The 72,089-nt window shown below is 42.7% G+C and overlaps 2 protein-coding genes across 4 annotated transcripts in view; both read right to left on the reverse strand.

The window, feature by feature from the left end:
- Positions 1 to 2,622: 2,622 nt before the first annotated feature.
- CLPX (caseinolytic mitochondrial matrix peptidase chaperone subunit X) lies at positions 2,623 to 42,574 on the reverse strand. 3 transcript variants are annotated; one of them, XM_008016250.3, is made up of 14 exons: positions 42,309 to 42,574; positions 37,098 to 37,258; positions 35,982 to 36,099; positions 22,472 to 22,626; positions 20,152 to 20,311; positions 18,165 to 18,206; positions 13,830 to 14,006; positions 12,992 to 13,156; positions 12,096 to 12,184; positions 10,919 to 11,083; positions 6,922 to 7,221; positions 5,699 to 5,791; positions 4,574 to 4,680; positions 2,623 to 3,084 (listed from the first exon to the last, which is right to left on the reverse strand). In XM_008016250.3, the coding sequence occupies exons 1-14, from the start codon at positions 42,385 to 42,387 to the stop codon at positions 2,994 to 2,996; spliced, it is 1,902 nt and encodes a 633-aa protein (XP_008014441.1). In that variant the 5' UTR covers positions 42,388 to 42,574; the 3' UTR covers positions 2,623 to 2,993. The 3 variants fall into 3 exon arrangements, with proteins under 3 accessions (XP_008014441.1, XP_008014443.1, XP_072868335.1); XM_008016252.3 differs by lacking the exon at positions 18,165 to 18,206 and having other exon boundaries at positions 42,309 to 42,571; XM_073012234.1 differs by lacking the exon at positions 4,574 to 4,680 and having other exon boundaries at positions 42,309 to 42,571.
- A 17,886-nt stretch (positions 42,575 to 60,460) lies between these two features.
- CILP (cartilage intermediate layer protein) overlaps positions 60,461 to 72,089 on the reverse strand; it is a 21,167-nt gene continuing 9,538 nt past the window's right edge. Inside the window, exons 3-9 of the mRNA XM_008016249.3 lie at positions 71,984 to 72,076; positions 71,095 to 71,364; positions 69,642 to 69,821; positions 68,628 to 68,942; positions 67,726 to 67,834; positions 66,632 to 66,789; positions 60,461 to 63,547 (exon numbers count right to left, since the gene is read on the reverse strand). Of these exons, the coding sequence (XP_008014440.3) occupies positions 61,179 to 63,547; positions 66,632 to 66,789; positions 67,726 to 67,834; positions 68,628 to 68,942; positions 69,642 to 69,821; positions 71,095 to 71,364; positions 71,984 to 72,076 (3,494 nt within the window). The 3' untranslated portion in view covers positions 60,461 to 61,178. The remainder of the gene's footprint in view (positions 63,548 to 66,631; positions 66,790 to 67,725; positions 67,835 to 68,627; positions 68,943 to 69,641; positions 69,822 to 71,094; positions 71,365 to 71,983; positions 72,077 to 72,089) is intronic.

Raw genomic sequence — 72,089 nt, forward strand, 5'->3', positions numbered from 1 at the left:
CCAGACCTATCTGGGCCATCACTTTCTATGTCACCACACCTGGTACCTATCTCACTTCCACTATTAAAATACACTTTAGTTTGTATTTGTTTCCCCTACAAGACTAGTAAGATTCCTGAAAAGCTTAGTCTGTGTCCCTAGTGTGAAGTTCCGTGCAGGACATTTAAGTAAGGGTTTTCGATAAATGTTTAACAAACATTGTCTGTGGAATCTACAGCTAGAATTTATCTGATATGGAAGTGCCAAGGATTAACCAATCCCTAAAATGAAGCAGCTCATATGACATCTGTGCCCCTTTAAATTTGGCACTGTTTGGCTGTGCTTGTTGTTGTCAATGCAGTGTTCCTGCACCATTGCAGGATGGACACAACACCACGTTGGCTTTTCATTTAGTCTTTTTGTTTTATTCAAATGTCAAAATGTAAGTTCCAAGATACAAATTGTGTTTGATTTAAAAACATCGATTATGCTTTGTTAACAACTTCCAAAGTCAAATGTAAGTTGTTGTGACTAAAATGCCTCCCAGTCCATTTCTGGAGGATTACCCTTAATATGTTTAGCAGCTAGTCTGATTTCCACTCTACAAAAAGGAAAATGATGCTATAAGGGAAAGATAATGAACAAAGTTATAATACGTAAGACTTCCTGGGGAGAACTTGAACCATTACTAGGGAGACCAAGGAGAGGTGTTTCTGTTCCATACTATAGCAACCAGCCTTAACACTGTAATACAAAGTGCATTTCTGGTCTTACCCAGCCATAAATACCACACATTCCTTTTATTAATTAAATCATAGAAAGCCCAAATCTTCATCAACAAGATTTAGAATTTCCTAATAGCTTCAGTTTTTCCAAAAAAAAAAAAAAAACTGTGTAAAAGCTCAACAGTCTGTAAACCAAAAAATAAGGACAAATATTTACATGTACTCTGATTTAAACAATTTCGAATGATATTAAACTGAATGAATATAGAACTTGTACCACCATTATAGAAGGAAAGGAAAAAAAAAGCTTAAAAGATACCCAAATATTTTAATATTTATGGAGTTAAATGATACAATTTTCATTAAGACCCCAAATATCCCACCACTTTTTACCTTTCCTGTATAATGAAGGTTAGTAACTTATATGTTAGTGTGAACACATTTACTTTGGCTGATAGCAAAACATAGATTTTTTTTTTAATGTTCTAAGAAGCCAAAGAATTAGACCAAAATGTTCAGCACCAAAAACAAAACAAAAAAACTAGCCCAGTACTTCAGGTTAAGCACACAATATCAGGAAATTTTATTTAGGTCAGCACATGGCTGTTACTATGACTGACACTGCATGCTATTTATAGAATTAGATATGTATCTTTCTGGCTGGATGCGGTGGCTCATGCCTGTAATCCTAGCACTGTTAGAGGCCAAGGTGGCCAGATTGCCTGAGCTCAAGAGAGACCAGCCTGGGCAACATAGTGAAACCCTGTCTCTACTAAAAATACAAAAAATTAGCCAGGTGTGGTGGTGCACACCTGTAGTCCCGGCTACTCAAGAGGCTGAGGCATGAGAATCACTTGAACCCGGGAGGCAGAGGTTGCAGTGAGCCAAGATCGTGCCACTTGCACTCCAGCCTGGGTGACACAGCGAGACTCTGTCTCAATAAAATAAAATAAAATAATATAGATATATAACTTTCTGAAGATTTAAGCCAGACTTCAATTTCATTTACTCACCCCATAGTACTAAAATGGATTAAAGATGGTAATTAAGGCTGGGTGCGGTGGCTCATGCCTGTAATCCCAGCACTTTGGGAGGCCGAGGCCAGCAGATCACAAAGTCAGGAGTTAGAGACTAGCCTGGCCAACATGGTGAAACCCTGTCTCTACTAAAAATACAAAAATTTGCCGGGTATGGAGGTGTGCACCTGTAATCCCAGCTACTCGGAAGGCTGAGGCAGGAAAATTGCTTGCCACCTGGGAGGCGGAGGTTGCAAGTAAGCCAAGCTCGCACCACTGCACTCCAGCTTGGGACAGAGCGAGAGTCTGTTTTTTTTTTAAAAAAAAAAAAAAAAAAAAAGATGGTAAATCAGACAACTTGGTAAGAAAATCGCCTTTTTTTACAGAACCAATTGGGGAGTTAGTGTCATGCTGTCATGCGTTAGCAGATAAGACTAGGAATACAGCTAAACCAATTATCAAAATATAGTTCTTCAGGGTATTTTTCAATGAAATTTTTAACTACCTGGTCCAATTTTTTTTTTTTCCCTGAGACGGAGCCTCACTCTGTCGCCCAGGCTGGAGAGAAGTGGCACGATCTCAGCTCACTGTAACCTCTGCCCTCCGAGTTCAAGCGATTCCCCTGCCTCAGCCTCCCGAGTAGCTGGGATTACAGGTGCCTGCCACCGTGTCCGGCTAATTTTTTGTATTTTTAGTAGAGATGGGGTTTCACCATCTTGGCCAGCTGGTCTTGAACTCCTGACCTCGTGATCCACGTGCCTTGGCCTCCCAAAGTGCTGGGATTACAGGCGTGAGCCACTGTGCCCGGCCTACCTGGTCCAATTTTCAAGATGAATATAATTCCAATATTTTCAGAAACACATGTGGGTAAAAAAGTAGCACTAAAGAATTGTATCTCAATATTCAATTTTAAAGAATTTATTTTCCCATTTGTAGAGTAACATTATTGTAACATCTACAGTTATTGCAATACCTGCATTGCTTAAAAGAATTCCTAAGAATTTTGTTAAAGCATAGTTTTTTTTAAAAACTGAACCAAAATAATGTACATTTTCTCTCTAAACACTGTGTCATTAAAGTCCACATAACGTCCTCTGTAAAATCAATGTGATGTTACAATAATATACATGATCTGATTCTTATCCTAAAGGCTTCTCTGACCATGTATGATATCCAAGATAGATCCAATGCCTTTAATATCAGACTGTAGAGACAATTATGATCCTAAACAAAAGAAGGAAAAGCTGTATATACAGGACAGCAATATGACAGTTTAGCTGTTTGCAGCATCTGCTTGGCGGGGCCATCCTTCTTCTTCAACTCCAGAATCATACTCCTCTTCAGAGGATTCTTTTGTTGGAGCCCTACAATGAAAAGCCATGTTTGTTTTTTTTAAAATAAAAAATGGAGGTAAACTTGATCTTTAAAATCAAAACAGCAAAGTAACCTCCCCTAGCTAAGAAAGCCACAATAATAGAAAATATTAGGAGCACTTTTAATATTAAGATTGCTTAGACCAGACACAGTGGCTCACACCTGTAATCCCAGCACTTCGGGAGGCCAGATAACTTGAGATCAGGAGTTCAAGACCTGCCTAGCCAACATGGTGAAACCCCATCTCTACTAAAAATACAAAAATTAGCCGGGTGTGGTGGCGCATGCCTGTAGTCCCAGCTACTCAGGAGGCTGAGGCAGGGGAATCACTTGAACCCAGGAGGTGGAGGTTGCAGTGAGCCGAAATCACACCACTGCACTCCAGCCTGGGTGACAAAGCAAGTCTCAAAAAAAAAAAAAAAAAAAAAAAAAGATTGCTTAGTAATATGGGAAACAGACTATACAACCAAGTAAATAAACTTCCCAACATTTTCCCTGACAAATTTATTACTGAAAAAAAAAAAAAGACAACATGGCTTCAATTGTGAAGACTTAAAAAATCCTTTTCTCCAAGAAAGCATCATCTGTTATTTCAACTCAAATGCTTGAATTTAGCATATGTATATGGTAAAGAAGCTACTTCTGACCAAATCCATCTTGTCTCAAACTAGTAAAAATGATAATTCAGATCACCACAATTCCTTTAAAAGCCACATGTCAACATCATTAAACAATAAAAATAAGAGATTATATCTCTCTGGATAACTAAAGTTGTTCAAAACAAATCAACTGCCTCTAAAGTTATCTTGGAACATAAGCAAACATAAAACATAACATACCTTATGACTGAGTTAAACAGAAACCTAGTTTTTGTCTAGGTAACATTAATGTCAAACATTGTATAGTAAACATTTATTGAATAAATCAGGGGTTAGGAAACTGTAGCTTGCTAGCCAAATCCAGCCCATTGCCTTTTTTTATATATTTTCTGAGACCAAGTCTCACTCTGTCGCCCAGGCTGGAGTGCAGTGGTGTGATTTTGGCTCATTGCAACCTCTGCCTCCCAGGTTCAAGTGATTCTCCTGCCTCAGCCTCCCAAGTAGCTGGGACTACAGACACGCACCACCACACCCAGCTAATTTTTGTATTTTCAGTAGAGACAGAGTTTCACCATGTTGGCCAGGATGGTCTCTATTTCTTGACTTCATGATCCTCCCGCCTCCACCTCCCGAACTGCTGGGATTACAGGCGTGAGCCACCACACCTGGCCTGAAGATCAACTTTCAAAGACTCACAAAATACTATTATTTTATAATACCCAAATTAGATTTTTCTACAGAAAACCTGAGATTACTGCTTCCCTTACAAATACACAATATAACAATTTTTATGTAATTTTAAAATGACAAACCAATAAACATAGCAATGAGGAGCTGATCTTAAATTTTATATCTGTTCTGGCTTGAAAATGCACTTTACCGGATGTATCCTGGTTCCTTTTTTCCTTCTACTACTTCTTTGTCAACCTCCACACATACAATATCAGAATTAGGGACTTCAAACATTGGTTCTAGTAACAGCTTTTCCTAAAGAAATAAAAAGTAATGAATCACATTGAAAACTGATTACACACAAGTGCTTTTATTCTATATATCACAAATTGGAATCCATTCACTCAAGGAAAAAGAAACAAAACAAATATATATAAACATATATATATATGTTTATATATATTTGGGATTATAGCTGGGATTACAGGCATAAGCCACCACATCTGGCTTTTTTGTATTTTTAGTAGAGATGGGCCATGTTGCCCAGGCTGGTTTTGAACTCCTGAGCTCAGGCAATCTGCCCGCCTCAGCCTCCCAAAGTGCTAGGATTATGGGCATAAGCCACCATGCCCGGCCTCTTTGTTTTTAAAAAAAAAATTTTTTTTTTTTTGAGAGATGAAGGTCTATGTTGCCAGGCTGGTCTCAAACTCCTGGGCTCAAGCAATCCTCCTGCCTCAGCCTCCCAAAGTGTTGGGATTTATAGATGTGAGTTACCAGGCCCAATCGCGATTTTCTGTTTCATTAATCATATTATGTCCATGTCCTTTGTTGCAAACACCTTGAAGTTCCTTTTTGAGAAAAAGCAAAATATAATCTACTGTGATTTAAAAAAAAAAAAAACAACTTTCAGGCCAGGCGTGGTGGCTCATGCCTGTAATCCCAGCACTTTGGGAGGCTGAGGCAGGCAGATCACCTGAGATCAGGAGTTCGAGACCAGAATGGCCAACATGGTGAAACCCCATCTCCACTAAAAATACAAAAATTAGCCAGGTGTGGTGGTTCTTGCCTATAGTCCCAGCTACTTGGGAGGCTAAGGTGGGAAGACCGCTTGAGCCTCAGCCTGGGAGGTAGAGATTGCAGCGAGCCAAGATCGTACCACTGCACTCCTTTGAGACTGTCTGTCTGTCTGTGTCTGTCTCTCTCTCTATGTATATAGATAGACAGATTTTCCAAAAGAAAATGTATCTGTTTTCCAAAAGAAAAACAAGGAAGCTTAATATACTCAAAACTCAGACCAAGAAATAATTGTTTTTAGAAAATAATGCCAACTCACCATTATGGACCGAAGGCCTCGTGCACCTGTTTTTCGTTCTAGTGCCAATCTGGCTATAGCTTTCAAAGCATCCTCAGTAACGTTCAGTTCACACTACAAATACATTAAAAATAAATTATAACTTTTATTGTTAATTTCTACCTCCAGAAAATGTACCATTAAGAGAGGGCACAATTCATGGTGTTTTGGAACCCTGCCTTCAAGAAGCACTTGCTTCTATCAATTAACCCATGACAGTATCAGTACTATGAATTGCAAGTTTGTTCTGAAGATGTTTTCTAGATTAACACAGACTCCCTAGGATTTTTTTCAACATTTACCAAACCTCTGTGTGTTACATACTAGGGATTTAATGATGAATAAACATCATCTTTGCCAAGCAACTTATAGTCTGTTGTGTGATGACAGATGACAGATTAGCAAACTAGTATTTATAGTCCAGTGTATGCACATGGAGCTAAGGGAGCAGCAAAGGGGGAGGCATCTAAATAAGACTAGTGAACCACTGGTGGATTTTAAGCAAGGGAGTAAAAACATTAGCCTTGTCTTTAATTATTCAATAAATAAGAACTTAATATCTATTTGTTGGGCACTGTGCTCAATGATCCATTCTAGAAGTAAAGAGGAAGATAATGATATTTTGGTGGTGGTAGTCACAGACAGACATGAGACAGGCAGACCAATTAGGAATTAAATGCATGAGTCAAGGTGAATAATAACAAAGGGGCTTGACTTGAGGCAGTGGCAATAGAGAAGAGGAGACTGATATTTAGAGACACAAAGTTCACAAAACCCAAACCATTTGTTACCTAATTGGGTATGTGGGCTAGGTGTTTGCTACAGAGACGTATATGTGGGATTAATAAAACTCTATTTTGGCAAAAGAATATAAAAATACACACAGTGTATGTCACAACAAAAGCATTTAGAATATCAAGACTGAAAGGACAATCCTGTATGTCTGGCTTGGAGGTGTTGAGGTAGGCTAATGGCATTATTTTTCTTGGGTTTTAGGCTATAATGATGGTTTTAATTCAGAAGAAATAAAAACAACTCCTAAATTCTAACATAATACAATATGCCTTCCTTGATTCCTAGATCCATATTTAGTAAGGAATAGGCTGGTATTCTAGATGAGCAGAATTTGTTTTTGTTGTTAGGTTAATTTATGTAGAATTTCAATAGCAAGAAAAAAAATAAGTACAAAAAAATAAAAATCTAACCTTATCCATGCTGAATAAGGCCTGGTACTGAGGAATAACAGCATTTCGTGGCTCAGTTAGTATTTGTACAAGTGTTTTCTCATCTAGGCTATGCAATGGAACCACCACAGGCAACCGTCCCACAAACTCAGGAATCATGCCAAACTCAATCAGATCTCTGGCTTCCACATGACGCAATAACCGATCTTTTTCTTCAATGTCTTGGTGAGTATTTGATTCCCCACTTCGATTAGCAAGGTCTGCAGCAGCTGCAGCCCTTCTGCCTTTTCCCAGATTAGATGGTGTTCCAAATCCAAGATACTGCCAAAGAAATGATGCATATTATAAATAGTAGAATCAAATGATAGTATATTAAGTACTTTTCATACATATTTCATATGATCTTTGTAACAACTCTATGAAGAAGGTTTTATTATCATTTATATTTTACAAAGGAAAAAAACAGGCTGAGAGGTTAAATATCTTGACCGAAATCTTATTGCTGTAAGTGGCAAAGCCAGAATTTGAACTCAGGTCTGCCCTGTCTGCCTTCAGAATTGAGAACCTAACCGCTATGTAATAACCAACCCTCAAAGAATGAATTCTAATAAAAGCATATAACAACTACAAAGGGAGTCCCTTAGAACTCAGATAATAAGGTTGCAGGGTTTATTCAAGACTTCTAGATGAGTATGGTTTTTCCAAAAGGTATAAAAACTATAAATATGGAGGTACAAGCAGCCTAATGAGAAAATTATCTGTAAGTGTCTTAAGTCACTGCTAAATCATGATTCTTCTAAAATCATGATTTGGTCTGCATATATAGTTAGAATAATTTAGATTTTACAAAAAAATGTAAGAATGACATCAAACAAGAATGCTAACTTTTGCAAAGCTAGAGTCCTCAAAAACATAAAAAATAAAATGAACGCTAACTTTGCTGAACAAGGTTGGGTATATAAAGGCATATGGATCTTGTTTCAGTCAACATAAATGAACTGTACTCCAGGCAATTCTCAGAAAGCTTAATTTTGTCATGTCATATAGCTTTTGTCAAAAGAACAAGAGAAGTATATGATATGGGCAAACATAGCCTAAGCTAAAAATCTGTTTGCAGGCTGGACACGGTGGCTCATGCCTGTAATCTCAGCACTTTGGGAGGCTGAGGCAGGCTAATCAGTTGAGGTCAGGAGCTTGAGACCAGCCTGGCCAACACAGTGAAACTGTGTCTCTACTAAAAATACAAAAAGTAGCTGGGCATGGTAGTGTTCACCTATAATCCCGGCTGCTCGGGAGGCCGAGGTAGAAAGATTGCTTGAACCTCAGAGTCGTGGAGGTTGCAATGAGCTGAGATCATGCCACTGCACTCCAGCCTGGGCAACAGAGCAAGACTCTGTCTCAAAAACTCTGTCTGCAATGGGCTGAATATTTAAGTGTCCCCAAATTTGTATGTTGAAATCCTGTGTATTATTAGGAGGTGGGGCCAGGTAATAAGAACTAGAGCATATGGAAGGCATATAGAGCTTGCTTCAGTCAAAGTAATAAGAATTAGAGCCTATGACTGCTCCCCTAATTTTCATTAATAAAGTTCACAGCTAAATGGAGTGACCTAATTCTCAACAAATCAGAATTACAACTTAAACCTTCCTTCTGTGTACTTCTGATTCTTTTTCTGACATTACTTTCAAACCTTCTGTCCTACATGTTTCTAGCTTCAAATCCTTTTTGGAAGTATGAAATATTAATTATAAATAAATATCAGAACATGGTCTTTGCTTTTAGTTACAGAGTTTCAAATACAAGGTTATCTCTCTCACACACACACCCCCAAAGAAGTAATTTCTTCTTTCTAATTTGTTAGGCTAATTTATGCAGTATTTCAATGACACAAAAAAACAAATTTTCATATTATGTTTTGGCTGCTATTGAAATTTTGCATAAATTAGCAGAAAAATAAAAATCTAACCATATCCATGCTGAAAAAGGCCTGGTACTGAGGAATAACAGTAATTACGTGGCATGGTTAGTATTTTTAAGTGTTTCCTCACCTAGGCTAGGCAAAGGAACTACCATTGACAACCGCACCATTAGCAGCATTATGATTATTATTTTTTACTACTACTAACCTATTACTTAAACTAGTACATTCAAGGCCAAGAAGACTTACATCAAGCAATATAGCACACAGCTGATCTATAACATGAAGATTTCAAATAGAATGTTATGTAATATAAAAGTGATCACTTGTGCTATTATGCAAACTACAAAACCATGGAAAATACAGGTGTTTTCTGGGCATCCTGCCACTATGCTGACATTACATTTTGTTGTACTCAATCAAAAAATAAGTACTGGGCATGTACTATAAGGATATGAAGAAACAAGTCCTAGTCCCAATTAAAAGCAGGGGTTATAAGAAGAAACACCTACAACACTAGGTGGGATCATAATCCTTCCTGTATCTGCCAAAATGCTCCCCTCCATTGGTGAACGTCAGCAGTGATCTATGGTAAACTCTATAAGCAAGGGCAATGGAGATAAACTTTACTAGGCACCAGTGAACTGGGCAGGGGGAATGAATAGAAATTGTACTGATACAGTAACTACCTTCAATAATGAACTCCCCAGATAAAATATTAAGTTGAACTCATTAAGTTACACTTTTAAAATGCCCTTACAGGCTGGGTGTGGTGGCTCATGCCTGTAATCCTAGAATTTTGGGAGGCTGAGGTGGGTGGATCATGAGGTCAGGAGACCAACACCATCCTTGCCAACATGGTGAAACCTCGTCTCTACTAAAAATACAAAAATTGGCTGGGTGCGGTGGCGTGTGCCTGTAATCCCAGCTACTCACGAACAGAGACACAAGAATCGCTTGAACCCAGGAGATGGAGGTTGCAGGGAGCCGAGATCGCACCACTGCTCTCCAACCTGGTGACAAGTGAGATTCCGTCTCCAAAAAAAAAAAAAAAAAAGCAAAGTCCATATATAGATGATATTTAGTTAGAAATCTTTCCATTTACTACTCTGAAGTTATTTATTTATTTATTTTTTAATTTTTGAAACAGTGTCTTGCTCTGTCACCCAGGCTGGAGTGCAGTGACTCAGTGGCACAATCGCGGCTCACTGCAACCTCCGCCTCCTGGGTTCAAGTGACTCCCCTGCCTCAGCCTCCCGAGTAACTGGGATTACAGGTGCCTGCCACCATGCCCAGCTAATATTTGTATTTTTAGTGGGGGTTTCACCATATTAGCCAGGATGGTCTCAATCTCCTGACCTCATGATCCACCCACCTCGGCCTCCCAAAGTGCTAGGATGATAGGCGTGAGCCACTGCGCCCAGCCTACTCTGAAGTTTTAAAAAACTAGAAATACACTAAGTCCTCACTTAACATCGTTGATAGGTTCTTGGAAACTGCAACTTTAAACGAAACATACAACATGTCCTCCAATAATGTCATTTTGTTCAACATAATTTCCTTATTAAATTGATGAGGAAAAATTAGTCTGTTACATGTCATTTCGCTTAAAGTTGCAGTTTCCAAGAACCTATGGGATGACGTTAAGTGAGGACTTACTGTTTACTTCTGTTTTTTTTTTTTGAGATGGAGTCTCCCTCTATCACCCAGGCTGGAGTGCAGTGGCGTGATCTCGGCTCACTGCAACCTCCACCTCCCAGGTTCAAGTGATTCTCCTGCCTCAGCCTCCTGAGTAGCTGGGATTACAGGTGCCCACTACAGGCTAATTTTTTGTATCTTTAGTAGAAACAGGGTTTCATGTTGGTTGGGCCGGTCTTGAACTCCTAAGCTCAGGCAATCTGCCCACCTTGGCCTCCCAAAGAACTGGGATTACAGGTGTGAGTCACTGCACCCTTCCCTGTATATTTCTGATATGCTCTAAGAAAACTCAACTCTTATAATTAAAACTATGACTGGTAGCCCGCAGATATGAGAATGGAAACTGAGTGTACATCCTTTAAATGCTCTCTATCCTTCTAGTAACCCCTCAGAAAAACTTACCTTTTCATTTTTCCTCCTGCTGATGATTCTGTCTAAACCATTGAAAGCACCAGATGCAACAAACAGGATGTTTGTTGTATCAACTTGTACTGTTTCTCCACGGAGCTTTCGGGAATTCTTTTCTGGAACATTGACTATTGTGCCTTCTAGTAGTTTTAATAAGCCCTAAATAAAAAACAAATGATTTATAGCATCACCATATCAAGTGCATTATTTATTATACTTTAGACAATGGGATTCAATGGAGAAAACAATATGTGATTATGGTCAATGAACATAACTAATGAACCTCCCACATTTCTATAACTAACAAGAAAATCTAATGCATTTATCACATTAATAATTAATACATTTATTTGAAATGGTTACAGAACTTGATGCAATTCAGGAAAACAGTCAACCTAACAGGTTGTTTTTGATAGTAAAGATGTAATTCTGACATAAACACAGAATTATGACTGTATAAAATGGTGTTCCTGTATAAAATGGTGTTCAAACATGGTGGGAACATTCAAAATTAGAAAACAGTTGAAGATGTCTTTCACATAAATTATAATTCTATTCTACTTATAGTATTAAACTTTGAGACTACCTATATTTGGAGATGCTTTTATAAAAAAAAATTTCCAGCACATAAGTGTGATTATACCTTTCTATGTCTCTGTCAAAAAGTGAAACAATTTTCCTCACTCTTTAATAGTTTATGTCATAATTAGTTACCATTAAAAGGTCAAGTTGGCCAACAGATCATTGTGACTTCAATTATGGCTCTGCAAGGAATTAAACATTATTTTATACCTATCTTTTAACTAAGTGGAAGGAATAAGAAGCATGTACATAGTTCATTCATGTCTAGTTAGAATCATAACTTTCTTCAAGAGTCTTCTAGAAATGTTTAACTGGGCCTTTGAGGAATTAAAAAAAAAACCAAGATTATATTTCATTTTTTCTGTTCTTCAAAATATTTTAAATTTCCTAACAAGGTAATCTGCTATTTCAAATTGTCAACAACTTTCTTTTAGGATCTAAACTACTTCAAAATGATATGTGGAGTTTGGGGGTGGAAGAAATAAACAAAACAGAATCTAATTGAATGTGAAACCAAACGTACAATATTTGGGAGGTTGATGTATTCCCTTCCTTTTAGTGGGCTTGAACAAAATATTCAACTGCTTACTTGCTGAACGCCTTCTCCACCTACATCCCGTAACTGATGAATGCCTGGCACACTGCCAATCTTATCTACTTCATCCAGAAAGACAATTCCTATAATTTAAGGAGGATTCTATTTATAATAAGGAAAAGATATACACAAGATAGCCTCAGCTTTAAAAGACTTAGGTAGCTAGAGAGCAAAGTTACTTGAGCTTCATACTTAACATATGCAATAGCTTGACATTATAAAAATGCACTTTTATTTCTCCCATCCATCATTTTGTACAACTGCTTTGTAATCTGCTCTACAGAATAACATTTATGTATGGTAACAAAATCTCCTTGACAACAGTGATTTGCCCCACTAATGTATACGAATTCTTTATAGTATGGAAGCGGGAGGTATCTGCAGTGCTAGTATTAGTAAAACTTAAGCTTACTCTTTCCCACCTATATTCTTGTCTTAAAGAAATTTGAACAGGAAGCTGTCATGCTCTTCATGTAAACAAGAACAGATGATAGATGAAGGAGCAACACAGCATCCATGACATCCTGTAGGTCAACAGGCTAAACTGTTTGTAGAGTCATCTGGTACCATCCTCCCTTGCCCCTGCCCTGTCCTATCTTAATCTAAGTATTAGAAGTCTTGAGGGGAGTTAAGAAAAGCAATGATAGTATTAAGGATCTAATGGGATAGTAATTTGGCTTGTTTTTAACCCTACCAGCCAGCTTAGTGACAATAAGGCAAAGCAAACTATGTGGCCCTTAATCAGTATGCTAGAAATTACGTAACAAAGGTACTTTTATATAATTACAGAATTTTAGTCCTTGACTCAAAACAAGAATTGTATTGTCTCCTAATATTAGACTGATTCCCCAATATACTAAATCTGGGGACAGACCATGCTGAAAACATACCTTGTTGTGCTTTTTCCACATTATAATTGGCATCTTGGAGTAGTTTGGCAATCACAGATTCAATGTCCTCGCCTACATATCCAGCCTGAGTCAAAGTTGTACAGTCACAGATAGCAAAAGGGACATCAAGGCATTTGGCTAGGGTTTGTGCCAGCAGAGTTTTACCTACAAATAGAAACATTAACTAAAAGTTTACTAAACATATATTGGCATACAATTTTTCAATAAAAATGCAAAATAAATTTTAGTAGTATATAATAGAAAGTTGTCAATTGCTACATTTTCTTCTGCTATTATTTTTTTTAGAGACAGGGTCTTGCTCTCTCACCCAGGCTGGAGTGCAGCCTGTGATCATGGCTCACCCCCGCCTCAATCTCCTGGGCTTAGATGATCCTCCTGCCTCAGCCTCCCAAGTCCTGGGAGTACAGGCACGTGCTACAACACCCAGTTAATACTTTATTTTTTTATAGAGATAGAGTCTTGCTATGTTGCCTAGGCTGGTCTCAAACTCCTGGTCTCAAGTGATCCTCCTACCTTTGTCTCCCAAAACGCTGGGATTACAGGTGTGAGCCACCACATCTGGTCTATTATTTTTTAGATATAGCTGTTTTTTATTTTATTATTCCTGTTAAGATGTTAGGGACTGGTCTGAAGGGCAACACCAATGCCTCAAATTCAGTTTGTATTCTATGCAGGAATACTGATGGTGTATCTAGGCAACTGGCCTTAGATTTTCCTCTCAAGAGTCATAATACTTCAATCACAAGATATAGGTTATAGAATCATTTATATTCTGATTTTTAAAAAGAGTAGTAAATTTTCTCAGCAAGTTATTTACCTGACCCAGTTGGTCCAAGGAGCAAAATATTACTTTTTTCAAGTTTTATGTCATCATGAGAAGAATCCAATACTTCACCTCCTCGTTTTTCCTGAGGTATTTGTTGATTTACCTGTTGCTGCATTGATGCTCCTAAAGCATTACCATGTGGGCTAATTCCAGCAATCTGAAGCAATTCTGAAAAAAATGCCAAAGGAATTACTTGAGATTCATTTGATTTTACTTGAAGAAAATGTCCCATAAAAACTTTTATCTAAAATTGAACATCTACATAGAAAAATTTAAGTATTTTGACATTCTGTGTCTTACCTACAAAGGAGAAAAACCTCAAATTATCTAATGACAAACATATAGCACACAATGATTATATAAAGAACCTCAAGCAAAGGAAATTGACTTTTTTCCCTGTCTTTATTTACATAAATATGTAAGAATACTCCTTTACCCAAGGGAAGGCAATGCAATGGAAGAGCAGAGCCAGGAGTTAGAAAGCTTTAGCTCTGGACCTTCGTTTGTCTCTAAATAGAAGCCATATGATCAAGGGCGAGTCATATAAATTTTATGTTCCTGTTTCTTAATCAATAAAATCTACTAGAGAAACCAAATATGGTAGACCTCACTATCTCTGGCCCTATCTCTAATTTTATTGGACCTGTACTGGATCTTTCTAGTTTCCTTTATTAGAGACATAACTCTTAACTAGATGTGACTGACATTGCTAATGACTACAAGGGACTGACACTGCTAGTGAAGTATCAGTTGATCAGCCAGGTTCCTACAAAAATAAATCTTTAGGGTGGGCATGGTGGCTCAGCCTGTAATCCCAGCACTTTGGGAGGCAAGGCTGGTGGATCACCTGAGGTCAAGAGTTCAAGAACAGCCTGGCCAACACAGTGAAACCCCATCCCTACTAAAAATACAAAAATTAACCAGATGTACTGGTACACACCTATAGTCCCAGCTACTTGGGAAGTCGAGGCAGGAGAATAGCTTGAACTCGGGAGGCAGGGGTTGCAGTAAGCCAAGATCACACCACTGCACTCCAGCCTGGGCAACAGAGTAAGATGCTATCTCAAAAAAATAAAATAAAAACAAAACAAAACAAAATAAATAAATCTTTATTCTCACTTTCTCTTGGCTAAAGGAAAGATTATCCAGATTTGTAAATATTCAGATTGTTCTTGGTTCTTAGCAGTTGAGTACCTGTCATCATAACATACTTGTTTATATTTTCTGAATTTATTTTTACATTATTATTATTATTATTTTTTGAGACAGAGTCTCTCTCTGTTGTCCAGGCTGGAGTGCAGTGGTGCAATCTCAGCTCACTGCAACCTTCCTCCTCCTGGGTTCAAGTGACTCTCCTGCCTCAGCCTCCTGAGTAGTTGAGATTACAGGCACACGCCACCACACCTGGCTAATTTTTGTATTATTAGTAGAGATGGGGTTTTGCCATGTTGCCCAGGCTGATCTCGAACTGCTGACTTCAGGTGATCCACCTGCCTCGGCCTCTCCAAGTGCTGAGATTACAGGCATGAGTCACCGCACCTGGCCTAAATTTTATTTTCTAAGAAACTGATTAAGAAAATCAAGACTTTCCAATGCATTATTATTTTAATTAAACTGACAAGAGTAATAGTTCAGCAGACACATCTATTATCATGGTCCTATTCCATCTGGCTGTCACTTTCAAACTATCTTCACACTTAAGGTAAAGCATTATTCTAGTCATCAAAAACAATAAGCATTCCATAAACATCTGGATTAAACTGTGCTACCTTTGAGGGTTAATAATTAGGGAATAATTCACAATGTTGTGCCTCATTATAATCCACATCAGCCAAGAAAACCCAGTCTGCTGTATGGGGTTAGTTAAATTGTCACTAGCAAAGTACTTTTAAAAATTTCAGCAAAATCTGGTTAGCGATTATGATAACATAGGAAGGAGCTTGGGTTAAGTTTAGCTCTGCCCAAACGGGAAAAATGATTTAGATGTAGCTTCGGATAAGCGAGGCCAGCAGGAGCTTGTCATTCACTCATTCTCTCTCTACCTCCCTCTCTCTCTCTCTCTCTCACACACATACACACACACACACACGATTTAGACGAATAACTGAACAAAATTGCAAGAGGCATATTAATTACAGTGGAACCACGTAATCTTTTTTTTTTTTTTTGAGACGGAGTCTCGCTCTGTCGCCCAGGCTGGAGTGCAGTGGCGCAATCTCGGCTCACTGCAAGCTCCGCCTCCCGGGTTCACGCCATTCTCCTACCTCAGCCTCCCGAGTAGCTGGGACTACAGGCGCCCGCCACTGCGCCCGGCTAATTTTTTTCTATTTTTTAGTAGAGACGGGGTTTCACCATGGTCTCGATCTCCTGACCTTGTGATCCGCCCGCCTCGGCCTCCCAAAGTGCTGGGATTACAGGCGTGAGCCACCGCGCCCGGCCGGAACTACGTAATCTATGTATTTAATTTACTTAATGATTTAAGTTAAAAAAATAATTTAAATGATACAGATGATGTCTATCATCCCATTTTATGAGTATATGCCTTACAGTAAACTTGAGATAACTCTCTGATTCTTTCAGTTAGTCCCTGTTTGTGCATCTCTCACTTTGTAAGCATAGCTCTCTAAAATGAGGACCACGAGCAAGCAGGCTAGTGTAGTAGTTAGCTGCACAGAGCTCACCAGCTGTGTGGCCATGGATAAATTACTTAAAATTTATGTGTTTCAGTTTTCTTATTTCAAAAATGGAGATAAAAATAATAGTTTCTGTCTCATGGGTTTAGGGGAGATTAAATGAATATATGCAAAACACTTAAGAACAATACCTGGCAGATAGTTTTATAAGTGTTACAGAAGAATCTGCTATTATTATTACCATTTCCCTAGTGTTTAATTATTCACACAACATAGCCCTTAAACGCAAACGAAGTATTTCATCTGGTGCTCAACTTAAACAACATTATATTCCAAAGATGGAGGAAAAAAGCCAATTGTGTCAGTCCTCCTAAAAGCTGTATGTTGGTCTCTAAAATTTTACTTCCAAAGGGACTTACAAGAATTAATCTTATTGTACATGATTTTGGTTTAAAACCCTAGATCAGTGTTAAGGTCTAACAGCCCCAGCTGGTGTTAGTTAACAACCTAACTTTAGAACTTAAAATCCCACATAAAACACAACAAAACTGCACATGACAATAAATTTAAGCTTTTGAACTATTTGTTTCTAAGTCAGTCAATCTTTTACATAAGTTCTTAAATACTGTTACTTGTTAACATTTAAATAACATTAAATCACTACATATATTACATGACATGTCTTTCAAAATATGGACTACAGACTTTCTTTACTAATTTAGTATAGTTTCACTAGACATCAACACAATTTATGAGTATGGTATTGACTGCATATCAGAATATATTTTTTCATTACGAAATATAAATTACATATATACCTAAAGGTTATTATTTAGATCTTACATTCTTATATATAATCTAATTCTACTGCACTTACTGTATTTCTTAATTTTACCATGCATGGTATAATCAGTATTTCCACAAATTTAAAATTAACTGGGGATAATGTAATGTTATTACATGTGATAAATGTCATGCCCAAGTTGGTACACAAGTTATATTCTCATGGCTCATCCTATATACAGTACACTTCAAATAGTGGATATATAATACTACTTGGTTCAAAGGCAAATGTAAAAGTATCAAACTTAGCTAATTTTCTCTATTTCAATTACTAAAACAAAAGGCCATGTGAATCTTTCTATGACACCCCTGGAACCTCTACCCTCAATGCAGCAACTAACTACATCCACCTCCAAAGGAATAGGTGGAAGACATCAGAAGGGCTAGTCTCCTTGGTCTATCAAGTCCTTCCACACCCTCCATCGGACCATCTGATGCTTTTAGGGGCAATCCAGGGCTAGAAACAGTGAATTAAGGCCTACTCATAATTTGTAAGACTGTAAGTTTCATAAATACCAAAAAAGAAACAGTGTGGTTTCTGGCAAAGAGTAGCTAGAAAATAATCTGCCTCCCCCAAATTCCTGTGACCCACAAGAAGCAGGCCAACTCTAATTGTAGTTTGATAGAAAAAATAAAAAATAACCAAACATATAGAAATTAAAATTAGCTATGAAAAACTATTCCAAAGTTGTTTATACCATGTATAATAAACACATTTAGATAATATGTATCTTTCTTGGTAATACACAAGCAAATACATACATGTCTATCACTGTTACTGCTAAAACACTTCACTGAAATAAATGTCAAAAGGAAGAATGATTACAGAGGAGGACCTGAAGTCACTTACTTGTAAATCTGTACTCATCCTCCCGTCTTCTTATTTCTAACTCTAAGAAAGAGGATGAAAATATTACATATTTGTTTACCTTGGGGGAACAAACAATGAGTATCCCACCTCCTGTCCTCTTTCAAATATATTTAAAGGATGTGTTCACTAACATTTTTCAGCTTTTCATAGTAAGAATCTATATGCTATATCTTTTCTATATTAAGACAAAACCATGCATAAAGATGGCTGTCCAGTTGCTAATATTCATATTTGTCAAATATATAATTGATATCTACTGTAAGGGTATAAGTCTTTAATAAGAGTTTAAGCCCCTCATGCTATAAATATTATAACCATTTGCTCCTCCAGCACTTAGAATAACTTAAATATTTATTTACTGACTGAAGAAAACAAAAAAGTTTTGCCACATAACTATCAATGCTATTTGGACCTTATAAAAATGAAGATTTCAGGCCAGGCGCAGGAGTTCAAGCCTATTAATCCTAGCACTTTGGGAGGCTGAGGCAGGTGGATTGCTTGGGAGGTTGAGGTGAGAGGGTCACTGGAGCCTGGGAAGTTGAGGCTGCAGTGAGTTGCAATCTAGCCTGGGTGACAGAGCGAGACTTTGTCTCGAAAAAAAAAGAAAAAAGGCTCTAAGTCTTCCATTAGTTATGACTTATACTTTCTAAAAATAACTGATACCATCACATAACTATTTTGCAGTTACGTGATGTAAATTCAACAAGTGAACAAGTGTCTTCATTTAAATAAATTATACATTTAGTTCCTACTAAAGGCTATCAAAGATAATGTAGATTTATAAATTTAAGTACTTAGCAGAACTCCTTCACACTGTACAGTGATAATTAAAAGAATCTAAAATGATGGAATGTAGGCCTAAATCAGAAATCAGGGCTGTCTGGCCAACAAAACAAAAAATTAAATATTTATATTTACTCTATTCATAATTGTTTTAAATAAAATCATTCTATTAATATACATTATTGTCCATAGTAAATTGAGATTATACAATATATTCTCAGTCAACTGTCCATAGTATATCTCATTATTGTCCATAGTAAATTGAGATTATACAGTACTGGTATATTAGAATCTACCCTTAATAGAAATTGTACTTTGAATCACTCACAAATTTGCCCTTAACCTTATACACTCTGTAGCTAGGGCCCAAAGAAAAATGAGTGCTGGATATATTAACAGTTATCATCTCCACATATCTCTGACACAGGCAAATGAAATTCTGTATCCTGAACCCAAGAGAACTGAGTTGTACAGAGCATTGCTAAGATCCATTCGTCGGGAACTAGTTGTGGTGAAAATGATGTCTCAATCTCTACCCCAGTGGCTTTCAAACAGTTTTTACTAAGACCCTCAATAAGTAATATAATTTTCTTTGTGACTCAGAACCTATGCACATATAACTGAAAACGTAAGTTGTTTTTTTTTTCCTTTATTTTTTTGAGATGGAGTCTTGTTGCCCAGGCTGGAGTGCAGTGGCGTGATCTCGGCTCACCGCAACCTCTGCCTCCCAGGTTCAAGCAATTCTCCTGCCTCAGCCTCTCAAGTAGCTGGGACTACAGGCATATGCCACCCCACCCAGCTAATTTTTATATTTTTAGTAGAGACGGGGTTTCACCATGCTGGCCAGGCAGGTCTCGAACTCCTGACCTCAAGTGATCCCCCTCAGCCTCCAAACGTGTGGGATTACCAGCATAAGTCACCATGCCAGGCCTAAGAAATAATATTTACCTTAACTGTAAGTTAATGTATTCTGATATTTTCTATTCACATCAATCAAATTTTTTAAAAATGCTGTTGGCAACCTACCAAAATGATTTCACGACCCACTAATGGGGAGTAACTTGCACTTTGAAAAATGCTCCACTATATAAAAAACATTTTAAGAAGAAAGTGAGGAGTTACAAATAAAGATTACTTTTAAGCACAGCAATCTCTATTTAGGTCAATTATCAAAAAACGCTACCTCTTGGTGTTAATGATGTCTGCTTCTCAACCTCTGCTTGCTGTCTCAGATTAGCTGGGATATTATTATATATTCTCTTATAATGATTGTACACAGCAACTGAAAGCACCTTCTTAGCAAATGACTGGCCAACAACATACTTGTCGAGGTAGTTATAAATCTGAAAAATGATTAGGTATGAATAATTTAATATGAGCTATTGTAAGAGCACACACATTAAAAAGTTATATACTAAGCATACTTGCTTACAGTTTTAAATCTGACAAAGACTCTCATTAAAAACAAAATGACAATACATTATATAGCAATGATTCAGAGGCCCTAAACACTAAATGAACAAAAACACAATTCATTTGTTCTCTAGCTTAACAAAGTATCACTGTGTTATGCTAATTTCTATTTTATAAACAATGCTATCAATCTTTATTTTTTAATAAACAATTAAATTTAAAGTAACTTAGAATACATACACATGCCACCATGGGTCTAAAAGTATCAACATTAATGTAAATCATTAAAATAAATCTATACCTCTCAATCAAATGAATAATATTCTTCACAAAGATAACATATTATAAAACTACCCTTTTCAGAAACAGGCATTATATAATCAAAAGCCATTATACTATCAGTATCCATGTGTTTTAATACATTTAGTTTTTTCTCAGATATTAACTTTAAAGCTACTCATTTATCTAAATGAGACCCTAAAAACTGTATTCTTATTATTTTTTAAAATTTTCTAAAACTACATTTTTTTCTTTTTTTTGAGACAGGGTCTCACTGTGTTGCCCAGGTTGGTCTTGAACTCCTGGGGTTCAAGCGATCCTCCTACCTTGGCTTCCCAAAGTGCTGGGATTACAGGCATGAGCCACCAGGCTCAACCCTAAAAACTTTACTCTTAATAGTAGCTAAAGCTCTGTTCTACAGTTGGTTATTGCCAACAGCTTGGAACCTGGGGTAAATTTTTTATTCACTAAAAAGTGAATAGAAATGAAATGGTTGGTGAATTAATATTCAACAACTCCTGCCGGGCATGGTGGCTCACGCCTGGAATCCCTGTACGTTGGGAGGCTGAGGTGGGTGGATCACTTGAGCCCAGGAGGTGCAGACCAGCCTGGACAAGGCGAAACCCTGTCTCTACAGAAATTAGCTGGGCATGGTGGCACACACCTGCACCCAGCTACTGTGGAGGCTGAAGTGGGAGGATCACTTGAGCCCAGGGAGGTTAAGGCTGCAGAGAACCATGAGTGTGCCACTGCACTCCAGCCTGGGCAACAGAGTGAAACCCTGATTAAAAAATAAATAATTCAATATTTATATATTATTTATACTATTTTCAGCAGTATAACTCCTGAAAATAGTTAAACTGCCTGGAATTTTAACTCAGATGTCTGAAGTCTACAAAATTCGTATAGAATATAAAGCCCAATATATTTTCCATTTTTTTAATGACAAATTATTTAGTTGACCATATACTTTTTTTTTATAGTTTTAAACATCTTTATTCCTTACAAATTATACCAATGACATTAAACCTGTCACAGCACATTTGGAAGTAGAGACAAATGCACTGCTATCTAAACACAGTAGAAGAAAGATACACTGAGGCAATGAGAAATAATCTAAGTGTGCAAACATCTGAGACACAGCCAGAACAGAAGGCACACAGCCAGGGTACAAGGGTTCCCAGTTCTCAAAAAGCACACACCAAGTACCCAATGGAGCTGGTGGTACATTCTGTTACATTTCACAGGACCAAATCATACTCGGCCTGAGGCTGCTAAAAAGAGTCCACACTACCAAAGCCACAGTGCTATACAGAGCAGCCCTGGCACACTGGCTATGAAAAAACTACTTGCTTATATTATTAGACTGAAGGCTGTTTTACCATAACATAGACCAATTTAAGGGAGATAATTATAGGGTTTTTTTTTTTTTTTTTTTAAGGCTAGTCAAGTGGACCAGCCTAGGCTGGTGTTATTTAAGGGTCCAAACGAACAAAAATAAATCAAAAGTTGCTTGCTCTATGGTAAACATATTATTTCAGATTAACTTGGTATTAACAAGTTAACATTTTAATAATTATCTAGCTACATTTCACTGCTACTAAATACAGTAATCATAACATGGGAAAAACCAACAGACCCCATATTTAAATTCCAAAAGGCAATAACAATTTAGCCACATATGGTCCATATTATGAACCTGTAATACTTGTTCAGATACTAGTATTAGGATTCAATATAAACTTGGGAAAGGGAAGCAATGGAATGTTTTCAAGATAAAATACTTGTAAGACTGAGCTTAAGACTTATACCTTCTTAGGGGGAGGTGGTGGTTTCTGTTGGAATGCCAATTTTACAGCTTCTGCTGCTGATTCAGGTTCTTTAATTATGCTTTTCTTTGAGTCTGCTTCAGATAGCACAACAAAAAAATGATGACATTTTTCACACTTGACAAAACGGGTGGATGCTGTAAAAGAAAACAGAGGTAAGTAGAAGGAAATAAAAAAATAATTCCAATAGTGTTTAACCTTAAAGACTCCACTGTAAATGAAAGCTATGCACCTGACAAAAAGTAGACTCACTATTCCATCTACTTGCCACACAAAAAGCCTCATTTATATATGAAGTATACTACAAAGATAGATGAGTTCAGTCAACTACCTTTTGTTCATTTCTATTAGGTTCTTTCATTTTGTGATACACTTCATTAAAAGATTGGGTGAAATTTTTCCAACCTTCCATTCATTAAAAAAGTTTTTTTTCTTTTGGAGATGGAGTCTCGCTCTGTCGCCAGGCTGGAGTGCAGTGGTGCGATCTCGGCTCACTGCAACCTCTGCCTCCTGAGTTCAAGCGATTCTCCTGCCTCAGCCTCCTGAGTAGCTGAGATTACAGGGGTACACCATCACGCCCAGCTAATTTTTGTATTTTTAGAAGAGACAGGATTTCACCATATTGGGCAGGACAGTCTCGGTATCTTGACCTTGTTATCTGCCTGTCTCGGCCTCCCAAAGTGTTGGGATTACAGGCGTGAGCCACCACGCCTGGCCCACTAAAAAAGATTTTAAAACCTCTTTGAGAATATGGAGTAATCATCTATTTTATTGAAATACTTGAATGAACAAACTAAAAGTAAAATACAAGATTCATATATTTTTCCAACATTATAAAAAGTTTCAAACATACACACAAATTGAAAGAGAAATCTATTTTAACTCCTAAAAATGTAAAAAATGTATATTCTTTACATTCCCTTAAACTCATTAGTGTTTTTCGGGCATGCTGGCTCATGCCTGTAATCCCAGCACTTTGGGAGACTGAGGCAGGAGGATGACGAGGTCAGGAGTTCGAGACCAGCCTGGCCAACATGGCGAAACCCCGTCTCTACTAAAAATACAAAAATTAGCTGGGCGTGGTGGCAGACACCTGTAATCCCAGCTACTCAGGAGGATGAGCCAGGAGAATCGCTTGAACCCAGAAGATGGAGGTTGCAGTGAGCCGAGATTGTGCCACTGCACTCCAGCCTGGGAGACAGAGCAACACTCCATCTCAAAATATATATATATACACATATATATAAAAAATTATTTCATATCTTTATTTTATCTTTACTCCACTAGTTCCTATTTCTCTGATCAAAAAAATCACTAAGAAACTAACAAAATAGGCCGGGCGCGGTGGCTCAAGCCTGTAATCCCAGCACTTTGGGAGGCCGAGACGGGCGGATCACGACGTCAGGAGATCGAGACCATCCTGGCTAACACGGTGAAACCCCGTCTCTACTAAAAAATACAAAAAACTAGCCGGGAGAGGTGGCGGGCGCCTGTAGTCCCAGCTACTCAGGAGGCTGAGGCAGGAGAATGGCGTAAACCCGGGAGGCGGAGCTTGCAGTGAGCTGAGATCCGGTCACTGCACTCCAGCCCAGGCGACAGAGCCAGACTCCGTCTCAAAAAAAAAAAAAAAGAAACTAACAAAATACTGCTTTCTCAGTCATACTGATTTGATTTAAAGATAATCAAGCAGCCTTTGAAAGCAATACAAAGGCAGTTTAAAGTGAGGATAAACAGAGTTTCTCTTTTTTCTTTAAAAAATTTTTGGCTGGGTGCAGTGGCTCACGCCTATAATCCCAGAACTTTGGGAGGCCAAGGCTGGCGGATCACGAGGTCAGGAGATCGAGACCATCCTGGCTAACACAGTGAAATCTCGTCTCTACTAAAAATACAAAAAATTAGCTGGGTGTGGTGGCGGGCGCCTGTAGTCCCAGCTACTCAGGAGGCTGAGGCAGGAGAATGGTGTGAACCCAGGAGGCGGAGTTTGCAGTGAGCTGAGATCACACCACTGCACTACAGTCTGGGCGATAGAGTGAGACTCTGTCTCAAAAAAAAAAAAAAAAAAAGAAGTCTGTGGATCCACAGTGATGAGTTCATGTCCTTTGTAGGGACACGGATGAAGCTAGAAACCGTCATTCTGAGCAAGCTATCGCAAGGACAGAAAACCAAACACCACATGTTTTCACTCATAGGTGGGAACTGAGCAATGAGAACACTTGGACACAGGAAGGGGAACATCACACACTGGGGACTGTGATGGAATTGCGAGAGAGGGGAGGGATAGCATTAGGAGATATACCTAATGTAAATGACAAGTTAACAGGTGTAGCACACTAACATGGCACATGTATACATATGTAACAAACCTGCACGTTGTGCACATATACCATGGAACTTAAAGCATAAAAAAAAAATTTTGTGGATACACAGTAGACGAATACATTTATAAGGATTTCTCAATTCCAATGGATCAGCTACAGAATATCCTGTGTTAAAGGTGATTTATTTTTCTTTTCTGGTTTTTTTTTTTTTTTTTTTTTTTTTTGAGACAGGGTTTTGCTCTGTTGCCCAGGTTGAAGTGCAGTGGCGTGATCACTGCTCACTGCAGTCTTGACCTCCTAAGCTCAAGCAATCCTCCCACCTCAGCCTCCTTGAGTATCCAGGACTACAGGCACGTGCCACCACGCCTGCCTTTTTTTTTTTTTGAGACGGAGTCTCTCTCTGTTGCCTAGGCTGGAGTGCAGTGGCGCGACAGTGGCTCACTGCAAGCTCCACCTCCCAGGTTCATGCCATTCTCCTGCCTCAGCCTCCCAAGTAGCTGGGACTATAGGCGCCTCTCGATCTCCTGATGTCGATCCGCCCTCCTTGGCCTCCCAAAGTGCTGGGATTACAGGCATGAGCCACTGCGCCCAGCTGATGCCTGTCTACTTTTTAAAATCTTCTGTAGAGACAGGGTCTCATGATGTTGCCCAGGCGGGTCTCAAACCCCTGGACTCAAGTAACCCTCCCACCTTGGCCTCCCAAAGTGCTTGGGATTATAGGCGTGACCCACTGAGGCCAGCCTACTCTTTCTTTTCAAAACATGGTTATAGGATGTTGGTGGGGCCTAGTGGCTCACGCCTGTAATCTCAGCACTTTGAGGGGCCAAGACGGGTGGATCACTTAAGCTCAGGAGTTCAAGACCAGCCTGGCCAACATGGTGAAACCCTGTCTCTACTAAAAATACAAAAACTAACTGGGCATGGTAAGTGCCTATAAACCCCGCTACTCAGCAGGCTGAAGCAGGAGAACTGCTTGAACCTGGGAGGCAGAGGTTGCAGTGAGCCAAGATAGTGCCCATCGTGCCCTCTTATTATAAACAAAATAAATAAAAATAAACAACATATGGTTACAGGATGTAGACATATGGATATACACTTTTTTTTTTTTTGGAGACAGAGTTTTGCTCTTGTTGCCCAGGCTGGAGCGCAATGGCACAATCTCGGCTCACTGCAACCTTCGCCTCCCAGGTTCAAGCAATTCTCTTGCCTCAGCCTCCCAAATAGCTGGGACTACAGGTATGTGCCACCACGCCCAGCTAATTTTGTATTTTTTAGTAGAGGTGGGGTTTGACCATATTGGTCAGGCTGGTCTCGAACTCCTGACCTCAGGTGATCTGCCTGCCTCAGCCTCCTGAAGTGCTGGGATTATAGGTGTGAGCCACCGCACCCAGCCACTTTTTTTTTTTTTTTTTTTTTTGAGACGGAGTCTCGCTCTGTCTCCCAGGCTGGAGTGCAGTGGCCGGATCTCAGCTCACTGCAAGCTCCGCCTCCCGGGTTTACGCCATTCTCCTGCCTCAGCCTCCCGAGTAGCTGGGACTACAGGCGCCTGCCACCTTGCCCGGCTAGTTTTTTTGTATTTTTTAGTAGAGACAGGGTTTCACCATGTTAGCCAGGATGGTCTCGATCTCCTGACCTCGTGATCTCCGCCCGTCTCAGCCTCCCAAAGTGCTGGGATTACAGGCTTGAGCCACCGCACCCGGCCTCTTTTTATTTTTAAGAGCTGGCATCTTGCTGTGTTGTCCTGGATGGCCTCAAACTTCTGTTCTCAAGGGATCCTCCCACCTCCCAGGTAGCTGGGTTTGGATATACATGCTTAACTCAGCCTAACCCTACTAATGGTAACCAGGGACCTCAGAAAGCAATTTGGTAGAGAATCTCTTACAGATACAGGTGGCAAATACAAAGCTAGTATGTCTAAGTAATACATTTTTGTGTAATCCAACTAGAAAGAGAGAACTGCAGAGAAAAATCTCATGGAATTTTTTTTCCTTTGGGAAAATTTTAAATATAAATTTATATCTATCCACAGATTATAGGAAAAACTGCACTAGCAAGCACACCTATGTCCTTACAAACTAAATGAAAGAAGCAGACAATTCCACATTAAAAAAACAACTTTAGGCCGGGTGTGGTGGCTCAGGCCTGTAATCCCAGCATAGTGGGAGGCCGAGGCAGGTGGATCACCTGACGTCAGGAGTTCGAGACCACACTGGCCAACATGGCAAAACCCCGTCTCTATTAAAAATGCAAAAATCAGCCAGGTGTGGTGGCAGGTGCCTGTAATCCCAGCCACCCAGGAGGCTGAGGCAGGAGAATCACTTGAGGGTTACCTGGGACACAGAGGTTGCAGTGAGCTGAGACCAGGTCACTACTCTCTAGCCTAGGCAACAGAGACTCTGTCTCAAAAACAAACAAAACCACTTCATTATCAATTCAATCAATTCTTGTGTTTCTGTTTTTTTTTTTTTTTGAGACGGAGTCTCACTCTGTTGCCCAGGCTGGAATGCAGTGGTGCGATCTGGGCTCACTGCAAATTCTGCCTCCTGGGTCCAAGCAATTCTCCTGCCTCGGCCTCAGTAGCTGGGTGCACGCCACTACACCCAGCTAATTTTTGTACTTTTAGTAGAGACGGGGTTTCACCATGTTGGCCAGGATGGTCTTGATCTTCTGACCTCGTGATCTGCCCGTCTTAGCCTCCCAAAGTGCTGGGATTACAGGCGTGAGCCACCACGCCTCACCATGTTTCTGTTCTTAAACACAAGACTAATTAAAAACACATTCTGGGTCGGAGGTGGCTCACATCTATAATCCTAGCACTTTGGGAGGCTGAGGCAGGTGGATCACTTGAGGTAAGGAGTTCAAGACCAGCCTGGCCAACATAGTGAAACCCTGTTGTTACTAAAAATACACAAATTAGCCAGGCATGTTGGCTCGTGCCTGTAATCCTAGCAACTGGGGAGGTTGAGGCACGAGAATTGCTTGAACTTGGGAGGCAGAGGTTGTAGTGAGCTGGGATCACACCACTGCACTTCAGTCTGGGCAACAGCGAAACTCGGTCTCAAAAAAAAATTTTTTTGGATAAATTCTAATAGCAAATTTTAAGGAGAGGTTTCATCCATGTTTCCTATTTACTGATCCCGTGTAAATGCTTACCTAAAGAAAAAGATCAAGCTATTTGAAGCATCCGTGACTAACACAAGCCTAAGTAAATAATCACCACTTATCAATTAGAAAGATAGTCACTGCCTTTATAATGATGAGGAACTAGTTTACAATTGTTACTGATGGTAAACAGGGCAAGGATTAAAGGGCAGAGAAGCCTCTGATCTAGTTCAGGCAGTGTGACAGGGAAATCTGGCCTGAGCACAAGTTCAAAATATTTCTCTAAGGAAATTAGGTCAAAAGGAAAAGGATTAAACACCAACAAATCACATTCCTATTTGCTTATTGTTGAAAGGTTGCTTAAATTTGACTTGAATATTTGCAATACAATTTTACATTGACATATTTTCAACATATCCCTAAAATTCAAGGACTCGATGTTATTTATCAAAATGCTATCTGGGGGGAAAAAATACAAGCATTGCAATGCACTTTTTTTTTGAGACGGGGTTTCGCTCTTGTTGCCCAGGTTGGAGTCCAATGGCACAATCTCAGCTCACCGCAACCTCCGCCTCCTGGGTTCAAGTGATTCTCCTCCCTCAGTCTCCGAAGTAGCTGGGATTACAGGCATGCACCACCACGTCTAGCTAATTTTGTATTTTCAGTAGAGACGGGGTTTCTCCATGTTGGTCAGGCTGGTTTCGAACTCCTGACCTCAGGTGATCCACCCTCCTTGGCCTTCCAAACTGCTGGGATTACAGGCATGAGCCCCCACCGTGCCTGGCCAATTTTCACCGTGCATTTTCACTCCAAAAACAAGGGCAAAAATCTAATTTTATTAAGTTACCAGGAGACAAATTTTTTCCTTTAAACAGCTACTACAAGTATCCTATATTGCTTTATGTAAAATTTTGTTGGTTTGGGAAGCTGAAGTGGGAGGATCACAAGGTCACAGGTGTTCAAGACCAGTCTGGCCAAGATGGTGAAACCCCATCTCTACTAAAAATACAAAAAAATTAGCCAGGCGTGGTGGTGGGCGCCTGTAATCCCAGCTACTCAGGAGTCTGAGGCAGAGAACTGCTTGAACCCAGGAGGTGGAAACTGCAGTGAGCCAAGATCGTGCCACTGCACTCCAGCCTGGGTAATAAGCGAAACTCCGCCTGGGGTCGGGGCGGGGAGGAAGAAAGACAAAGGATTTAAATAGACACTTCTCCAAAGAAGACAGACAAATGACCAAAAAACAAGAAAAGATTAACATCATTAGTCATTAGGGAAATACAAATCAAAACTACAGTGAATCCCCAGAGGTAGCACAAAATCCCAGCACTTTGGGAAGCCAAGGCAGGAGAATTACTTGAGCCCAGGAGTTCGCGACCAGCCTGGGCAACATAAATGAGACCCTGTCTCTGCGGTGGCATGTGCCTATAGTCCCAGCTATTCAAGATGCTAACGTGGGAGGACAACTTGAACAGAGAAGGTGAGGCTACTATGAGCTATGACTGCGCCACTGCATTGTAGCCTGGGCGACAGAGCAAGACCCTGTTTCTAAAAACAAAATAAAATCAAAAGAAGCCCATGATGAGATACCACTTCATGTCCACTATGAATAAAGAAAGATAGGCTGGGCGCAGTGGCTCATGCCTGTAATCTCAGCATTCTGGGAGTCTGAGGCAGGAAGATCACCTGAGGTCAGGAGTTCAAGATCAGCCTGACCAATATGGTGAAACCCCTTCTCTACTAAAAATACAAAAATTAGCTGTGTGTGGTGGTGGGCACCTATAATCCCAGCTACATGGGAGGCTGAGACAGGAGAATTGCTTGAACCTGGGAGGTGGAGGTTGCAGTGAGCTGAGATCATGCCACTGTACTTCAACCTGGTGACAGAGCGAGATTCGGTCTCAAAAAAACAAACAAAAAAAAGAAAGACAAGTGGTAAAAAGGATGTGGAGAAACTGGAACCCTCATATTGCTGGTCGGATTGTAGAATGGTACAGCTGCTATGGAAAAGAGTTTGGCAATTCTGTAGAAACTAAACAGTTAACACATGACCCAGCAATTCCACTCCTAAACATATACCCAAGAGAATTAGAAACGTATGTCACACAAAAACTGGTACACAGATGTTCACAGGAGCATTATTCAGAACAGCCAACAAGTAGAAACAATCTAAATGTCCATCACCTGATGAATGTCTAAACAATGAAATATTATTCAGCCATAAAAAGCAATGAAATACTGATATATGCTGCAACCTGGATAAACTTTGAAAACATTAAGCTAAAGAAAAGAAGGCTGATATGAAATGCCATATAGCATATAATTACATTGTATGAGATACAGAGTAGACAAATCCATTGATAGAGAAAGTAGTTAATAGTTAACAGGGCTAGGAGGGGAGAAGGGTGGAGAGTGACTAACGGCTATGGAGTTTCTTTCTGGGATGATAAAAAATGTTCTGGAATTAGATAGTGGAGATGATCATTCAACCTGGTAAATATCTTTTTTTTCTTTTTGAGACAAGACGAAGTCTTTCTCTGTCACCCAGGCTGGAGTGCAGTGGTGTGATCTCGGCTCACTGCAGCCTCTGCCCCCTGGGTTCAAGAGATTCTCCTGCCTCAGCCTCCTGAGTAGTTGGGACTACAGGCGTGTGCCACCACATCAGGCTAATTTTTTGTGCTTTTAGTAGAGTTAGTGTTAGTCAGGATGGTCTCGATCTTCACACCTTGTCATCCGCCCACCTTGGCCTCCCAAAGTGCTGGGATTACAGACGTGAGCCACCGCTCCTGGCCTTTTTTTTTTTTTTTTTGAGACAGAGTCTTGCTCTGTCACCCAGGCTGGAGTACAGTGGCATGATCTAGGTTCACTGCAACCTCCGCCTCCCAGGTTCAAGCAATTATCCTGTCTCAGCCTCCCAAGCAGCTGGGATTACAAGTGGTTGCTACCAAGCCCAGCTAATTTTTGTATTTTTAGTAGAGATGGGGTTTCACTATGTTGGTCAGGCTGGTCTCGAACTCCCAACCTCGTGATCTGCCCGCCTCAGCCTCTCAAAGTGCTGGGATTACAGGTGTGAGCCACCGTGCCGGGCCACAACTTGGTAAATATTTTAAAACTACTGAAGATGAATTGCATGGTATATGAATTATGATATCTCGAACAAATTTTTAAAAGGAAAGGACTAGGCCCACATGTACAGCTGTCCCATGGCACACGTAGGAGACTAGTTCTAGGACCACCCACATATAACCAAATCCATGCATACTCAAGTCCTGCAGTTGGCCCTGTGGAACCCACATATATGAAGTTAGCTCCTCATATATGCTGGCCATATGTGTCTGGCCAAATAAAAGCTAGGTATAAGTGGGCCCGAGCAATTCAAACCCACTGTTCAAGAGTCAACTGCATTAACATACACAGCTCTCAAAACATTGCATACTGAAAACAAGCAATTTGCGAAAATATGAATACGCTATTTATACTTTAAAAAAAAATCACATGTTCAATGAAGATATGTTATAGAACTTTAGCTCCATCTATAAGGGTCTATTCTTTTCTCATAAAGGAGGATAGATATATGCATTCCTCAAGTAATTAAAAATACAAAAAAGTAGGCCGGGCACGGTGGCTCAAGCCTGTAATCCCAGCACTTTGGGAGGCTGAGACGGGCGGATCACGAGGTCAGGAGATCGAGACCATCCTGGCTAACATGGTGAAACCCCATCTCTACTAAAAAATACAAAAAAAAAAAAAAAAACTAGCTGGGCGAGGTGGCAGGCGCCTGTAGTCCCAGCTACTCGGGAGGCTGAGGCAGGAGAATGGTGTAAACCCAGAAGGCGGAGCTTGCAGTGAGCCGAGATGGCGCCACTGCACTCCACCCTGGGAGACAGAGCGAGACTCTGTTTCAAAAAAAAAAAAAAAAAAAACAATTACAAAAAACTAGACAATTACCTAAACAGGCCATTCACAAAAGAATCACAAGTGACCAAAAAGCATATAAAAAGATGTTTACGAACTAGTATCCAAATAAATGCAGACTTAAACAAAATGCAGGCTGGGCATGGTGGCTCACACCTGTAATGCCAGCACTTTGGGAGGCCGAGGCGGGTGAATCACCTGAGGTCAGGAATTCCAGACCAGCCTGGTCAAGAAGGTGAAACCCTATCTCTACCAAAAACACAAAAATTAGCCTGGCATGGTGGTGGCCACCTGTAATCCCAGCTACTTGGGAGGCTGAGGCTGAGGCACCTGGGGCTGGCACTTGAATCCAGGTGGCAGAAGTTGCAGTGAGCTGAGATCGTGCCACTGCACTCCAGCCTGGGTGAGAACAGCAAAACTCTGTCTCAAACAAATAATAAAAACAAAAAACAAACAAAAAAGCAGGCTGAGTATCCCTTAACCAAAATGCATGGGACCAGAAGTGTTTCAGAGTTCAAATGTTTTCAGGTTTTGGAATATTTGCAGAAATACACTGGTTAAGCACCCCTACATGAAATCTGAAATCTGAAATGCTCCAACGGAGCATTTCCTTTAAGCATCATGATGCACTCACAAGTTTAGGATTTTGGAGCATTTTGAACTCCAGATTTTCAGACTATGGAAGCTCAACCTGTTAGTAACCTGAGATCAAGTGAAACTCTCTTTAGTACTGTGAAGACCCAACTTTTAATGATCAGACACAGAAGGATTAAAAAGGATGCATTCTGAAAAGACTTTTAATATGGGTATGCAAAACTAAGGGAGGAGGGGCTTACTGCACTGCTAGGGCCTACAAATAGTTACAGAGGACACGGACGGTGTCATGATCATCTACATATTTTCTGAGCCTAGCGATGTCTCTGAATCAACACATTTGCTTATTAATTTTGTACGTTTAAGTGTGTGCTCTTTTTTTTTCTTCCCTTCCACATTTTGTTTTTTGTTTTTTTGAGATGGAGTCTCGCTCTGTCACCCAGGCTGGAGTGCAGTGGCCGAATCTCAGCTCACTGCAAGCTCCACCTCCCGGGTTTACGCCATTCTCCTGCCTCAGCCTCCCGAGTAGCTGGGACTACAGGCGCCCGCCACCTCGCCCAGCTAGTTTTTTGTATTTTTTAGTAGAGACAGGGTTTCACCATGTTAGCCAGGATGGTCTCAATCTCCTGACCTCATGATCCGCCCGTCTCAGCCTCCCAAAGTGCTGGGATTACAGGCTTGAGCCACCGCACCTGGCCTGCCCTTCCACATTTTCTACTCCCATATCACCACCCCCAATTAGAATTCTCAAAGCAAACAGGCCTCAGCCTTGAACTGATTACACTATAGTATTTCCACACTTGGTCTAACTAATAATATACATATACTACTAATATACAGATTCTAGGACCCCATTCCACATCTACAGAATCTTAATCTCTAGGGAAGGAGTTTGGAAATCTCTAAGTTTAACAGTCACCTTTAATGACTAATACAACCTGGCAAGTTTTGGAAAGAATGCATAGAAGAAAAATAAATTTAATCCCAAGAGGAGCTAGTTTACCCCTAAAGAATCTCCAGATGGTAGAAATGTATGATATAGGAATTTCTGAATAGCAAATCTTCACTGCTATGTGACCTTGAATGAGTTACTTAAACTTGCTAAATCTCAGTTTCTTCATTTATAAAAAGGAGAATACTCTTCGTTCTGGCAAAATTAAGGTTCCAAGAACAAAACTATATATGTTGGCATTTATTAAATATTAGTTTCTTTCCTTTTCTACTCTAAGAAATTATTCTTTTTTCTTTTTTGGAGACAGAGTTTCACTCGTTTCCCAGGCTAGAGTACAGTGGTGTGATCTCGGCTCACTGCAGCCTCTGCCTCCTGGGTTCAAGCAATTCTCATGCCTCAGCTTCCCAAGTAGCTGGGATTATAGGTGCCCACCACCACGCCCAGCTAATTTTGTATTTTTAGTACAGATGGGGTTTCACCACATTGGCCAGGCTGGTCTCGAACGCCTGACCTCAGGTGATCCGCCTACCTCAGGCTCCCAAAGTGCTGGGATTACAGGCGTAAGCCACCACGCCTGGCAAGAAAGTATTCTTTAGGTCTGTAAACGTCGAAATGTTTTTTTGAAGAAAAAAAAGGAGGAAAATTTCTTGGTTAAAATAGGAGACACTGACCTCATAAATTAAGCAATTTTCAGCCTCTGTATAATTTTATTATATCACATCAAATTTGTTTAGAAGGTTTTATCATCCAGTTCTACCATTTTTTTTTTTTTTTGAGATGCAGTTTTGCTGTTGCCCAGGCTGGAGGAGTGCGCTGGTGTGATTTTGGCTCACCAGGACCTCCACCTCCCAGGTTCAAGCGATTCTCCAGTCTCAGCCTCCCAAACAGCTGGGACTTCAGATGTACGCCACTATGCCTGGCTAATTTTTGTATTTTTAGTAGAGATGGGGTTTCACCATGTTGAGCAGGCTGGTCTCAACTCCTGACCTCAAGTGATCAGCCTGCTTCGGACTCCCAAAGTCCTGTGATTACTGGTGTGAGTCACTGTGCCCGGCCCACTTTCATTTTATGTTGAGATCCAAATTAAATTTTGTTCAGAACCTCTAATATTCCAGCTATGGGATGGAGCTACTTTAAGTCTTTCCAGTACATAAAAACATACTACATCTAGTACCTTTTCATACAGTGGCCAATTAATGTTAATGGTAAGTGTGAAATTGTAACCAAAGTCTCAATATTAGGATTAGGAGATAGAGAATACCCTCTAGCCAACCATCAAACACTGAAGTCTTATAATCTTGAAGTTTCTTCAATTGGATTGTAGAGGAAGGCTGACATGGTGGTACAATTCATTACCACTAACTCTAAGTCATGTAAGTAATGAGTTTTTTGATTATTTGATTCATTGATGAAAATATCTGTAGGAGAATCTTTGCATTTCAGAGAGTTACTGACGCTAACAGCAAAAGTAGGACAGTTGATTATTTCCCTTCTTCCTTTTTTCTTTTTTTGAGACAGGGTCTTGCTTTGTCACCAAGGCTGGTGTTCAATGGCTGGCTCGCTGCAGCCTCACCTCCCGGACTTAAGCGACCCTCATGATCTCAGTCCCTAAGTAGCTGGAACTATAGCCATGCACCACCAGGCCTGGCTAATTTTTTAATTTTTTTTAATACATATGGAGTTTTGCCATGTTGCTCAGGCTGGTTTTGAACTTCTGGGCTCAATCTGCCTACCTCAGACTCCAAAAGTGCTGGGATTACAGGTGTGAGTCACAGTGCCCAGCCCTGATTTCTTCCTTCTCCGAGTGTCTGAATCATTAATAATTATCAGATGCTTCCCAGAATTGAGGGCTTACCTCCTTTGGTAAGTACTAAGGGAATTTACCTTAATATATGAATGACTAGCCTTCCCAGCCATGTGATACTCAGTATGTATTTGAAGAATGTAGTAATAAATACAGAATAAATAAGTCCTGGTTCTCCTATAGCCTAATGATCACACCCAGAAATTCACAAAATCCAATCTGAAATAAACACAATTAAGCAAAATAAAGAAGCAAATATTTTTCTTAAATTATCTCTTACACAACAGTGCAAAGTATTACCAGTCCTGAGAATTTTCTAGTATATGGTGAACATAAGAGATAATCAGGTAAGCTCATACAATTTATATATAATTTATATAACATACAAAGTCACATTAATTTATCTATTTCATATAATCCATATTTCTACACATTTAATACAATTTATATATATTTTATATATATACATACATATATATTTTTTTTGGAGACAGGGTCTCTGTCACCCAGGATGGGGTACAGTGGCATGATTATGACTACAGGTATGCACCACCAGATATCTGGCCTTTTTATTATTTTATTTTATTTTTTTGTAAAGACAGGTGTCTCAACATGTTGCCCAGGCAGGTCTTGAACTCCTAGGCTCAAGGGATCCTCCCATCTCCACCTTCCAAAGTGCTGGGATTATAGGCATGAGCCATTTGTGCCTGGCCTATATTTATAAATTTTACATAATTTACATATTTTTATACATTTAATAATTTATAGAAAATGTAGGGAAAAAAGAGCAGTAGAAGATGTAATACTTACACACAAAGGTCTCTACATGTGTGCACAAGTCGCCACATTTAGGACAGCGTAGCTGGTTTCCACCTTTCCCAGAATTCCCAGAGCCTGATTTCTTACTACTACCCTCACTTGCTGATTTCTAATGTTTATGAAGGAGAAAAAAGGAAGAATGTCAATTATTAGTTTCAGGCAACCAACTTAAATATAAACAATACTGTTTGTAATTAATTTTATAATTTTCTAAGTTTCTAGGATGAAATTATTAATATAATTCTACTATTTCTGGTGTCAGAAGATCTATTTACTTCAAAAATCAAATCAGTTCTAGTAAATGCATGTATATCTGTAGTCTTCTTTTATATAACATGTGCCAACATATATAATAAAGAGTTTTTATTCAATGACTCAGGCACTAGAAAATTTACTAAGGGAAAAAAACTACATTTCAATGAAATTGGATCAGGAGTTATCATCATGGTAGGTAGTGACTCTGATTATTCTTAGATCTAACTTTTCTCATCTCTAAAATAGAAGTAATTTTACCCACATCAGAGAGTCACTGTTAAGATTAAGTATGGACATGTAAGTGCCTCACATTTTGTCTAACATATAAGATTAACTCAAGTGTTAGTCAAATTCACATAATGAAAAAAACTGGTAAGTCACTGACTCAATACAACTACCAATCATCTACTTGCTAGCTACAACATAAATCTGTACCAGAAATCTGAAATTTTTAGGCTACCAGAGTAGCCCAACATTAAGTTACACCACGAATCTGAAATTTTTAGGTAGAGGATAAAGTGAGGTTTATACTGTCACAAGTTATAAGAGTTATATGAAAGCAGGAAATGATGGCTATTCCTCATTCAATCCTACTGACCAACAGTCATTTAATGACACTTCTTTACTACTTTGGGGTGTTACAAATTTTAATTACTGCTTACTATGTGCAATGCTTATAAAAGTATTTTAAGGTTCAAAATGAAACATCTAATTACATAAAATTCTTCAGATCATTTTAGCTATCTCATATTGCCTACAGAAAACATATAAGACAGTAAGACAGTACTATTATATTTTTTTAAAGGAGGGAACTCACAATGTGTACAGGTGCCAATAAGATAAAATAATTACCTTATTTCCATCTCCAGAACCATCTTTACTTATCCCATCTTTTGAGGCAAAGTATGCTGGCGTTTCTGTAAAGGATCTAAGAGGAGCTCTTCGCAGAATCTGAGTTTCAAATGTTCCAAGCCTTCCTAAAACTGATATATGAACACGACCACCAGAAATACCTGAAAATAAAAGGAAATCTACATCAAATATAGATATGCCTCAGTAAATCCCCTGGAAACAAAAATTCCTTGAGCATAAAGGAGGTTGAAAAAAAGCTATCATTTTCACAGCAGTAATATAAACTGAGAGAAAATAATGACACCAATAGAGGCAAAGTCCTTTCAAAAACAGGCCAGGTCTGAGCTTCTGAAAGATTCTAGATAAATAAAGGTTTTTCTTTCTGTATGTGTCCTTTAGAAGGTAAGATCACCCATGTCATAACAATATGTGGCTTTTTCAAAGTTTGAATGGAGTTAAACACCTGCCTCACCTGTAAGATTTTTAAAAAGGCCATTTATGCCCTATATTCTTATTATTTCTACCAATGAGAATAAACATCTGACAGCAACTCGTCTGTTATTATATAAGAATACTATCTGGGCCAGGTGTGGTGGCTCACCGCTGTAATCCTAGCATTTTGGGAGGCCAAGGTGGGTGGATCACTTGAGATCAGGAGTTCAAAACCAGCCTGGCCAACATGGTGAAACCCCGTCTCTACTAAAAAAAAAAAATTAGCCAGGCGTGGTGGTGGGTTCCTGTAATCCCAGCTACTCCGGAGGTTGAGGCAGGAGAATCGCTTGAACCCAGGAGGCAAAGGTTGCAGCAAACTGAGGTCGTGCCACCACACTCCAGCCTGGGTGACAGAGCAAGACTCCATCTCAAAAAAAAAAAAAAAAAAAAAAAAAATCTATAACAATGGAAACAAACTTCAAATGGTCTTTAAGGCCAGGCGCGGTGGCTCACGGCTATAATCCCAGAGTTCGAGACCAGCCTGGCTAGCCAACATGGTGAAACCCTGTCTACTAAAAACACAAAAATTAGCTGGGTGTTCTGGCAGGCGTCTGTAATCCCAGCTACTCAGGAGGCTGAGGCAGGTGAATTGCTTGAACCCAGGAGGTGGAGGTTGCAGTGAGCCAAGATCGTGCCACTGCACTCCAGCCTGGGCAACAGAGGAAGACTCCGTCTCAAAAAAAAAAAAAAGTTATTTAAAAAATTGTGTTATTCCACTTATATGTGGTACTTAGAAGGCAAAATCATAGAGACAGTGAGTAGAATGGCGGTTCCTGGGGGTTGGGGAAAATGGAGAGTTATTGTTTTAATGGGTACAGAGCTTCAGTTTTACAAGGTGATGGCAATGGTTGCACAGTATCAATGTACCTAATACTACCGAACTATACACTAAAAATAGTTAAGTCATGTAAATCTTACATGTATCTTGCCACAATAAAAAAAATTGAAGGAGCCAGGTGCGGTGCCTCACACCTGTAATCCCACCCAGCACTTTAGGAGGTTGAGGTGGGTGGATCACTTGAGGTCAGGAGTTTAAGACCAGCCTGGCCAACATGATGAAACCCCGTCTCTACTAAAAATACAAAAAGTAGCCAGGCGTGGTAACAGGCACCTGTAATCCCAGCTATTCGGGAAGCTGAGGCAGGAGAATCGCTTGAACGAGGCAGAGGTTGCAGCGAGTGGAGATTGTGCCACTGTACACCAGCCTGGGCAACAGAGCAAGGCTCTGTCTCAAAATAAATAAATATAGTATCAAACTCAAAAGTAGGCTTAGAAAAAGTAATTGAGGGGGCCAGGTGCAGTGGCTCATGCCTGTAATCCCAGCACTTTGGGAGGCCAAGGCGGGAGGATCACGAGGTCAGGAGATTGAGACCATCCTGGCTAATATGGTGAAACCTTATCTCTACTAAAAATACAAAAAATTAGCTGGGCATGGTGGCACGCGCCTGTAGTCCCAGCTACCCAGGAGGCTGAAGCAGGAGAATCGCTTGAACCTGGGAAGTGGAGGTTGCAGCGAGCAGAGATGGCACCACTGTACTCCAGCCTGAGCAACAGCGTGAGACTCCGTCTCAAAAAAAAAAAAAAATTGACGGAGAGTGACAGATGCAATCAAAATGACCATTCACCAATCATAAAATTATCATAAAAATGATAAAGCTCTGTAGCAAACTAATTGGGGTTTCTAACACTTTTTGTGCCATGAACCCCTTGAGCAGCCTATTGAAGCCTCTGAATAGATCTCTTCTCAGATTTTTTTTTTTTTTTTTTTTTTTGAGACGGAGTCCCGCTCTGTCGCCGAGGCTGGAGTGCAGTGGCCGGATCTCAGCTCATTGCAAGCTCCGCCTCCCAGGTTTAGGCCATTCTCCTGTCTCAGCCTCCTGAGTAGGTGGGACTACAGGCGCCCGCGACCTCGCCCAGCTAGTTTTTTGGCATTTTTTAGTAGAGACGGGGTTTCACCGCGTTAGCCAGGATGGTCTCGATCTCCTGACCTCGTGATCCGCCCGTCTCGGCCTCCCAAAGTGCTGGGATTACAGGCTTGAGCCACCACGCCCAGCCTAAAATATTTTTAAATGTATAAAAAAAATACATAACAAAGAAAACAAATTATAAAGTAGTTATCAAAAAAATTTTAAAAATATTCCTCTTTATTAACAAGCAAAATTAAATAAGATCTAAGTTTTTAAAATAATTACTATGATTTCAAAGTAGCAAAAAGTATGAACAATATTCTGAAATATCAACAACTATGTGATATGAAAATATTTCTGATTTTGATTGATGACAAATTCACAGACACTTCCAAGACTACTGTGGATGTGTTGCGAACATTCATAGGTCAAGGAAATCTTATGTTTCAGCTAGAGCTTAGTGAAAATAAAGTTCACAGAACCTCTGAATTCTATCCAAAGACCCTTTGGGGGCCAGTACACCTCAGGTGAAGAAGCTCTGAAAGCCAAAACAGAGTATTTCTGTAAAGTATATTTCACCAGATTACCTGGCAGCAACCAGAAAACACAATTGAAGTTTCACTGTTTACAGAACTTTATCATACAGACAAAGCTTTCTAAATTTCAGAACAACTGTTTTTAAAAAGAAATACTAGTCCAGGTGCGGTGGCTCACGCCTGTAATCCCAGCACTTTGGGAGGCCGAGGCAGGTGGATCACCTGCGGTTCAGGAGTTGGAGATCAGCCTGACAAACATGGCAAAATCCGTCTCTACTAAAAATATAAAAATTAGTTGGGCGTGGTAGTGCACGCCTGTAATCCCAGCTTACTCGGGAGGCTGAGGCAGGAGAATCGCTTGAACCCAGGAGGCGGGGGTTGTAGTGAGCCCAGATCACGCTACTGCACTCCAGCCTGGGTAACAGAGCAGATTCCATCAAGAAACACAGAAAGAGGCCAGGGGCGGTGGCTCACGCCTGTAATCCCAGCACTTTGGGAGGCAGAGGCGGGCGGATCACAAGATCAGGAGATCCAGACCATCCTGGCTAACACCGTGAAATCCCCGTCTCTACTAAAAATACAAAAAATTAGCCGAACGTGGTGGCGGGCGCCGGTAGTCCCAGCTACTCGGGAGGCTGAGGCAGGAGAATGGCATGAACCTGGGAGGTGGAGCTTGCAGTGAGCCAAGATTGCGCCACTGCACTCCTGCCTGGGCGACAGAGCGAGACTCTGTTTCAAAAAAAAAAAAAAAAAAAAAAGGCAGACGGAAAGAAAGACAGGAAGGAGGGAAGGAAAAGAAGAAAAGAAAGAAACCAGTCGTTTTGAAAATAAAAAAAAATAACTGCTTATCTCCTATGATTCAAAAGTGTTCACGGACTCTTGGCTAGAACAGATCAAGAACACTTTCAAAGAAGCCGTCCCTGCCCAAAGAGAACGCACATATACTTCATCCAACCACTGTAAACTGTATTATTCTTTGTCTACTCCACTAGATTTAAACATGAGGGTGAGGACTTATTCTCCACTCTTACCTCCAGCACTAAAAGACCTGGCACATAGTGGGCCCTCGACAAATATTAATGTATGTCACATAAATGGATTAAAAAAACACTTTAAAGTGTTTGCAAATCGAATTCCTGGAATCGGGACATCTACTGGTTGAGGCTTAACAATGATTTAGGATTAAATTCACTCTCTTACATTTATGTATCATTTTACAAAATGCTTCTGCCCACATTACCTCATTCAATCCCTCCTTGTGTAGTAAAGAAACTGGAAGATATATTTAGTAAACAATAAGGATTTTATAATTGGTTTAAAAGTTAGATAAAAGGGACCTTTTTAAAAATCCAACCAAGAGTCATGAACCGGTAAGTCAAAATAAAAAGAATTTGTCTAGAAGTCAGTGATTATAACAGGATCTAGCCTCGTGGTCTGACATCCATAGATTTGAGGAAGAGAAAAAGAGTTTATTTTCCAGACTCTCTTGGCTGGGGCGCCATTCTTTCACAGCTTCAGATAAACAGAAAGGAAAGGTAAACAACATGCGCCACTCTTAGGAAACTACCTCCCGGTCAAGTTGGGAAAGCCAGCAAAGGACTGCTGAAACACCCAAGGACTTCCGAACCAACTCCTGCGGGACCTCTCCCCATCTCCCCCGCCGATGTCCTGCGTGCCCCGGGGCTTGCCTGACGCCGGGAAATATTGTGAACCTTGTTTATGTCCCAGTGTCTGGGCCTCACAGTGATAGTAACATCTCTGGTATCGCGCGGCTTGCGTCCGGGACGGTCAGCTGGGTGCCCTGAGTCCTAGGGGACCCTAGCAGGGACAGCCCCTCAGCCGAGCCCCTCCTGGAGCCCCCAACGGGCCCGAGAGGGATCCCGGCCAGGCTGCGGAAGAAGAGCCGCGGCCGGGGCAGGCGGCGGTCCCCGGCAGGGCTGAGTGGGATCTGGAGGCATTTTTTAATAAGAGGAACATTTTGTGCCTCTTTCAGGGTTTCTACGAAGTGGCCGCATTCCGGCCCCAAAGTCAGCGGGCCTGAAAGCGCGCAGAAAGACGCGTGGGAAGTTTACTTCCAATTTGAGCAACGGCTGCTCCAGAGGTCGGCAGAGCCCCATTCCACGGGGAAAGCAGTGGGTGCCGGGCGAAGTGCCGCCCATTCCCTCACACTCCCCGGGCGCAGCAGGCCTCGTGCCCTCCCCGGGACCCCCTCACCCACCGGCCAGTCCACCCCCTCCCCCTAGGCTGAGGGCTCAGGAGTGGCACTATTTCGTTACCTCTCTGCGCGGAGGCGAGTGAGGAGGTGATGAGCCGGGCGGCAGCTGCGCCGCAAGTACAAGCACCGCAGCTGGGCATTTCCGCGGGGCCTAGGCCGGGGCTTCGCCCCCTGAGGACCACCGGGTCTCAGCTGCGCGAATCCTGCTCGCAAGGAGCGCTGACTCGGTTCCGAACCCTTCCGCGGGCCCTAGACCCCGTGCAGAGTTCACCTGCCCTGCAGCTAGGCCTTCGCGCTTCTGTGCCCCACAGCCGTCTACTCACCAGACTAGACACCCAACCCCCCCTCCCTTCCCCTCCTTCTCCCCCAACCCCCAGCCTACCGGGCCCGCGGAGCTTGCGCGCGCCTGCGCCGTAGGCCCGGGGAGGGGGCGGAGGGCGTGGGTACGCGCCGCGTATGCGCGCTGGAGAAGCTACGTGAGGCGAAGGCGAGGGGGCGGTGCCGCGGGCGCCGATGAGTGCGCTACGGCAAGCGCCTAGCCCCAACTGCGGCGACTACAGGTCCCGAGGCGCATGGTTGCCAAAAGCCCTTTTATCCTAAAGTTGAAAGGTTTTGAGATAGACGCGGAGAGATGCATGCCGGGACTTGTAGTCCCTAGTCGTCATAGTCAAGCTCTTCGCCGGTCACTTTCGGTGGGCGGCAGGGAAGGTCTAGGTGAGGATGGTAGCTTACCCATCCACGGGGGAAGTCTCTAAAGTACCTTGGTAGCCGCTAGATGCTTCAGATTCACTTAAGTTTCTTCCCCCGCGATTCCACATCCTGTGTTCCTTGTCTTCTCATTCTCCTTAGTTTCATCACTTGTAACATGGAGGTGGTATTGTCAGTTAGTTACCTAAGCAACAACTGTTAGGTGGTAAGAGCTCCCTCTCCTTGTTCTTTCAGGCCTCGTGGTGATAAAGCTTCCAGCTGTTGGTAGTCCGTGGGTGTTTTACAGTCTTGAGGGTTGTCTCCCTCCCTCCCTCCCTCCCTCCTTCCCTCCTTATTTAGTAAAGATGAGGTCTCCCTATGTTGCCCAGGCTGGTCTCGAACTCCTGGGCTCAAGTCATCCTCTCCCCTCGCCCTCCCAAAGTGCTGGGATTACAGACGTAAGCCACCACGCCCGACTGGTTTTCTTAAACCTGAACACACGCTAGTAAATACTCCATTCATTAAACCCTTTTCTGTTAGGCTTTGTTTGAGCCCTCTTGCAGGGTTTGCTTCTGCACAGCTAAACAGATGGACCGGCTGCACAAGATGGAGGATGGTGACAAGTGAGTCACGCCCTTGTCCCATCTGGGTTGGTGCCAGATTGAGTATTTACGTTGTGTATGAGATTCTTATTAACTCTGAACCCCAGAGAAATTGCCAAGTGAGCTTAGGTGCCTTTATTTCTGAGCTTTGCGGGTGGGGATGGGGAGGCAGCAAAGGGAGAGGCAAGACCAGGTCACACAAGTCAGCCCTCATCAATCTCCATCCAGTCCAGAGAAATGTGGCTTCTAGGTCCCTGTGTCTAGCTGTGAGAAGGGTCATTGGCCTTGGCCCAGGCCACAATTTTTTCTCTCTCTTTGGATAAGTGGCTCCTGGTACTCCCTCAGCATAGTGGCAGAGACCAGAAGAGAGCCCACGTCTTCCTTCACCAAGACTTTAGTCTTCCTCCCCTGAGTCCATTAATAGAATTCTGAGAGAGGAGAGTCTCCAGTGTTCCCTCAATCCAGTGCTTCAAACTATGTTCGCAAAATTTCTCAGAAGCTATAGCTTTGTAGTAGAGGTGAAGGAACCAAGTAGATGGACCTTCCCTGCCAACTCCACCATGCCACCCCAAAATCAACCAGAGCAGCTCTGCCTTGAACTATTTAATTACTGGGGTTTTTTTTTGAAAATAGTTCTTTTGAAAATAAGACAATGTATGAAATTCATTGAGTCAAGGACAAACCTTTCCTTTTATAAATGAACTGAGGGCCTGTAACACCCAATTTAAATTCTTTTCATCCCGCCCCCACCTTCTTTTTCAATTGTGTCACATTTTCTTCTCATTATAAAAATGAAGAGATTGTTCGCCAAAACCTATACATTGCTGTAAGTAAGCTGAGTAAGAGTGTTGCTAAATCAAGGCTCAGGCTGGGGAAACCACTCCAGTAAGACTTCCTTTTCCCTATCTATTCTAGATAATTGACTTCGCATTCATTCAGTCAACAAATATTTATTAACCACTAGTTACATGCCAGACACTGGGGAAATAGTACTGAAGTTTAAAAAATTTTCCTCCTCAGGCCGGGCGCAGTGGCTCAAGCCTGTAATCCCAGCACTTTGGGAGGCCAAGACGGGCGGATCATGAGGTCAGGAGATCGAGACCATCCTGCCTAACCCGGTGAAACCCCGTCTCTACGAAAAAATACAAAAAACTAGCTGGGCGAGGTGGCGGGTGCCTGTAGTCCCAGCTACTCGGGAGGCTGAGGCAGGAGAATGGCGTAAACCGGAGAGGCAGAGCTTGCAGTGAGCTGAGATCCCGCCACTGCACTCCAGCCTGGGGGACAGAGCGAGACTCCGTCTCAAAAAAAAAAAAAAAAAAAAAAATTTTTCCTCCTCTTGTGGAGCTTCCGTTGTAGTGGAGAAAGATAAGATAGTAAGTAAAATATACCGGTAGTATGATGACATGGGAATATCCTTATATTGTTGTGTAGCATATCCTTATATTATTTCCAGAATCATTGAATATTTAATTTTATTTACAGGTTGATGTGTGTTCAGCCTTATATTCCCAATTGGACTATGAGCTCTTTGACGCAGGTACTTAATTACATACTTGGGGCCAGGCACAGTGGCTCACGCCTGTAATCCTAGCACTTTGGGAGGCCAAGGTGGGTAGATCACTTGAGGTCAGGAGTTTGAGACCAGCCTGGCCAACATAATGAAACCCTGCCTCTACTAAAAATACAAAAATTAGCTGGGCGTGGCGGTGGGTGCCTGTCATCCCAGCTACTCAGGAGGTTGAGGCAGGAGAATCACTTGAACCCGGGAGGCGGAGGTTACAGTGATCCAAGATTGCACCACTGCACTCCAGCCTGGGCGACAAAGGGAGACTCTGTCTCCAAAAATAATAATAATAAATAAAACAACACACACCACACACACACACACACACACACACACACACACACACGAGCAGAATCCATAGTAGAAATTCAGTAAATACTTGATTAAGTACTTATCTTCCACCAATACGTTTGCTTAGCAGAATCATGGGATGGTGTCTTCATGAAATACAACACATGGCCGGGTGTGGTGGCTCACGTCTGTAATCCCAGCACTTTCTGAGGCTGAGGTGGGCGAGTAATCTAAGATCAGGAGTTTGAGACCAGTCTGGCCAACATGGTGAAACCCTGTCTCTACTAAAAATACAAAAATTAGCAGAGCATGGTGGTGCGTGCCTGTAATCCCAGCTACTTGGGAGGCTAAGGCAGGAGAATCGCTTGAACCCAGGAGGCGGAGGTTGCAGTGAGCGGAGATCACACCACTGTACTCCAGCCTGGGTGACAAAGTGAGACTCTTATCTCAAAAAATAAATAAAATAAAATCCAATACATGAGCATGCAAATTACAACGGACAAAGAGGTGAGTGTTAATAGACACAAGTTCTACAAATGTAAACAATGATTAATTCAACTTTTTGAGTGTCCCAAAAGGAATTCCCAGAGGTTGCCTGATGAGCAGAGTATAGACTTTGCCCTAGAAAGTACAAAACAGAGGGAGCTGTACACAACTTAGTTTAACTTTTCCTCAGCAATGTGAACAAAGGTTATGTAGCTTTGGTATGAGGCTGATGATGGTTTTATCACACAGGCAGCAGAAATTTGATAGTTTCAATGCATTCCTCTAAAACTATGCTCTGCAGGTCAGAATTTACCGATAAAATATTGGGATCAGCACCCAATAAGCATGACACTATCTTTGTGCTAGGCTCTTTGATGTTGTAAATCTTGTAGTGGTATTTAGACCAGAGAACTTGTACCATGGGGATAAACCAAGACTTCCCTAGTGGTATTTAAGCATAGATGGGGGTCAAGTTTAAATAAAGTAACATCCATGTTAGAAATGGTTCAGATGTTAAAGATCATTCTTTAGGAACTACTTGGCTGTTTGGCAAAGGAGCATGTTCTGTTTTACAAGCGTATGTTCTCTGACCTGAATTTCACAAGTTGGAACAGTGTCCTTGCTACATGGTGTGGCAGAGTAGCCATGAGATGGAGCAGAACTTGGGGTCTGAGCAAAGAGTGCTGGGGCTCCAGAGGCTCAATGGACTTCTCTCTCACTTGGCACTGCATAGATAACCTCGGTCAGGTTCCTATCAGGCCATCCTCTCAAGTTATGAGTTCAAAAGCACAGAGTTGGCTGGGCATGGTGGCTCACATCTGTAATCCCAGCACTTTGGGAGGCCAAGGAGGGTGGATCACAAGGTCAGGAGTTTGAGACCAGCCTGACCAACATGGTGAAACCCCATCTCTACTAAAAATACAAAAATTAGCTGGGCATGGTGGCGTACTCCTGTAATCCCAGCTACTCAGGAGTCTGAGGTGGGAGAATTGCTTGAACCCAGGAGGTGGAGGTTGCAGTGAGCCGATATCGCGCCATTGCACTCCAGCCTGGGCGACAGAGCGAGACTCCATCTCAAAAACAAACAAACAAACAAACAAAAAACCCAGAGCCATCTGAGATTATACCTGTGAGAAAATGGATCCTTCACCAGGAAAGTGATGGCAAATACTTGTGGTCACATCAGCCCTTCCACATCACACCTACTTTCAGCTGTTTTCTGACAGGTTAATGATGCTTTAAAAAGAAAGTCAAGTGCAGTTTTCCAGCTCAAATAGTTTTCACTGGAGGAGTTAACTCCTTGAGTTATTTACTTTTTGTGAACTACATAGCTGAAGGCACATACATTTTTTTTTTTTTTTTTTTGAGAGAGAGTCTCCCTCTGTCACCCAGGCTGAAGTGCAGTGGCACCATGCCTGGTTAATTTTTGTATTTTTAGTGGAGGTGGGGTTTCACCATGTTGGCCGGGCTAGTTTCAAACCCCTAACCTCAAGTGATCTGCCTGCCTCGGCCTCCCAAAGTGCTGGGATTACAGGCGTGAGCCATTGCGCCCAGTCAGGCACATAACTTTTTATGTCTTCATTTTATGTACAACTCTTTTTCTTTTGTTTTTTCTTTTTTTTTCTTTTCTTTTTTCTTTTTTTTTTTTGAGATGGAGCCTCACTCTGTGGTCAGGCTGGAGTGCAGTGGCGCGATCGTAGCTCACTGCAACCTCTGCCTCCTCAGTTTAAGCGATTCTTCTGCCTCAGCCTCCTAAGTAGCTGGGACTACAAGCGTGCGCCACCACGCCTAGCTAATATTTGTCTTTTTAGTAGAGACGGGGTTTCATCATGTTGGCCAGGATGGTCTCGATCTATTGACCTCATGATCTGCCCACTTTGGCCTCCCAAAGTGCTGGGATTATAGGCATGAGCCACCATGCCCGGCCCTCTTTTTCTTTTATACTTGATTTTACCTCCCAGCATTATGAGTTGCTACAAGAAATATTTTAACAAATTAGAGTCTGTGAGTCTAACTCACTCAATATTAGCCCTGAATTTTTTAGATGAGGAAACAGGCCTATTAAAAAGGCAGAGACTTGACCAGGGTCACATAACAAGTGAAAGAGAGAATAGAGCTGGAGTCTTCTGGTTTTAAAACTATGTTTCTCAAGCTTTTCTTTTTTAAACCAAGACTTCTTTTGATAAACATAAAAATCTCACTTCTCGACCAGGCACAGTGGCTCACGCCTGTAATCCCAGCACTTTGGGAGGCCAAGGCACGTGGATCACCTGAGGTCAGGAGTTCGAGACCAGCCTGGCCAACATGGTAAAACCCCATCTCTACTGAAAATACAAAAATTAGCCGGATGTGGTGGTGCACCCCTGTGATCCCAGCTACTCGGGAGGCTGAGGCAGGAGAATCTCTTGAACCTGGGAGGCAGAGGTTGCAGTGAGCTGAGATTGCAACAGTGAACTCCAGCCTGGGTGACAGAGCAAGTCTCCATCCCCAAAAACAAAACCAAACAAAACAAAAACCTCACTTCTCTCCTCCACCAGAAATTCTGGCACATCCTTTCAGAGAGTCATCATTCTTTTGGGAATCTTTGTATCCTCTGAATAAAAACATTTTTTTTTTTCATGGCCAGACACTGCTCCTTCATATCAGCAGACATTGATTGTCCCTGGAAGGATAGAAATATAAATATTGAGGAACTCAATATTTTAAAAGATAAGGACCTGCCTCTGTAGGTGGTGCAAGCTCAAGGTAATATTAACACATTGTATTGAACTTTATAACTTACAAAGGGTTTTCACATCCACTTCCTCATTTGATTGTCACAACAACCAAATGAGATATTGTTATTATCAGCATTCCAGTTTTGCAGCTGAGAAAATCAAGACACAGAGGGTTTAAGTGACTTGCCCACAGTCACAGCAGAACTAAGACTTAAATCCAAATCACCATATGGGTTTCCATTACTTCTCTATATCTTCTTCCAAAAGCTGATGAGATTTTAGGGGTCTGCAGAATCTCTACCCCCTATCCAGGAACATCTCGCATCAAGGAATAAAAATCTGGCCTTCTATTAAGGAAGTGACTCACCATCCTTCCTTTTCTTAAGAATTACTTTGGTTGTGGCTGGGTGCGGTGGCTCAGGCCTGTAACCCCAGCACTTTGGAGGCTGGTGGATCACGAGGTCAGGAGTTCAAGACCAGCCTGGCCAACCTGGTGAACCCCGTCTCTAAAAATACAAAAATTAGCTGGGCGCAGTGTTGTGCGCCTGTAGTCCCAGCTACTCTTCAGGAAGCTGAGGCAGGAGAATCGCTTGAACCTGGGAAGCGGAGGTTGCAGTGAGCCGAGATCAAGCCACTGCACTCCAGCCTGGGTGACAAAGTGAGACTCTGGCTCAAAAAAAAAAAAAAGAATTACTTTGATTGTTTGTTAAAATACATTAGGCCCCTCTCCTAAAGGTTTTGATAAAATAGTCTGGAGGAGGGCTCAGGAATCTATTTTTATTGCTGGAATGTTAGAATCAGGAGATGCTAAGATTTATTTGCAGAAATGATATGTTTCCACTGTGCTGATAGAAGTCTGGGCCTTTTTTTCTCAAGGTCTTTTAGGCTCCCTCCAAATTCTACTACTTTCTTCCTCAGGGAGTCACTACCTAACCTTGGTATTGTGGGGTGACCAAGAGGACTACAGCGATGTGCTCATCATCTTCCTGGGCCTGTCCTTGGGGGCTGGAGATAACCTTAGATAGCATGAGGTCCCTCTTGTCCTCAATTAGACTCCCTCTTGTTCCTCATCCTGATGTTCAGGGCCATGGTCAGCAGATGGTGCTAACTTTCCACCCTTCCCTCTTTGAATCCTGTGGGGGCATTCTTAAAACTAATCCAGTGGAACTTGCAGTGTATCAAATCTTGAAGACAGTGCTAGGGAATTTTTGTTTGTATTTACTAAAGGGCACAGATGTCAGGAGTAGAAGGACTGGTGTGTGAATCCCAGCTGAGTCGCTTACCAGCCACGTGACCTCTGGTAAGTTAATTCCATAAGCCTGTTTTTTCAACTATAAATTGGGGTGCTCTTGACCTCCTAGAATTAAATGTGAGGAATAAATGATCCCTTGCACTTGTTATAGTGAGTAGGTGCCTACTAAGTAATAAAGATATTTTCCTGTGCAATGTTGTGAATTATGGCTTTCCTGTTATGCCTTTAAAAATTCCTTTAAATAAAAAATCAAAAATAAAAGTAAACAATGAGTTCCACACAAAATAAATAAAAAATCAAAAAACAAAGATAAAAAATGCCTTTTTTGGTCATGCTTTTTAGCCAGTTAGTTGATGATCTTACCCTATTCACAATACTTTAGCATTGTGAGGAACTTGCTTGATTTCAAATAAAACACTTAAAAAGAGATGAAAGAGAGAATATGAACTCTTGGTTTATAAGTCCTTTCCAATTTCCAATTCATGTGCATTAACCATAACATTAGATAATAAAAGTGATTAACAATTATAATCATGTGTTACCTGTAAGCAATTGTTAAATATACAGAAGTACCCACTGGCTATGTATGTAAAGTAGTACTCATGGGTAAATTAATCGATAACAAGGTTATGAAGAGAAAAGGCTTCTGAGCCATCAAAGTAGATATTACAAAGTTGGCATATCAAAGTTCATGTACTTTACTCATACCTAGGCCTTCAGAATTTCATTCTGTAAGTCTCTTTACTCATTTTAAATACTAATTTGGTCGTATGGATCCCCATTGCACGAGTGAGTAATTTAGAAAGGGGGAATAGGTGCTAGAACCATAGCCAAAGGATTGTCTAATAGCCTGACAAAAAAGGAAACACAAAAACAAATGTGTGAACTCAACAAGACGGGTATATAATCTGGCATCATTTGGGATTAGATAAAATTTTTTATATATCGTATCAGCCCTGGTTGCTATTTTATTAATATTATACTTCCACAATAATGGTATTCATAATACATCAAGAAAAGACTGAATTATATTGTCTCTGTTTTTATAAAAGTAGACCATATACTTTTATATTTCTACCCCAAAACAATCAAAAGTTAAAAAGTTTTAGAGGCCTGGTGCAGTAGCTCATTTTTGTAATCCCAGCACTTTGAGAGGCCAGGGCAGAAGTATCACTTGAGTCCAGGAGTTTGAAACCAGCCTGGGCAACATAGTGAGACTCAGTCTGTACAAAAAATAAAATTTAGCCTGGTGTGGTGGCTCATGCCTGTAGTCCTAGCTCCTTGGGAGGCCAAGGTGGGAGGATTGCTTGAACCTGGGAGGTCAAGGCTGCAGTGAGCTGTGATAGTGCTATCGCACTCCAGCCTGAGCAACAAAAACACTGTCTCAAAAAAAAAAAAAAAAAAAAAAAAAGGCTTAAATGAAGAGGAAAAGTTTGAATTTTCTGGAAAACTGCTTCTGTAAAACAACTCAGTTTCCTATTGTGCTACAGAAATGAAACATCACCTTGTTAAATCTACACAATTTTCAGTCTCTTCCATTTCTAGCAGTGCAGTATACAGCAAATTCATTTTTTTTTTTTATAAGGGGACAGGGTCTCACTCTGTTGCCCAGAATGGAATACGATAGCATAATCACAGCTCACTGTCGCCTCTACCGCGCAGGATCAAGCGCTCCTCCCACCTCAGCCTCCCAAGTAGCTGGGACTACAGGTATGCCACCATGCCTGGCTAATTTTTGTATTTTTTTAGAGATAGGGTGTCACCATGTTGCCCAGGATGGTCTTGAACTCTAGGGCTCAAGTGATCCACCTGCCTCAGCCTCCTAAAGTGCTAGGATTACAGGTGTGAGCTGCCACACCTAGCCAGCAAATTTTTTTTTTTTTTTTTTTTTTTTTTTGAGACAGAGTCTCACTCCATCATCCAGGCTGGGATACAGTGGCACAATCTTGCCTCACTGCAACCTCCACCTCCTGGGTTCACGCCATTCTCCTGCCTCAACCTCCTGAGTAGCTGGGACTACAGGCGTCCGCCACCACGCCTGGCTGATTTTTTGTATTTTTAATAGAGATAGGATTTCACCGTGTTAACCAGGATGGTCTCGATCTCCTGACCTCATGATCCGCCCGCCTTCACCTCCCAAAGTGCTGGAATTACAGGCGTGAGCCACCATGCCTGGCCCCAGTCAACACATTCTTATGTCATGGTTACTATGTACCAGTGACTAATATATACTATACTCATAGATATGTTCAATTGAGCCTCACAACAGCCTCATGAGGTACATTTTAAGTCTATATAGTTGAGGAAACAAAAGCGTATAAAAGTTAAATAACTTATCCAGTATTTCACTGTCAGTAGATAAAAGAACCAGGCAGTGTGATTCTAGAGTCATGCATTTAACTACTGCACTATGCTCTGTAGGACTCACTATTTGATCCTCCTGGATGAAACACACTTTTTATTGCATTGTTGGGCCCACAAAAAGTAATAAAATTCTCCAAGAACATGCATGCAAACTCTTATGTTACTATATAGAATTAACATTTATTGTGTAAGTGTTTTAAGCAGTCAAAAGTAAACTCAGGAATTGAGGTTTGTTGTTGCTGTTGTTTTCTGAGATGGAGTCTCGCTCTGTCACCCAAGCTGGAGTACAGTGGCATGATCTCGGCTCATTGCAACCTCTACCTCCCTGGTTTAAGCTATTCTCCTGCCTCAGCCTCCTGAGTAGCTGGAATTACAGGCATGCACCATCACACCTGACTAATCTTTTTAGTATTTTTGGTAGAGACGGGGTTATACCATGTTGGCCAGGCTGGTCTTGAACTCTTGACCTCAGGTGATCCACCTGTCTTGGCCTCCCACAGTGCTGGGATTACAGCCACCTTGCCCGACCCCTGGAAATTTTTTTGTTTTGTTTTGTTATTTTGTTTGTTTGTTTGTTTGTTTGTTTGTTTTTTGGGGTTTTTTGTTTGTTTTTTGTTTTTTGATGTGGAGTCTTGCTCTGTCGCCCAGGCTGGAGTGCAGTGGCCTGATCTCAGCTCACTGCAACCTCTGCCTCCCAGGTTCAACCAATTCTCTTGCCTCAGCCTCCCAAGTAGCTGGGACTACAGGCATGTGCCATCATGCCCAGTTAGGTTTTTTTTTTTTTTTTTTTTTTTTTGAGGCGGAGTCTCACTCTGTTGCCCAGGCTGGAGTGCAGTGGTGCATCTCTGCTCACTGCAAGCTCCGCCTCCCGGGTTCATGCCATTCTCCTGCCTCAGCCTTCCGAGTAGCTGGTACTACAGCCCCCCGCCACCATGCCTGGCTAATTTTTTGTATTTTTTTTTTAGTGGAGATGGGGTTTCACTGTGTTAGCCAGGATGGTCTTGATCTCCTGACCTTGTGATCCGCCGGCCTTGGCCTCCCAAAGTGCTAGGATTACAGGCGTGAGCCACCACACCCAGCAGGAATTGGTTTTACATGAGCAAGCAATTAAACAATTGGAAACTATCAAAAGTGACCAGACAGGCTGGGTGTGGTGGTTAACAAGTGGATCCCAGCAATTTGGGAGGCCAAGGCAGGCCGATTGCTTGAGACCAACCCAAGCAATATAGTGAGACCCTGTCACAAAAAAAAAAAAAAAAAGTTTGCCAGGTATGGTGGTGCATGCCTGTGGTCCCAGCTATTTGAAAGGCTGAGGTAGAAGGATTGCTTGAGCCCAAGAGGTTGAGGCTGCAGTAAGCTGTGATCACACCACTGCATTCCAGCGTGGGTGTCAGAGCAAGATTCTGTCTCAAAAAAAAAAAAAAAGTGACAAGATGATTTTGAAAGATAATCATCTTCCCCACCTAAAAAAAAAATGCTTGAAAATGAATAACCTAACTGTTAAAATTACATGGATACATTGAATTAGTATTTTACCCTGCTGAAAAGAGAGTTCATGGATTAAACAACAGATCTAAAGACATATCCAGAAACAAGGTGGAGTATTTGTAATTATAAGAGATGTGGAGAATAGAATGAAAAGGTCTAAGACATGTCTAATTATAGTTCCTGAGAGAAGAGCAGAGAAAGTAAGAGAACAGGCAATATTTAAAGAGTCTAAGAATTTTCCAGAACTGATGAAAGACATATACCTACTTGTAATATGTGAATTCATAATACAGAAAGTGCAGTGTTTACTAAGCAAAATAATTAAAATGAAATAAATATACTCAGATTGATTTCACAATACCAAAGACAAAATATCTTTAAAAACTGTCAAAAGAATAAAAGAGGTCACTTAACAAGGAAATGGCAAATGGACAGCAAAGTGGATGTAATGTTACTTAACACTAACAGTGGAAACTAGAAGATAACTGTCAACCTAGAGCTGTGTAGTGGCAAAACTATTTCCAAGCATGAGGACAAAATAAAGGACATTTTCAGATAACTAAAAACAGAACAAAGTTGGAGGACTCACATGTCCTAATTTCAACTTATTACAGAGCTACAATAATCAAAACAGAGTGGTACTTCATAAGAATAGACGTATAGAGCAAGAGAAAATAATTGAGAGTCCAGAAATAAACCCTCACGTTTACAGTCAATTGCTTTTTATCAGAAGTGCCAAGATTATTCAATGGGAAAAGAAGAGGCTTTTCACTAAACCGTGGCAGGTCAACTGGGTATCCATATGCAAAAGAATGAAGCTGGATCCTTACCTCATACCATATACAAAAATTAACTCAAAATGGATCAAATAATAAATGTAAGTGCTAAAACTCTTAGAAGAAAATATAGGGCTAAATCTTCATGATCTTAGATTAAGCAACAAGTTTCTTAGACGCTAGAAGTATAAGCAACCAAAGAAAAAATATATTAGACTTCATCAAATTTAGAAATTTTTGTGCTTCAAAGAAATCTATCAAGAAACTTAAAAGGCAACTGCAGAATGGGGGGGAACTCTGCAAATCATGTACTGATAAAGTCCTAGTATTCAAAATGTATGGAGAACTCTTACAACTCAACAATAAAAAGACAACCCAATTTTTCAAATGGGCAAAGGATTTGAATACACATTTCTCCAAAGAAGATTTACACATGATCAATGAGCATATGCAAAAGTGCTCGAGGCCAGGCACAGTTGGTCATGCCTGTAATCCCAGCACCTTGGGAACCCGAGGTAGGTGGATTACCTGAGGTCAGGAGTTCAAGACCAGCCTGGCCAACATGGTGAAACCCTGTCTCTACTAAAAATACAAAAAAAAAAAAAAAAGAAAAAGAAAAAGAAAAAAAGAAAAGAATTAGCCAGGCATGGTGGTGGGCGCCTGTAATCCCAGCTACTTGGGAGGCTGAGGCAGGAGAATCTCTTGAGCCTGGGAAGCGGAAGTCACAGTGAACCAAGATCGTGCCATTGCACTCTAGCCTGGGCGACAGAGCGAGACTCTGTCTCAAAAAAAAAAAAAAAAGAAAAAGAAAAGGTGCTTAAGGTCACTAACCATTAGGGAAATGCAAATCAAAACCACAATGAGACACCACAATCATTAGGATAGCTATACTTTTTTAAAAAGCAGAAGTTACCGAATGTTAGCTAGTATGTGGAGAAATTAGAACCCTCTTACATTGCTGCCAGGAATGTAAAATGGTGCAGCTGCTGTAGAAAACAATTTGGCAGTTCCTCAGAAGTTAAACAGAATTACTGTATGACCCAGGAATTCCACTCCTGCATATATACCTAAGATAATTGAAAACATACGTTCAAACAAAAATATGTGCATGAATGTTCATACCGGCATTATTCGTAATAAGCAAAAGGTGAATACAACTCACATGTTCAACTAGTTAGTAGATTAAATGTGGAATGGTCATACTCTGGAATATTATTCGGCCATAAAAAGGAATGGAGTAGGCCGGGCGCGGTGGCTCACGCCTGTAATCCCAGCACTTTGGGAGGCTGAGGCGGGTGGATCATGAGGTCAGGAGATCGAGACCATCCTGGCAAACACGGTGAAACCCCATCTCTACTAAAAATATTTAAAAAATTAGCCAGGCGTGGTGGTGGGTGTCTCCCAGCTACTCAGGAGGCTGAGGCAGAAGAATGGTGTGAACCCGGGAGGCAGAGCTTGCAGTGAGCCAAGATCGCGCCACTGCACTCCAGCCTGGGCGACAGAGTGAGACTCCGCCTCAAAAAAAAAAAAAAAAGAAATGGAGTAGTAATACATACTCCAACATGAATGAACCTTGAAAACATGCTAAGTGAAAGAAGCCAAACATAAAAGACTACATATTATATGATTCCATTTATATGAAATATTCAGAATAGGCAAGTCTATAAAGAAAGTAGCTGGCAGGGGCTGGGGGCACGAGGGATAGGGAGTGACTGACTGCTAATGGGTACCTGGTTTCTTTCTGGGATTAAAATATCTGGAATTAGAAAGTGATGATGGTTGCACAACCTTGTGAATATACTGAAAACTACTGAACTGTACATTTTAAAATGGTGAATTTTGGCTGAGTGCAGTAACTCACACCTGTAATCCCAGCACTTTGGGAGGCCAGGGTTGGAAGATCGCTTGAGGCCAGGAGTTCAAGACCAGCCTGGGCAACATAGCAAGACGCCATCTCTTAAAAAAAAAAAAAAAAAAAAGGTGTAGTGGTGAAACCACTTTTGCAAAATTATGACTGAGACAGTGAAAGAGATCTAACTGCTTTCCCAAAGCAGACCTCCTTCTTGCCTGAGGACTAGATTGCCTGTGTAGGACTGACATTAGCCACAAGATTAGAAATGATGGTTTAGGAGTCATGCAGCTGGAGGCTGCAAGATTCTGACCCTCCCTAAACTGCCCCTAAGATCAGTACTTGAGGTATTTTGCAGACCCTGCACTTGAGGGATCAACTGGCACCAGCCAGATCAATTAACTGGCTCATCTGATCTTGTGACCCCCCCACCCAGGAACTGACTCAGTGCAAGCAGACAGCTTCGACTCCCTGTGATTTCATCCCTGACCAGTCAGCACTCCTGGCTCACTGGCTTCCCCCCACCCACCAAGTTGTCCTTAAAAACTCTGATCTCTGAATGCTTGGGGAGACTGATTTGAGTAATATTAAAACTCTAGTCTCCCCACTCACAGCTGGCTTTGTGTGAATTACTCTTTCTCTGTTGCAATTCCCCTGTCTTGATGAATTGGCTCTGTCTAGGCAGCAGACAAGGTGAACCCCTTTGGCAGTTACCGTGGTACACACCTATAGTCCTAGCTACTCAGGAGGCTGAGCTGAGGTGGGAGAATAGCTTAAGCCCAGGAGTTCGAGGCTGCAAGTGAGCTACAAGGTGCCACTGCACTCCATCCTGCATGACAGAGCGAGTCCCCACCTATAAATATATATAATAAGTAAATAAATTGTGAGTATTATGTGATGTGAATTATATCTCAGTTTAAAAAACCCGATGGTTCTACTAACAACAGACTTTCACTAAAGTAATTTCTAAATTATATTCTGAGGGGTACAGACATGGAGGCTCACGCCTGTAATCCCAGTACTTTGGGAGGCTGAGGCAGGTGGATTGCTTGAGGTCAAGAGTTCAAGACCAGCCTGGCTAACATGGTGAATCCCCTTCTCTACTAAAAAAAAAAACAAAAACAAAAACAAAAAAATTAGCCCGGCGTAGCAGCACACACCTGTAGTCCCAGCTACTTGGGAGGCTGAGGCAGGAGAATCGGTTGAACTCGGGAGGCGGAGCTTGCAGTGAGCCGAGATCACGCCACTGCACTCCAGCCTGGGCAACAGAGCGAGACTCCGTCTCAAAAAAACAAAAAACAAAACAAAAAAAATTAGCCTCCCATGGTGGCGGGCGCCTTTAATCTCAGCTACTCGGGAGGCTGAGGCGGGTGAATTGCTTGAACCCAAGGGGCGGAGGTTGCAGTGAGCCGAGATCGCGCCATTGTACTCCAGCCTGGGCAACAAGAGCACAACTCCATCTCAAAAAAAAAAAAAAAAAAAAAAAAAATTCAGAGACAGTTTGAAAAACAGAGCATGTAACCCAAGATTGAATTAGAAATTGAGAGAGCAAAAGCCACTAAGCATGAGACAAAATAAGAGAATGGAAACCAGAGAGAGTGATTACTTGGATTCTGATGGCTCTGCAGTTCTTGGTTCCAGTCCTTCCCGGGGTTACCTGGCACACCTATTACTTGTAATCAAAAGACTGCCAGTGCACAGTCCCACCTCTATTCTTTGGCTCTAGCCAACACCTTTACCTGAAACCCCACCCTCCCTGCCCTACCTCTAATTTTGCATAAATCCTCTCAATCCTTCCAGACTCTGTTCTTGTCCCATCATCTTGGTGACATTTTTCTCTTATCCCCCCACCTGCTAGAACTCTTTGAACTTGAGAGAACATTGTTTGAAAACTCCCTTGTTTGTAAGCAGAAACAACCTGATCTGCCCATCTACCTGCCTGTTCCCCTCCTCCTTGCCGTACGGTACCCACCTTCATAGAATTCGCACTCAGTAACTGAGTTTTCAGTAGGCTGCGACTGAAACGCTAGGGCTTTTCTGAGATGAGCGTTTTGTCCATCCAGTGTGCAGTCTCCACAGGGGAAAAACCAATGAATCAGCAGTGGTTTGATGAACTGAAAGCATGCTGGGAATGGTGCTATTAGCCTCACTGAAAATCATGAAAAAGGCTTTAGAAATCCTTCATTTATAGGCGAGTAAATTGAGGTCCAGGGGAAATTCACACAGCTAGCAAGGAGCACATTTGATTTTGGAGGCAAGACTCTTAGGAATTAAGTATCATGAGTTCAACTCAAGAATGTTTGCTAGGCAGGGCGCAGTGGTTCACACCTGTAATCCCAGCACTTTGGGAGGCTGAGTTGGGTGGATCACCTGAGGCCAGGGGTTCAAGACCAGCCTGGCCAACATGGTGAAACCCTGTCTCTACTAAAAATACAAAAATTAGCTGGGCATGGTGGTAGGCACCTGTAATCCCAGTTACTCGGGAGGCTGAGGCAGGAGAATCGCTTGAATCCCGGGAGCGGAGGTTGCAGTGAGCCAAGATCTTACCACTTCACTCCAGCCTAGGCGAAAGAGCAAAACTGCGTCTCAAAAAAAAAAAAAAAAAAAAAAAAAGAAGTGTTTCCTTGTCTGAAAGAGAGGTATCTACCTGCCAACCCCACATCTGTTTCTGCTTGTGCCTCTTATTCCTGACAGCCACACCATCATCAGGCCAGCTCCTAGCTATCATTCAGACCTCAAATTAGATGTCACCTTTTCTAAGAAGACTTCTCTGACCACCACTTCCTCAAAGTCTGATGCCACGACATGTAGTATATTTAGTACTATCTCATAAAAGCTTGTCTACTTGCATACGTGGTTTGGCACTCAATAAATGTTTGGCGAGTGAAGGAGTCAGGCATCAGATGCTGTGTGCTGGAGTCCATTTATTTAGGCCGTCAATTGAGAACAGCAAGGGAAGTGCCCTAGAGGTGAGGAACCTGTCAGCCCACCTTCCCCAGCACCTCCTCCCTGTGAGTTTGAAAGGAACTGGTGGTCAGGTTGAAGCAGCATGCACTCTGGCTCCTGAAGTGGCTGGGGCGACGGTGCTGCAGATAGCTATACACTGACCCCTCAACAAGGGCAGTCAAGCCTCCCCAAGCAGTCAGTGAGAGCTGCTTCCTGGGAGCAGTGGGACAGATGTGAAGTCTGGAAGTGGGTCAAGTTGCAATCACAAGGCCACTAGTCCTCACTCCTGCAGATGCTTGCTTTTTCTGTGGTTATTGGGATGTGCTCAGCTAGAGAAATTTCTAATTGATTACAAACTGAATTCCCAGGAGCTCGGTTTGATCCAAGAGTGCAAATCCAGCCCAGGTCAGTGATAGGTAAAGGAGCTGCACTAGGCTGACCGGGGCATCAGGGAAAGCTTTTTGTCCTGATTGTAAACGGTGCCCTGTCTTCTCCCAAACCCTTTGGCCTCTAGCCTGACTGATTCTGGAGGGGTTGGGATAGGGGCAGTGAGTCATCCTAACCAACCCCACACCAGGCTACCCTGACTGTAATGCCACTGAGATTGCTCTGGCACCACCTGCGGGCCTCTGATTTACTATTGTAAACCAAATACCTTTTCCAAAACCAAAACTCTGCCCATTTGGACCAGTTGTTTTGCTCCAGGGACAGGGTCTGTAACACACAACAGAGATCTGGTGTCTGGAAAAGCTGAACATCTTTAGAAGAGCGTAAAGAAAAAAGAAAAAGCCCATCATTTCTGAGTGAGGCTGGCCAGGCCAGCTGGAGAAGGCAACAGGCTTTTGGGGGAGCCAAAGGACCACTTGGCCAGCTTGTCAGACCCTGGGCCAAGCCATTGTATAAGCTCCAAAGTATTGGAAAGAAGGAAAGAAAAAAAATCGGGACATATTTTTAGTTTTGCTCAGGAGCCCAGAACATGCTCACAACTCCAGGAATCTGCTCTTTTCTGCAAACGGAAAATGTGATCCATGAGAACAAACTTGACTGCTAGAGTGTGTGCCTATGTTGCCCTGCCCTGTAACTTAGGGGGCCAGGACCTACACCACCTGTGACTGCTTTCCAGAGTCCGCTGTACCCCTCTGAGCAGCTGGCTCACTTTAATAGTTAAAAGACAGGACAGTGGCCTCAGAATCAAAATACAGAATATGCATTTATTGACATCTGCCCTGGACTACACTGGGTTTCTAGCAAGAACAAAAGCAAATGCAAAGGGAAATGTACAAATACAATTAGCATCCTGGTGTAATTGTGGATACCAGGAGATGTTCCAGACTTAGTAGAGGAACTATGATTACCCTATATTTAATAGCTTAACTTTGAATGTGCACTAGAATTCCAAATTTAGCAAAGAAATAAATAAGTTATTTACATTTCAAGTAAAAATATTGCATTTTATTTCTTTATTTCACCACCATTTATATGTGTGAACTATGATCAAGGCTTGCTTATATCCTGTGGAGCAAGGCCAAGAAATATGTTTTTTATTGGTTATTTGATCTTCAGCATCAGATTATCACTATTGCAGAGGTGGGCAAAACCATGCAAAAAGAAGAGGAAGTATATTTGCATTAATGGCATTAAATGAAGAACAGTTGAAGCTGCAGAGTTTTACCAGTGGCCAATTTCTTGTGTTTCTTTTAAAGAACAGTTTCACAAAGGGGCTTTATTGTGCCATTTTGGGGGCCACATGCCAATCAGTATCATGGGACAAAGTTAGTAAAGGCATGAAGAAACAAGCAAATTGCACCAAAACAGATGTGCTTAAATTAACCAAGTGACAGTTTGTGCATCAGTCTCACAATGGCTGTCAGATGAAATGAGGGGAGAAGAGGGTGAAGTACCACAAAACTTAGTTGATCAGGGGCTGTTGAGCAACTCTAGGAAATCTCAGAGAGGCCACCGCTCCACGCTGGCGCTGGCCACTCCTGCTCGCTCGCTGCTGCCTCCTTGAGGGCACTCTTCCTTGGACAGTGCCTGCAGCAGGGGACTGGGCTGGCGTGCTTTGGAGGTATTGGAAGGCACTCTGGCGGCCTACCTGCCTCTCTACGCAGTTGAAGGTGAGGGCTACTCCCACATTGCTCTTCATGATTCTGGAGGAGCCATCGGATGTGCCATCAAAGCACCGGCCAAGCGCAATCTCCTTGGCTGTTCGAGGGTCCTGGTCAGTGACAGTGTAGATGCCATAGTTGTGGCCTAGTGGGTCCAAGGGTGCCAGCATGGTGTACTCACTGGTGTCGTTGTTGACTGCAAGTGGCAAGTGGTTGACCAGGTACTCATGCAACATGGGGTTCACACTGGCTCGACGGCAGCTGCCCTGGGGAATGACCTTCACCAGGGTGCGGTCCACACGGTCCTGGTCATAGAGCATCCCACTGCACTTGAACTCCAGACAGGCAGCTGAGACATTGGGCTGGTCCCTGTCCCGAGTGCTCCTCACATCTCGGATTCCATACAGCTTCCCCACTGTCCGCCGATGAGTACCCCCCATGTTGCGGGATCGCACATTCACTTCCAGTGGCCCCACAATCTTCACCTTGATATAGCAGGCCCTGAATTCCATTGGCTTTGGCCACCATGCCAGATAGTCTTCAGTCCAGCTCATAGGATCATCTTCATTGAAGGGGACTGTATTGTAGTCATATCGATCCCCCTCAATCTGGTAGAACCGGAAGTGGGCTGCACTGGGTGGTGCCTCTTCACATGCCCGGAGGTTCTCAAAGGCATAGATGGGCCCGTTGCTCTCCTCAGCTGAGTTGGGCCTTGGCTTGGCCATGCTAATCTGGAAGGCTGTCTTTTTAACCCGTGGATCCTCATGGTCCGTCCGACGGTAATTGAGCTTGTTGAGATAGGGCTGAGGGACACCAATTGCATTTGGGTTGAATTTAGGAAAAGACTCCACTGCTTGCAGTTCCTCCCCAGCCAGGCTTGCCAAGACATAGGCAGAATAGGCATCAGGGGACTGGTCATCACAGAAGGCAGGCACACAGGCCCCATTGGGGCCTGTGATGACACTGTCAAAGCGGCCCCAGGCTCTAGGGTTGGATGAGAAGCCAGTTCTAGGCTCCAGGTTAATCACGGAGATCACAACCCCCTGGATCTGCTCACTAGGCAAGAACCTCTCACTCCGGTAGGCCCTCACCTTAACAAAACACCGCCTGCTTTCAGGAACATCCAGGTTAAAGAGCCTTCTCTCACGGATCTCCATGTTGCCCACCAGGAAGGTTCTGTCTTCCCTTTTGTTCCTCCTTTGATTTTCAAATTCGAAATCACCTTCCTCCTCCCACAGCCCTGTGTCTGGATTGAGTGACCAGAGTTTCACTGTGGATATGTGCTCTGGCATCTTGACCTGGGTCGAGTCCAGGTGGACCTTCACTTTGCCAGCATTAAGTGGCTCTGAGGTGACCTCATCTCTGAAGTCCACAGAGAACATGCCATATGTCCGAAGGGGGAAAGTGTCTCCTTCATCATTGATGAAGTTCAGGTCACTCTGGGCAGCTGTGGCTGTGGAAATATTCCGGGGATCCAGGAAGGTCACACTGGCCTTCACTTTTCCTGTGTAGGGCTCCCCATTCTGCCTGTAGAAACTCTTGGATGGAATCTCCAGTTCAGCCATGGGGTCTTCACCAACCATTTCCCCCAGAGGAATGATGTTGGTCTCCATGGCTTCCAAAGTGATGGGCTCTTTTCGACGAAGCATCTTGATTTCATGGAACACGGCACTCCCCTTCTTGTTGAAAGGTAGCACTTTGGTGGTGTTGACGAACTTCTGCAGCCTGTCCACAAATGTGAGCACCAGCCTCTCAGTGTCCTGGGGGACATGGAGGGTGAAAGTACCCTTGTAGCCAGTCATGCTTACGCGGCTGTTCCCCATGTACACATGGCCAAAGCGCATGGGCTCCCCATTGTCAGCAGCACTGACACGGCCCCGCACGATGCTCCGAGTTTCTGTACACCGCTGGCAGCTGCACTCCTTGGCCACCTTTGTGGGTAGCGTGTAGCCACTGCACTGGATCTCCCTCTCCTCTGTTTTGGAGATGCCACAGCAGTTCTGCACAGCATCACGGCACCTGATCCCATTATCCTGCTGCCCTGCACAAGTCTTGACAGGGCAGCGTCCCACGTCATAGTAGAAGGAGTTGGTGGCATTCTGAAAGCAATCATGGGGCAGCCGGATAAGATAGCTCTCAGGAACTGGGTTGCAAGGAGTCTCATCAGGTGCTGTGGAGGGAAATGGTGTGGAAATTAAGATGTAAGTTTACATCCTACACAAAGAGTACCTCAACCTCACCTCTCTACAGTGTTCTGTGGTTTTCAAAGGACTTGTGTATCCATGACTCTCATTCTCACAGAACTCTCTGGAGGGAGATGGAACAGCTATTACTGATCCCATTTTATATGTGGGGAAAGAGTTGGTTCATGAGACCACTATAGTGGCAGTTTGTCTCAATGGAGGGGTCTTGAAAATTTGTGAAGGTGTTTTTGGTTATCACCAAAATTGGGGATGTTACTGGCATATTGTGGGTAGGGGCCATTGAGGTTCTATGTCCTGCAATGCATAGTACTGTTCTGCATAAAGAATCTTTCTGTGTTCTGAACGACTTTCACATATTCCACCAGACACTCATGTAGGTAGAAAACCTGTTTAAAGTGATCAAAGCTTTGAATGAATGCAGTGGTTCACAGCTGTTATCCCAACACTTTGGAAGGCCAAGGTGGGTGGATTGCTTGAGCCCAGGAGTTCGAGACCAGCCAGGGCAATATGATGAAACCCTGTCTCCACAAAAAATACAAAAACCAGCTGGACGTGGTGGCACACGCCTGTAGTCCCAGCTACTTGGGAGGCTGAGGTGGGAGGATTGCTTGAGCCTGGGAGGTCAACGCTGCAGTTAGCTGTGAGAGTGCCACTACCCTCCAGCCTGGGCGACAGAGCAAGACCCTGTCTAAAACAAAAGGTCAGAGCCTAGTATCTTTTACATGGCTTTAACTATATACTGAATTTTTCAAGAATGCAACTACCATATAAATTGAGCTAAGATTGTACTTTGTTTAGCTCAGAACAATACCAAGGATTGTTCTTCATCTCAAGAAAATTAAGTTTCTACAACACCATTACCTAAGGACTGTGAATGCCAGAATGATACCTCTGTACCCATCGGCATTTGTAGCGGTTGTGTTTATGGTGACCTTGGATTTAAGTGCAAGTGGCTAACTTCTTGATTTGTCTTCTCGTGTCAATGTGCCAAAACATTTAGATATGGGAATACACACTATTTTGTATTAAAATTTTAAAAATTTATCCTTTGTTGTATAGTTAGGACCATGCATATATACGTTTGGAAATTATATGTAGTTATCTATAAATTTAACTTCAGAATAATAAAGTAGTATTAAGAATTACTGTAGCAAACAGGGAGCCTTGGTGTGATGGGTTGGGACCACTGCTGAGGGCTCCACATCTCTGCCAACATCCAGAGTACCCTGTGTCTTGTCTGCCCTGAGGTCTGTTGCTCAACATTTTGTTGTTGTTGTTGTTGTTGTTGTTTTGTTTTTTTGAGACAGAGTCTTGCTCTGTCGCCCAGGCTGGAGTACAGTGGCACGATCTCGGCTCACTGCAAGCTCTGCCTCCCGGGTTCATGCCATTCTCCTGGCTCAGCCTCCCAAGTAGCTGGGACTACAGGCGCCCGCCACCTCGCCCAGCTAATTTTTTGTATATTTAGTAGAGATGGGGTTTCACTGTGTTAGCCAGGATGGTCTCGATCTCCTGACCTCATGATCTGCCCTCCTTGGCCTCCCAAAGTGCCAGGATTACAGGCGTGAGCCACCGCACCCAGCCTGTTGCTCAACTTTTTAAGAGTCTGAAGTAGTCCAAGATCCTTCCAATACATTCTGTCCTTCTCTGCCTTTTGTTTTGTTTAGGCCAATTATTAAGCTATCTTCCTTCCTACTCATTTTCCAAAGACAGGCCCCTTATTGGTCTTTGGCCTCTAACCTCTCCCCATCCAGTTCTCTTCTTGAAGCCAGCTCTAGATCACCCTTTCTTGTAAAGCCCCCTCAGTTCCCACTTCTGTATCTTTACCCATGCGGGCCCCTCAATCTGTAACATCCTCACCTCCACATACACAATCCCTGACCATTCTTTAAGACCAGGGGTTCTAACCTTGGTTGAAAATTGGAATCACGTGGGGAGGTTTTAAACTATGCATGCCCAGGCCACATCTCACACCAATTAAGTCAGACTCTCTGGAAGTAAGACTGAGGCATCAGTATTTTTTAAAACCCAATCAGGTCATACCAATGGGCAGCCAAAGCTGAGAACCATTATTTAAGCCCCAGCTGGAAAGCTGCTCCCTCAAGTAGCCATCCATGGTCACTCCCACCTGGGAGGTATCTACCATCTATTAGAGTCCACAGCCCCTTATCTCCTATTTTAGCTGCATGTTTCTTTTCTTCTTCTTTTTTTGGAGACAGAGTCTTGCTCTGTTTCCCAGGCTGGAGTGCAGTGGCATGAAGTCAGCTCACTGCAACTTCTCCCTCTGGGTTCAAGCTATTCTACTACCTCAGCCTCCTGAGTAGCTGGGATTACAGGTGCACGCCACCACGCCTGGCTAATTTTTGTATTTTTAGTAGATACAGGGTTTCACCATGTTGTCCAGGCTGGTCTCGAACTCCTAACCTCAGGTGATCCATCCACTTTGGCCTCCCAAAGTGCTGGGATTACAGGTGTGAGCCACTGCACCCGGCCTTAGCTGCATTTTTCTATCTTGTTTATCTCTTATTTACATGTCTTCACTCCTACTCAAATGATGGCTCCATGGTGGTAGGATTCAGATCTGTACCATCGTTGTGTCCTAGAGGTCCTGGCACTGTGCACAGTACAGAAAAGCCTGAGCTTGGCCAGGCACGGTGGTTCACGCATGTAATCCCAGCACTTTGGGAGGCCGAAACAGGTGCATCACTGGAGGTCAGGAGTTTGAGACCAGCCTGGCCAACACGGCAAAACACCGTCTCTACTAAAAATACAAAATTAGCCAGGCGTGGTGGTACATGCCTGTAATCCTAGCTATTCAGGAGGCTGAGGCAGGAGAATCACTTGAACCCAGGAGATGGAGGTTGCAGTGAGCTGAGATGGTGTCACTGCACTCCAGCCTGGGTGACAGAGCGAGACTCTATCTCAAAAAAAAAAAAAAAAAAAAGAAAAGAAAAAAGAAAAAGCCTTAGCTTTTACTGCATAGTTATGCGCACCGGGGTGCTCAGCCAGCCTTGTTGCAGACCCAGGGCCCCCGGGGACCCAGACAGTCTTACCTATGACAATCAGCTGGGCAACCTTGGACTTCACAGCCCCAGCATCACTCTGGGCCTTGCAAAAGTACTCCCCCGCCTGGTCCTGCTGCAAGTTCCTCAGCACCAGCTTGCTCTCATGCTTGTACTGGGAAGGATCCAGCAATGTGTCATTATGATACCTGCAAGGGATGGAGAGGTGGACCCTGAATGGGCAATGGGAGGGCAGGTATTCCTGGAAAAGTGCCAGGAGCAGGCAGCCAAGGAGACAGATGGTGAATGGGTTCCCACTAATGTCAATATCACCTTTGACTTGGCTCATCCAAGAGCACTAATTGGCCTGGGAAACAAGGAGCTTGGTTCTAAGCCCCAGCCCTACCACATACCTGGCTGGGGATGCTTGGACAACCTCCCCCGCCCCATCTCACCAATCTGTGCTTCAGCTTTCTGGTCTATAAAATGTCAGCAATGACTTCCAGCTGACTTCACAGGATTGTTGGATGGATGGGTCAAATAAGAGAGTGACTATAAAATGTTTGTGAAGGATAAAGGACTCACAGCTATAAGGGATTCTGCCCTTGTTTCCTTTTTTTTTTTTTTTTTTTTTTTTTAACATGGAGTCTTGCTCTGTCTCCAGGCTGGAGAGCAGTGGCATGATCACAGCTCACTGCAACCTCTGCCTCCTGGACTCAAGTGATCCTCCTACCTCATCCTCCCGAGTAGCTGGTACTAGAAACACAAGCCTGCACACCTGGCTAATTTTTAAAATTTTTTATAGAGACAGGGCTTTACTATGTTGTCCAGGCTGGTCTCGAGCTCCTGGGCTCAAGCAATCCACCTGCCACAGCCTCCCAAAGTGCTGGGATTACAGGCATGAGCCTCTGTGCCCGGCCAAAGCGTTCTCCTAGCTTTGAGGGTACAATGAGAGAGCTTGCTGGTTGTCTGGCTCCCAACCCCATGGCTCCCATTTGTAAGTCCCAACATCCGGGCTCTGTACCACTGCCTTACTTGTAACTTTATTCTGTTGGTTATTGTTCTTATTAATAAGTCCAGACCGAATGCAAGAAGCTCTGGTTTCCAAGAGGAGAATTGGGCAGGGTAGCTAGCAGAATACGCACCAAAAATACTTGTCCGGACTGGGCTTCCCTTTGGCCTTACAGCACAGGGACACGCTCTGCCCAGCTCTCCGTGCTTTTGTCTCAGGGTTCATCACCATGTATGGAATCTCTGGGACAGAAGATGAGAAATAGCATTTTGGGTTTGTGTGTGTGTGACAAGTTCTACTGAGCCTTGCTCCCTCAGGGTCTTTGGTGGTGTGAAAATTGTATGGCTTCACCCCTACCCCCAGCCCATCTCCATTGGTCCTAAGGGAATTGGTTCACAGTGGAGTCTATCCTTCCACACACCCCATCCTGGAACCTCTCCCATGGCCTGTCAAGCAGCATTGGGTGGGTCAGTGGAGAAACAAGGGGACCTTGTGTCAGCCAAGATTCCTAAGCACGACCAATGGGACAGAACTTACCATTTTGAATAGTGCAATATTCATGTTCTGCTGCCCCTGGCAGAATTTTCTGGCCATCCTGCACCATTTCTGAACTTCCCAAGCCTTTCTTTCTGTGACCTTCAAACCTCACACTATATTGTATTGACTGTTAGATAAGGTGGCCAGGGAAGACTTCATACATTTGAGGGAGCAAGCCATGCCAATATCTACAGGAAGAACATTCTAAATAGAATACATGCAGCAAGCACAAAGGCCCTGAGGCAGGAGTGTGCCTGTGTGTTTCAGGAACAGATAGGAGCCCATTGCAGTTGGAGTAGAGTGATTTGGTGTGGAGAAAGTAACAGGAGAGGAGAGCAGAGAAGAAATGGAGGGCCAGATAATAGAGGGCCATGCAGGTCATGGTAAGGATTCAGGGTTTTACTCCGAGTTAGCTGGGAAGCCAGCTTTTAGCACTATAATCCCTTTATTTAAAAATCTGGACCTTCTCACCAGCCCTACCCCAGAGAATTTAGTTACCTGCCCTCACAAACTCTGCATTGATGGTGGCTGCCTTCAGGCTTGTCTTGGGCATTGTGAGTACAATGGGGGCAAACTTGACCTTTGTGATCTTCAGGATGCTTTTGCCATCAGGGCACAAGCCAGGGATTCGGAATCTCCCATCACTGTCTGTCTGGGTCAGCAGCTTAGGTGTCTTGGTCAGCAGGTAGACAGTGGCCCCTGAGGCTGGGGCACCTCCAGGAAGGGAGACAGCCCCATGAAGCATGAAGTCCTGGCACATGCAAGCATCACAGTCAGCATTCACCTGGCCCATTGGGCAGGTCAGGTCACAGGCTGTGGGACAAGGGGCCACATCAGTAGGGATTCTGTGGATTCTGGCATTCCTTCAGCCACATCACAGATCACTTCCTCTCCTCTTTGGCCTTTGCTACTCTCCCTTATCAGCCTGCATGACTAACTCCTACTCATCTTTAAAACTTATCCCAAGGCCGGGCGTGGTGGTTCACACCTGTAATCCCAGGACTTTGGGAGGCCAAGGTGGGTGGATCACCTGAGGTCAGGAGTTTAAGACCAGCTTGGCCAACATGGTGAAACCCCATCTCTACAAAAAATACAAAAATTAGCTGGGCATGGTGACACGCACCTGTAATCCCAGCTACTAGGGAGGCTGAGATAGGAGAATCACTTAAACCTGGGAGGTGGAGGCTGGAGTAAGCCAAGATTGTGCCATTGTACTCCAGCCTGGGCAATGGAGCAAGACTCTGTCTCAAAACAACAACAACAAAAACTTAGTCCAAAACACCTCCTCTAGGAAGCTCTCCTGGATTCCCCCAGGCTATGATAATTGACCCTGCCCTGTGTTCCTATATTATCCTATATATCTCTCATTAGGGCACATAATAGATGCTCAATTAATATGCGGTGAGTAAGTAAATGAAAAATCCATCAGTCTCAAACTGACCCTCTAACTCCTTTCTCATTCTTCAGCCTCACCCACCACACCCTGCCTAGTGCCAGGAGGGAGGGTGGTACCTGTACAGTCCTGGCCCATGCAGTGCTGACCCTCTTCAGTGGCCTCGCTGCACAGCGACACCGTCTCTGCCAAGCAGGTGCGTGTGCGAGTCTGGACCCCAGTCTGACCACAGGCAGCTGAGCACTTGCTCCAGGGAGACCACGGGCTCCAGATGCGCTCTGTGTCTTGGCGCAGGGACCCTGCAAAGTGAGATCAGCAGACGGTCTGACTTCCCTCTTGAGGGGACTCTGTCAGGAAATCTGACCCTGAGGCTGTTTCTTCTCTGGTAAAAACAAGGTTTTCATTTATGTTGTAGATGTCACTTATATTTATATTTACTGCAATGATTTTTCCAACAGATGGAAGTCAAAAGTCTTGAGGAAGTGAGGTCTCTAATTTTCACAGAGGCACCATATGGGCTAGGGGTCGCCATGAGAGGTGCTTGTTGGCCAAGCACTGGGACTTTGATATGCTCTCCTGGGATGTGCAGGGATAGCACTATCTTCTTCACCAATGTGGAAACAGCCGCATGCTCCTAAGGAAGGACTCCCTGGGAAGTCAGGGACCCCTGGGAAGTCGGGGCCTGGAACATGCAATGACTTGGGCAAGAAGCCCCTTTCTGCCCACCTTCCTCACCTCTGGCCTGAGGCCTGTGTACAAGAATGGGGTCTTCACACCTTGCTCAGATCAGCCTGATTTCCCACCCCAGATGACCATCACTGACTCCTGGGCCTGGGGGATCTTGTGGAACCCTAAGGGGGAGGATCCCCATCCAAGAAGGGAGTAGACCTGCTCCCCCTAACATCTGTATTATCCATGGTGGGAGGGGATGTAAATGCATAGGCTCTGCAAACACAGACATGGTTCAAACTCCAGCTCTGCGTTATCAGCTATGGAATCGTGAGAAGTTACCTAGCTTCTCTGAACCTCGTGTAACTTGTCAAGATGGAGATCCCTCAAAGGTCAGTTGTAAAGGTTGAATAATGTGGATAACTAGCACAGTATCTGGCACACAGGAACAAGAATAGAAACTAACACTCAGTGAGCATTTACCTGGGTTAAGCCTCTGTGTTCATATCATTTAATCCCCGTTAAAAACCCCTATGAAGACTTAATATTACCCAGGTGTCACATATGAGAAACCTGAGGCTAAGAGAATTTCAGAAAATTTGTCTAGGGGACACGTCATATGGCAGGCTCAGAATTCAACCCCAAGCAGCCCCACTTCAGAGCCTGTGGTCTTCACCGTGGTGCCACTCAAACACAATAATACAGGTTGAGTAGAGAGTACCCATAAACACAAAACACTATGGGGAAGGTTCTGGCACTAATGACAATACTTGTTTATTATTAGAGAGTCCAAGCATACGCATGTGTGTGATGTTGAGAGTTCTGGTGGCCAGAGGCAAGTTCTCCCTCTCCCTGAGTAGAGGCTAGTGGGAAGTAGGGTGGGGGTGGGGCGTTCTGGCTTACCTGGTGGGCAGAGGAAGCGTACGGTGTAATTAGAGCAGTTCTGACCAGGCCGCTGTTCCCTGTTGAGGCACCAGAAACCCTCACGGGGACTACCATGGACCACTTGGCCAGTGTTGCCCGCAGGTGTCCAATCAGTGGTCCGAGCCTCTAGCCACAGAGGACGGGCACATACACGGTCCCCATAGTAGAAGCGAATGGCGTCCAGCCGCTCATAGTCGCCCTTCCCACCTGGGTAGTCGATGTTGAACCATGTTGTCCACTCACCAGGGCCTGAGAGACATAGCCAAGTTGAGGAGGAGCCGTGATCCTGGTGCGCTCCAGTTCTCCTTTCCCTGTCACCCACCCCCAGCTGGCCTCAGGCCCTATCACATTTGTCTCTCCAGTATCTCTCCAATCCCCTCTACACCTGCCACTGCTGAGGCCTCCATTCACACTCTCATCAGCCTGGCCAAACCATGTCAGTCACTTTCTACATCAAGGCTCCTCCTCAATGCCATTCACACCCATCCCTGATCCTGCAATCAGGGTGAGCTTTCTCCATGTGGCTCAGGCCACATCACCTCCAGCTTTAAGATCCTCTAGCTAAGCATTCAGGGTGCTAGTGAGCTGTCCCCAGCCATCTCTCCATACTCATCTCCCCACTCCCTTCCCACCAACCTGTGCTCTGGCCCCAGCAAGCTCCACAGCATTCCTGAAATGTATCAGGCAGATTCCTGATTCTGAGCTGTCTTATATACTAAGTTCCTCTGCTGGACAGAGATGGAGGCCAAATACTTGTAAAAGTAGGTTTCCATGGAACCCTGACATCATGCCCTGGCTTCAGAGATCCACTTAGGAAGCTCGGTAAAGACTGCCCCTCCAGCCCCTTCCTGCTTCAGCCACAACTCACTCTCCAGGATGTCAGCAGGCTTGGAGAAGATGCTGGGGTTCCTCTTCCCAGGCTGGACTCTTCTTACCGACTGGGTGAGCATCGTCTGTCTCCCTGAGGGCCAGGA

The sequence above is a fragment of the Chlorocebus sabaeus genome, chromosome 26 (assembly GCF_047675955.1).
Source record: "Chlorocebus sabaeus isolate Y175 chromosome 26, mChlSab1.0.hap1, whole genome shotgun sequence".
In the NCBI taxonomy this organism is placed as follows: domain Eukaryota; kingdom Metazoa; phylum Chordata; class Mammalia; order Primates; family Cercopithecidae; genus Chlorocebus; species Chlorocebus sabaeus.

Coding starts and splice junctions, on each gene's coding strand:
- CLPX (XM_008016250.3), bottom strand. CDS start 42,387: ATGCCCAGCTGCGGTGCTTGTACTTGCGGCGCAGCTGCCGCCCGGCTC. Junction 14,007..18,164: donor GGATGAGTACAGATTTACAA/GTAAGTGACTTC, acceptor CATTTTTTTCAG/AATTGCTTCAGATTGCTGGA. Junction 5,792..6,921: donor CCTTATTCAGCATGGATAAG/GTTAGATTTTTA, acceptor ATGTATTTGTAG/TGTGAACTGAACGTTACTGA.